Below are 71,249 nucleotides of genomic sequence, written 5' to 3' on the forward strand. Positions count from 1 at the left end.
CAGCTCTTTGGTTGTTGTTGTTATGTTATTATTACTGTTGTTGTTGTTATTGTTATGCTCCTCACAGGAAGTCTAAGGCTCCGTCGGGTTATTCACCCACCCAAAGTTAGACATGAATTTGCCCAGAACTTCAAAGACATGTCAGCGTGCGCGCAAGCCCCCCATACAGCGAGAATACAAAGATCAGCAGACACCCAAAGCCAGGCTCTCCTAGCCTTTGGATGGAGAACTAGATGGGATGTGAGCCAGCCTTCGATGCAGACAGTGACCCAGTGAGTCCCAGTAGCGCGACAGGAGGGTCCCGCCCGATGCCCACAGTGCCCAGCCCTGGAGCTGACCAGGCGCTTCGTAGCACCATAAAGCCCGGGCGGGCGGGAGAAGAACGCCGTTTTATGGGGGGCGGCAAGGTAGCTCGGGCTGCTTTGATTCCCACAGGCAAGCTCATAAACGCCTGGGCGGCGGGCGCGCTCCTCCCGCACGATATAAGGCTCAGCGCGAGTCTCAGGGTCCAGCCTGGCTCTGTATCGCCTCCGAACCATGTCCTGCTTCTCCTCCCGCCTCGGCGCCTCCTGCGGGGTCCGCGCCTTCAGCTGCGCCTCAGCCTGTGGGCCCCGGCCCGGCCGCTGCTGCATCTCTGCAGCCCCCTACAGGGGCATCTCCTGCTACCGCGGACTCTCAGGGGGCTTCGGTAGCCGCAGTGTCTGCGGGGCCTACCGCTCCGGCTCCTGTGGGCGCAGCTTCGGATACCGATCTGGAGGTGTCTGTGGGCCCAGCCCCCCCTGCATCACCACAGTCTCTGTCAATGAGAGCCTGCTCACACCCCTCAACCTGGAGATCGACCCCAATGCCCAGTGTGTGAAGCATGAGGAGAAGGAACAGATCAAGTGTCTCAACAGCAGGTTCGCGGCCTTCATCGACAAGGTGGGTGTCCTGGACTTTTGTCGCCTAAGGACCTGCTTGCTGGGAGCAATCCCCAAGGTCCTGGGTAACTTTAGCCTAAAAGTCACACACACACCTCTTTAAGACTGCTCTAATGCTTAAGATGGAGAAAGACATTGGTTCTAACTTCTCTCCCTTCTAATGCAGCTTTCTCTTCCACTTTTTAATCAGATCCCAGTACAGATGGTCGTGAGCCACCATGTGGTTGCTGGGAATTGAACTCAGGACCTCTGGAAGAGCAGTCAGTGCTCTTAACCACTGAGCCATCTCTCCAGCCCCTCTCTTTCACTTTTAATGAGGAAAGTTCATAGCCCTGTGGACCAGTCTCAACTAGAATGCTGTGCTTTGTGAAACCATCTGACACATGCCTAGTGAGGCTGTGTTTCCAACACTGTGAATGCCTTGTTTTAGTGTAAATTCCTGCACGCACGCACATACGCATTTAGATAAAGCAGCTCGGTGTCTCCAGAGAGGGAAGAGAGCTGCAGCCAGCCCCGAAGCGGGGAGTTCACACAGACTGATGCTTCCAGCAGAAGTGACAGCAATGCAGCTGTCCCACAAGAGTCAGACTGGACCCAGGCACAGAGTGTTCCTGACTCGGGTCCTGAGTTAGAGAGCCCAAAGCCCAGAGTCACAGTTCCCTCTAGCCAGGCTACCCCCGGGGGATAGTAGCCATGGTCAAGCAGAAGGGAGCCTGGGCCCAAAAGTCTGTAGCTTTTACCCAACACCTACTTCCTCCTCTGGCTCACTGGTGACAAGGTAAGGCAGCCTCCTCTCTCCACCTCAGCAGCCCCCTGCCACACCCTTGAACAGGAAAAGCAAGGCTGAGAAAGCCACAGGACCCTAAGCAACTAAGACCTCCAAAACCATCCTACACACAGTACCCAGACCCCATTTTTGGAAGTTCTAATGATCCGGCCCTCAGCTGCGCCCTTGGAAGTAGGTACACAGGACCAGGCCTGCAGACAAGAGGCAGCCCCACTCCAGCCCAGTCTCAGGGCTAGTCCAGCTGGCTGCCATTCTTCAGCCACATCCGCAGTCCAGCTTACTTGACAGACAGTAAACGGTGACATCCCCATTGGCCTGTTTTCTAAAACCTTCTCCAGTCCAGTGACTAGCAGGTACAGGCTCACTTGGAACTCCAGGCCTCTTATGTGGCAAGAGCCCCAGAACGTCACCAGTCTGACACACCCCAGGACTCCCTGTTTACTTTGTCTGTTCCCAGCTGTTCACCAAGGACATGAGCTGTAAGTCACAACCCTCCCTGAAGAAGCTCATGGTGAAAGGCTCCCTTCTCTCCTTTCCCTCCAGTACCCTGTGTGTTCTTTCCTTCAGGGAGCCTTCCCTGCTTTCCTCTGCCTTACCCGAAGTCGCTCAGTTACCCAGAGCAGCTGCAGGTCCTGGACAGACATGCATGTGCCCACCCGTTACACACCTCCTCAGTGAGCTCTGTCTGCCTCTTCCTATGCCCTAAGGAAGCTGAGGCTTCTCCCACAGACTTTCTCCCTCTCCCATGGCAGGTGCGCTTCCTGGAGCAGCAGAACAAGCTGCTGGAGACCAAGTGGCAATTCTACCAGAACCGCAAGTGCTGCGAGAGCAACCTGGAGCCTCTGTTCGAGGGCTACATCGAGACCCTGAGGAGGGAGGCTGAGTGTGTGGAGGCCGACAGCGGGAGGCTGGCTGCCGAGCTCAACCACGCTCAGGAGGCCATGGAGGGCTACAAGAAGAGGTGAGAGCGGCCCCTGGAAAGGAGGGCTTGTAGAAACAAATGAAATTAAGTCAAAGGCAATGTCTTTAGATGGGACTGTAAAGAGGTGCTCCCCAGAGGTTCTCCCTAAAGAGAGAAGACAATGACACGTTTCTATATCAGGGGCTCTCCACCTTCCTAACGCTGCGACCCTTTACTGCATCCATGTTGTGCTGACCCCGACCATAAGATGATTGTGTTACTACTTCATAACTGTAAATCAGCCACTGTTATGAATCATAGTGCAAATGTGCATTCGACCCCAAAGGGGTCACGACCCGGGGGTTGAGAACCACTGTTCTGGAGGGAGTTTTCTTCTGGACTTCAGAGGGACTAAGATGGCTCGGTGGTTAAAAGCACAAGCTACTGCTCTTCTAGAAGACCAGGGTTCAAATCCTAGCACCCACCTGGCAGCTCACAGCCACCTGTAACGCTAGCCCCGGGGCCTCTGGCGCCCTCTTCTGTCCTCCATGTGTATTGCATGCACACAGTGTACAGACACATGCTGGCAAAACACACATACAAAGTTAGATAAAAATCTACAAAAAAAAATTAAAGATGGCAGAGATTCTAAGATACTCTGGTTTTTTAATTATTTTTTTAATTCACAAAAGAGTTAAGACCAGGCAAGGAGAGGCTCCAGAGCCAGGCCTACTTTATTCCAGAGAACAAAGCCTTTGAAAGGTACAAGGTTCCTGCCTGACCCACATCAGCCAGGAGAACCCAGGAGCTCAAGGAGCTGTCATGTCTGCTCCAAGTGTCCTGGGATGTGTTCATCGGGGCCTTTACTCTTTGTCTTTTTCCCTCCTCAAATCTGAGCCGTGTGTCCTCTGTCCCCAGGTATGAGGAGGAAGTAGCACTCCGGGCCACTTCTGAGAATGAATTTGTGGCCCTGAAGAAGGTGAGTGTGTCAGAATGGTCATCCTTCAGCCAGAGCTGGTGTTCCACACCTTTACTGGGCACTGGTGGCCACTGTTCCCCAAAGCCACTAGTCCAACCCCTGCATAGCCCTGGGCCACAGAGCCCACTGCCAGCCTGGCTTGGGGCAGATGTTTCATGCTCATTTGTCTAAGCTTCTAGACTCCCTTGGCCCCAGGCCTCCCATAGAGTAGGCGCTGATACACAGTGGTGAAAAGGGGATCACCAGTTGCCCGGGCAACCTTGGACAGCCACAGTGGCAAACACCTTGCATGAAGGATGCTTGGCGTTGCTTGCTTCCTAAACACGATTCTGCAAAGACAGCCTCATGGACTCACTTCCTAACCTCCTGGATGAGGGGACTTCCGGGAACACTACTGCGAGCACCTGAGGCCCAGCTGCAAAGGATCAGGCCGGGCTGCCCTGGGCCCTCAGCTCTGACATAGTCCTGGTTCTCCTATAAGAGCCAGGACACAGTGGCAGGACCTAGTTAGAAATGACCCATTCCATACTTCCACACTAGACCCCAGGTTTTCACAAAGAAGCCTTTTGTAGGTTTAGGAGAACCATTCCAGTTGTAACAAGGTTGTTCCTGGGATCCTCAGATCACCCCTCCCTTCTCACACTGGCTCACAAACCATAGTGCCAGTCCCTGAGGTGCTCACCTATAGATTGTACCAGGAACGAACTGCTCAGCCTGCTAACTGCAGAAGGAAGAATGACAATCTGGTGGCTTTCCTGTGAGACGCTCGGTTTGTCTTCCCCCTTTAGGATGTGGACTGTGCCTACCTCCGTAAGTCAGACCTGGAGGCCAATGCAGAAGCGCTGACGCAGGAGATTGACTTCCTGCGGCGACTGTATGAGGAGGTGAGGACACGGGGCGGTGAGGCAGCCAGGAGGAGATCAAAACACTTTGGAATGGACTTGTGACCACTTTGGTCTCTAAGATCCCCAGTAGACACAGGATAGAGAATACTGGGGAGATCTGAGGCTGGTTATGTACCCTAAGGAGGAACATCATAGCTTCCTCTCGCACCCTACTCCCCTCACAAGCAAGATTCCCTGGTTACTGTGACCACAGTGATCACAGGTGTAAACACTTAGACCTGAAGCACAAAGCTGAGGTCACACATGTTGACTCTGTCTCTTCCTCTGGGCCTGGAACTTTGTGTGAAGAACATTGGGAGATGGCTCCAGGGTGGAGAGGAGCAGGGTGACATCACAGGGCCACCCGACTGAGACCACTAAGGAAGGAGGGAGGAGGCAGACAGGACAGGGGAGAAGGTAGGCTGCCAAGTGTAGGGGTGGAAACTAAAAAGAACTTTCTTCCCTCTCTCCCCCTCCCCGCAGGAGACACGTCTCCTCCACGCCCACATCTCAGACACCTCTGTCATCGTCAAGATGGACAACAGCCGGGACCTGAACATGGACTGCATCGTGGCTGAGATCAAGGCTCAGTATGATGACATCGCCAGCCGCAGCCGCGCAGAGGCGGAGTCCTGGTACCGCACCAAGGTGGGTGATCCAGATGCTTGCCTCTTAGACATGGCAATAGACAGGACATGGGGCGTCCATTAGAAAGGGCTCCTTTCGGAGTGTAATGATTGGTAAGAGCCAACAGTAAGACAAGCCTTGCTACCTTTGCACTGCCTGAGTACTGAGCAGCCTGTACCTCACCGGTGGGCGCTCAGTGGCTGTCTGCCCCACCCTGAACTTCATGGCATCTCCCACTCTTCTCAGTGTGAGGAGATGAAGGCCACCGTGATCCGGCACGGGGAGACCCTGCGCCGCACCAGGGAGGAGATGAATGAGCTGAACAGAATCATCCAGAGGCTGACGGCCGAGATCGAGAATGCCAAGTGCCAGGTACAGAGTCCAACCCCCACTCCACATCCATCATGGGAAAGAGTGGGGTGAGCTAGCAGCAGGCAGATGCAGTCTTCTTGCCGATGGGTGAGAATAAAAACCAACACCAGATGTCTGAATATCCTCCTGAAAGTGCTTCCATTCCTGCTGAATGGGGATAGAGCCCACTGTGCAGGCACAGGGACTTCTCTGGTCTCGGGCCAGAATGGAGATGAGAAAATGCCCCGGTGTGTAAGGTACAGGGAACCAGATTGTGAGCCCAGTGCTGGAACCCACAAGTCATGGGATTTGGGTGAACAGTTTAACCTCTTCAGCTCCTCACCCTAGGTCAGCAAACAGAGACTCAGGCAAACCTAGGCTGCTAATTATGAGCAGCAGGAGAGTCCTAGTCACAAGATTGTGGCAAATTTAGGAACACAAAGAGCAATGCTAACCAGAGCCAACAGGAACAGGCAACAAGGCTGAGCTTGGTTACCATGGTCAAACTCCTGACCAAAGAAGTCAGGAGTTCACTGGTAGGCTAATGCCCAGAATTAAAGACACAGAACCAGCATTTTCTGGAAATAGTAATTTTCAGCAGTGAATGCTGGTCCTTGAGCACAGATAACAGGGAACTTTAAAAACCTTCCCCACCTCCCAGAACACCAAGCTGGAGGCTGCTGTGACCCAGTCTGAGCAGCAGGGGGAGGCCGCCCTCACTGACGCCCGCTGCAAGCTGGCTGAGCTGGAGGCTGCCCTGCAGAAGGCCAAGCAGGACATGGCCTGCCTGCTCAAGGAGTACCAGGAGGTGATGAACTCCAAGCTGGGGCTGGACATCGAGATCGCCACCTACAGGCGCCTGCTGGAGGGCGAAGAGCACAGGTGAGCTGAGAAGAACCTTGTGGGAATCATTCCAGGGGCCAAACTGTCTTGAACATGCAAGCTGGCTAGGGCCTGTCAGACCCTGGATGGCAGGAGATGACCCTGGTCTTCCCAGTGAACTGCCTTGTCACAAGTGTGGCACACATCTCTGACTACCCTAATCCAGGCCAGGCTTCAGTACTAATGGCTACCTATCACATATCATGATCTATGCCAAGTGCCCATTTTTAATTCTCCATCCTGTCAGGTAAGGAAAATTTTCTATCCAAAAACAGAAGCAGATGGGCTCAATGGCTGGCAGATTTTTCAAGAACACTAAGTTACTAAGCTGCAGAGCTGGGATCCAACACTGGGTCCCAGGTTTCTAAAGCCCATTCGTAGCTTCCTTTGAGATTAAGCTCATGTATACTAAGGATGTGCCCTGTATAGATGTAGCTCTATCTAATCCTTGCTGCCAGCACTACTGGCATTCAGCAGACTCACACACTCTGATTGCAGGCAGTGTGTGAAAGTCACAACTCCATTCACTATTGCCCTAAACCAGGAGGGCTGGTCTCCATGGAATCAAAGAAAGAAAGTCAACATTTGATGAGGATCTGGGGGGGGAGCCTTTCCTGCCTTTCAGGAGTTTACCTAGAACAAAAGCCAACCCTCTCTGTCCCCAGACAACTGTCTCTGCTTGAAACTAATGGCACTTTCTTTTCCCTTAGGTTGTGCGAGGGTGTGGGCTCTGTGAATGTCTGTAAGTATCTGCTGGAAATGCTCCCTAGAAAATTGGCTTTGGGGGTGGGCTGAGCTGATCACAGGCCTACCCCCTGAACCTCCAATGTTTCCCAACTTCCTCAGTCTTTCCCCTTCCCCAGGCTCCTTTCTAAGGACTACTAGGGGTGGGAAAGGGTATTCAGAGAATTAAATGCCCCTTGCTGGTGGTTACCAGAAACTGCAGTCCAGGGAGATGGGTCTAGAAATCCTCACAGCGCCCCAGATGTGCTTTGAGGTTGAAACAAAACAGAACCTGTCATGTTAACCACTGACCCTGTGAGATGGAGGCAGGCACTGTATGTGACTTCTGGTGGGTTGTGACACCCCAGCAAGCCCCTCATACCTTCCTGTTCCTTTTCCCACAGGTGTCAGCAGCTCCCGTGGAGGAGTCACATGTGGGGGCCTCACATATGGCACCACCCCAGGGCGCCAGATTGCCTCTGGACCCTCTGCCACCGGGGGCAGCATCTCAGTGATGGCCCCTGACTCCTGCTCTCCTTGCCAGCCCCGAGCCTCCAGTTTCACCTGTGGGAGCAGCCGCTCAGTGCGCTTTGCTTAGTGCCAGGACCTCCAAATGAGCCACCCATCTGCCCCAGAGTGGGCTGGTGTGTGAATGGAAAATGTGTGCCTGCTTCCAGAATCTTCTAGTTGTTCCTGTAGGAGGAAAGAGTTTAGGGCCACTCTCCTCCACCTTTGCCTTTTAGGGAATTGTCTCCCAGTTCTCCTCTGGCTTCTTTTAGAAGGCCCTTCATTCCCAACCCTTCCCCTAACCATAACCTGCCTGCAAATAGTTGTAAATGATTTGTATTATTAACCAAGCTCTCTGGGATACTACCAGTCACCCAGGGTAATAATAACAATTGGCCTTCTTGGATCAAGGCATGATCTTAACCACCCAGCCATATCCCCCCAAAACCAAGTCCCAGAGTGAACCCTTCCCAAGCAGCTCCCACTTCTGACCCCAGGTACAGGGGCAGCAAGCACCTGCCCATTGTTGGTTAGGTTTGCCAACCTCCCTGGCTGACTGCCTTCCTTGGGGCAACTTGCTCTTAACCCCACTTCTTGGGTTACCTCTCAGAAAATAGTCTGCTCTCTGGGGAGGCCTACTATCTACAGCCCCTGTTAGGGGGCTTTGAACAGATCTTGCTGTTCAAGAAACCTTTGCACATTTCAAAGACCCCATACTTGCTCAGGCCTCCCCTGCGAGGGAAAGCTGGTGGGATGGGGACTATGGCCACTGTCTATGGGTGCCTTGTCTCCTGGGCTGAGCCCAACTGTGTTTCAATAAACGCTGCTTCAATGCACTGTGTGTGGAGTTTTGTGTCAGCATCTCACCTTCCTGTGTGTAGCAGACAACCAATCTTAGGTCAGTCACAAAGGCCTTATCCAGTCCCCCCTGTGACTCCCCCTTTTCCTGTCAATTCCCACAGCCTGATCCACTTGTCTTCCCTCCCTGCTAGCCTGGGGCACAGCTCTAACTCCCTTTATATACCCATTCCCCACATAAAAACATGCAACCTTGCCATCGTAGTCAGGGTTACTACTGTTGGGATGGAACACCTTGGCCAACGCTACTAGGGGAGGAAGGGGCTGGTTTGCCTTGTGCTTCCATATCGTGCTCACCATTGAAGGAAGCCAGGACAGAAACTCTTGACAGGGAACTGCTTTCTCATAGAATCCAGGACCACTACTGGCTGGACCCTCCCCCATCAATCACTAATTAAGAAAACACCCTACAGGCTTGCCTACAGCCTGAACTTATGCGGGCATTTTCTCGCTTGAGGCTCTCCAATGATACTAGCTTGTGACAAACTGATATGAAACCACCTAGCACAACTAAGCCCTTATCCTCTTGACATTCAAACATGCCACCCTGTTAAGAGCACAGCCGTTCCTCTCCTTCCTTCTCCATGATCCCTTCATGTCTTCAAAACTAGTGCCACCTGGGTGACTCTATTTTATCAAGCTAGGCTCCCAGGATGAGGTCCTTAACAGGACTGAAACTGGTGCCAGGAGAGTGGGGTATTCCCGAGGTGACCCGACCGTGTCCTGGGAGGGCTGTGGAAGGTCTTTGGAACTTTAAGACAGAAAAGCCGTTGAGTGATGAGAGTTCAATGGGCTGTTCTGTGGGAGCTTGGAGAATGTTGAGAGCGGTACAGACAATGGAGGCTGTGTCTACGTGACCAGTTTCCTCACTGTTCTGGGCAAAGGGACAGTTCTGAGTCGGGATGCCCTGGGGGCTTGGACACGTTTGGCTTCTGTTGGACTAACTCTCCCTAGGACCCTTGTGTACCCTACCCACCTCATCCAATCTTAGCTGCAGTAACGGACCACATCTCAGATTCCCCGGGCCATCTGCCACTGCCTGGGCTCCCTCTGCTTCCTGTTCTTGAGCTTTTCCCTTCTAACAAAGCCCCGGCTTGGCCTTGCTGCCCAGGTTTCCTGTTTTAGGGCTGTGAGCTGGAGAGGAGGGGTTGTCTCTGGGTAGCTAGCCATCCTGCACAGCATAATCCTCAAGGCACGGGGGATAAGCTGGGAGCCCCAAAACTCACAACTTCTGCCAGGGGAAGGACCTGAGACTCCTACACCCTTGGTGAGTCAGGACCTCACCACTAGGAAATGCTAAGACACTATTGGTCCACTTCCTACATGCCCTGCCCCCACTCCACGCCCAAATTCAATACTCCTTCCTATGGGGTTAAATACATAGAGTCCTCAGACGTCAAACATCCTCTGTTCCCGGTGCTCATCCACGCCTGGCTAGCCACTGAAGCTCACTCACAGAGGATTTTTATTAAAACCACCTGATGCTGCTTCCACCCCTACCCTGCAGGCCTTGTACTCAAGAGACCACCAACCAGCTCCCCAGAACCCCTCATATGCACTCTGCCCTGGCATAAAACCCTCACAGCACAGACCCATGAACCTCTACATCAGAGAGCAGACATTTGGAAGCCCCAGCACTGAGGTTCCTCTCCTCCCTTCCTAGGGACCTAGACACAGCCATTCCTCCATCCAAGGATCCAGGCACACACACACCCACCCCCAACCTAGGCTCTGGGACCTCTCTTATAAACAGATCTCCTCCATGACCATCATCCCCAGAGAATCTGGGATTCAAAGGACCACTTGTAAGTATCAGAACACAAAGTCCCAGGCCTCGAAAAAGGCTGGCTGTAGGTGTCTTGGGGTTTTCTGGACCACCAAAGACCAGGGCCCGGTGTAGATTTATGTTAAGGCAATACATGATTGAACAGGAGGTGGGAAAAAAGGAGAGGAAACAGAAGAGGAGGAGTAATAGGAGGAGAGGAAGGATGGGGAACAGGAGGACAGTTAAGGACAAGTGAGAGGGATTTCTTAGGAGGGGAACAGAGAGTGTAGTGGTAAATCTGCCCAAAATAGATGCGCAGCTTGTTTTCCTAATTACTTAGTTGTGTTTTCATTGAATGGGTTTATTTGGGTTGAAGAGGATACTGCAACAAATTGGTGATTTGGGTTGAAAAGGCAACAGCCCAGGAGAACTGAATGTGGGTGATCTCACTTCAATATCACCAGCTGGCAACAGAGGATGAGGGTGTGCAAGTAGACCCTCCCTAAGAGGGGAAAGGACTTCAACATCCGCCTATTACCACACTCTCCTGTACCCAGTGGCAAAATTAAATCATCTCAGGAGAAGCACTGGAACCAGCCCCAGCCTGGACTGGGACCAAGGTTCACCGTGAATAGGGGTCCAGCATCTCAGAGGTACACCCCATACTCAGGTCAGTCTGAACCCCAGTCCTAAGCCCACTACACCCTCTGCTCCCTGTAAGCAACACTCCTAGCTAATGCAGCTCTCTCTCAGAGAGGCCCTTTATTAAAACCAACAGCAGTGTCAGAACATCTTCCAGGCTTGGGACAGGGACATGAGGCAGGAGAATTCTTGCTGTATGAGGACAAAGGGGTCTGGGGTCTCTCCAAGGCCACAGCTTGGTTGCATGTGCTCAGTTGTGGGTGCCCCTGCGGGTGGTAGATGTTGACTTGATAGAATAGACCCTGAGGGCTCCAGGTCCCCCACTAAAGCTCAGAGCGTTGCTTCCCATGGTCCCTCCGAAGACAAGCCTGCTGCCATTGCCCCCAGTGCAATTCACAACGGCTGGAAGAGGAGAGGATCTGTTAGTACACACTCCCCACCCAGGGAACCCACCCTTCCTTTACCCATCTCCCTGACAGCTGCCCCTCTCTAACAGCCACCCCTCATCAGCCCAAAGAAAACCCCTGATAGTGTCAGGGTCCCCTTCACAAGTGCTCAAAGCCTTCTCTCACCTGGCTTCCCACTACCCCCACCCCTGCCATCTTACACAGAGCTGGGTATCGGGTACGAGTTCCAAAACTGTGTTTGGAGTTGGGGGAGAAGGGCTCCCAGCCGCACAAGCCAGGCCTTTGGGCCAGTCTACCCTGCTAGAGACCCAGCTAAGTCTACAGAGCTCAAGGTCGAGAACTTACAGATGTTCACGGATCCCATTCCGTCCCCGGACAGCCTGTGGAGCAGAGGACAGATCTGTGAAATCAGCTCTTTCACAGAAACCTCAGCGCTGAGCTAGCACCACAGGCCACCCGTTTCCAGGCCCCAAGCAGAATGCCCATCCCTCCCTCCTAGTTGCCACCTTGCCCTTAGCCTTGTTGGAAGATGCTTGAGGAGTAGAAAGCTCCACTTTGACCCCTCTCCCAGCCAACTACATGCCACGTACCAAAGTCCCTTCGTGTCCTGCCTCTAAATTGGTCCTACCTCCAGAACCAAGATGGCAGGTCTATTTGTGAAGACTGCTACATGGCTCTCAAGTTCCCGAACAGCCCTGAGCACCTAGGGCTTGGGAAACCGTTGCCATGCTCATTGTAGGTGAGTGGCTCTGCCCTTCCTCACCAGAAGCTCTCAAAACGGGCTGTTGCCTGCAGACTCCTGAGTCCAGCCCCTAGCGTGAGGCCTGGAACTGACAATTACTTAATAGGTGCTGAAATAATTAATGAAGTGTTGGCTGATTAACTTCAGCCCCAGCCAGGACTTCGAGGGTGGGGGCAGGCGGGGTGGCTTTCAGAAGCCCGTGGGCCTGAAACAGGTCTTGCAGTGGAAATTAAAAATCTGTCTGAGACAGCTGGGTGTGTTTGTTTGGTGACTCAGAGTCCCATTGTCACCAAGCTCTTGGCCTTGGGGTTCAATTTGCTTGGTTCGGGAAACAGAAACCTTATTTTGATGGGGAAGAGCAGTGAGGACTGACTGGCCTCAGCAGCATCAGACTGAGGGAAGACAGGTTTTCTGGACGCTTCCAGGATGCAGGATCAAATGGTAGAAGTTACTAAAAGTTGGAGGAGTCAAGGCAGGACGCCATCGAGCGGCAATTCCATGCAAGAATGTCCAAGGTGCTGTCTAAAGGGCTCAGCAGGAACAGACCTAATGTCCAAGTTAGAGTGGCTGATCTGATTTTTTTTCCTTTCTATGTATGTGTCGATTTTGTGACTATATTTGCAACATCGTATCTCAAAAAACACAAACTCGTAACAATTATGAGAGCTTCAGAACCACAGAGTCTTTGATATGCCCAGGAATCACAGAGGGGCTGAGGGATTTAAAACAGGAAAAATCAAGGATCAGGGCCTCATATGGGTAGGAAGAAGTTTCAGAGCCAGGTGTCTCGGATGCAGCTGCCTGTGGGGCAGTCAGCTGGCCTTCCAGGGGCATCTGATGTTTAGTTCCTCTTCCCACAAAGAAGCCAGGGAGGTAAATAAAAGTACTTAGAAATAGTGTAACACGTTATACTGAAACAGGGTACACAGACCCTCTTCTACATCTGACCTGCACCCTCAACCATGTTTTTCCCCTCCTTCTACCACCTAGGTTTTCTGCCCCATAACACCCCACTCCTGTCCCAACAGAGCCCTACCTTCCCATCCATTCCATTCATCCTTGCTCACACACACAGCTCAAGAATAATGCTCAGGAAAGAAAAACATAAACACACACACACACACACACACACACACACACACACACACACGCATTTAATTTAGCATTTAAAAATATGCAAGTTCCTGGGTCCAAGGAGATGGCTCCAAAGGTAAGGGACTGCCTACCAAGCCTAAAGTCCTGAGTTCAATCACATGTTGGAAGAAAAGGCTCTACTCCCAAAAGTTGTCCTCTGACCACACACACACACACACACACACACACACACACACACACACAATTAATTAATTAATTAATTAAAATTAGAACTTTTTAAGTGCAAGCAAATAAATGTTTATAATAATAATAATATCCTGGTCTATAAACACTCATCCTTTGCAGGTGTTTTATCTCCAGGGTATATGTGCTTCCTCCCTGGGGGCAGAAACATGGCCTACATATTATCTGACTCTGTGCTTCATCCTAAGAAGTGAAAACTAACAAGGCTACTCCCATGTCTTTGCCTCTCCAAATTCTAACCATCCCCAAGACACAGCCTTGCTTGTCAGCAAAAGCAATCAGCCACTGCAGGACTAAGAACAAGGTTGGCCTCTCACTGACGTGCTCTGTCCTGCTAGAAGCCAGCCCAGTCCCTCCCCACCAACCCTGCTGTCACTGAAAGTGACTGTGCAAACAGCTCTGCGGACAGAGGAAATCTTCACAGCACACTGAGTGCCCCATGGTTAGCCTGGTTAGCGATGAAAAGCAGCCTAGCCCTGTGGGCATCCGTGGGCCCTGTGGATAGCCAAGAGTCAGCAGGCCTCAACTGCATACTCAGTTAACTGAACCACAGCTTGTCCCTCTAAACCCTGGAGGCAGTGCTCCTGACCTGCCTTCCTGAATGGGAGTGAGAGAGCCCTGCTAGGAGCTGAGGAGACAGCCCAGTGACAGCACTTGCCTAACAAGCATGAAGACCTGAACTTGAATCGTCAGAAATAAAAAGTACCACACACATCCCTGTAACCACAGGGCTGTGAGGGAGCAGCTGGAAGACAGGAAGATCACTGGGGTTGGCTAGCCACCAGCCGAGCTCTGGGTTCAGTAAGAGACTCTCTCTCTCAAAATAAGGCAGACATGGAGCAGGACACTGAAATCCTCCTCTGGCCTCCAAGCATCAGCACAAGTGTGCACACACCAGACACATGCACCAGTCATTTACACATACATATATAGAGAAATAAACTACTTTTTAAAAGCCCTGCTAATGGCCCCATTTGGGAAGGGACTTAATATATGGCCTTTCCCTCTAGAACAGTGGTTCTTAACCTGTGAGTCATGAACTTTTGGGAGTCAAGGGGTCACATACCAGGCATCCTACGTATCAGATGTTTACATTATAATCCATAACTGTAGCAAAATTACAGTTACAAAGTAGCGATGGAAGTAGTTTTATGGTTGGGATCAAAATATGAGGATCTGTATTAAAAGGTCACAGCATTAGTAGGCTGAGAACCACTGTTCTAGGGAGACAAATTTCTACAGAGCTAAGAAGCAACCATTTAAGCTTTGTGCACCCTGTCCCTCTGACCTGCAAAGGAGGGGACCTGGGAGATGCCTGTAGAAAAATTAATAACAAGGACAGACCTCATCACCCCCAGGACCTCCTGCCTAGGTCACATCTCTCACCTGCTCTCCTCGCCCTCCAGCAGCTTGCGGTAGGTGGCGATCTCGATGTCCAGGGCCAGCTTGACATTCATCAGCTCCTGGTACTCGCGAAGCTGCCGGGCCATGTCCTGCTTGGCCTTCTGCAGAGCAGCCTCCAGCTCTCCCTGCTTGGCACGAGCATCCTTGAGTGCCAGCTCCCCTTGTTCCTCAGCCTCGGCGATGCTGGACTCTAACTTGGCACGCTGTGGGCAGTAGTAAAGCCGTGAGATGAGAGGCCCACTGACCGCTACTTTCCTACCAACCCATCCGCAGCAAGCATCTGCCCTTCTTGCCGAAGGCGGCTTCACTGGCCCTGCCAATCCCCCCAAATACCAGGGAATGCTGTAGGTTAGACACAGAATAAGAGGCCCAGTGCTTCAGGTCTGATACTGGCTCTCCCACTTTCTAGCGATGTAGCCTTGGGTGAATTAACCCCTTCAAGCCAAAGTCTCCTCTTTCTAAAACAGTAATGGTCACAGCGTATGTCTCATAGGGTTACTATGAGGGTAAGATAATCGAAGACACGCAAAGTCAGGCTAGAGAGAAGGCTCAGTGGCTAAGAGTACTTGTTGCTCTTGTAGAGGACCTAGGTCCAATTCCCAGCCCCCACATGGATATTCACAACTGTCCAAAAGGCCAGTCCCAGGATGCAAATGATAAACGTATGTACATGTAAGCATGACTCTCATACACACGAAATAAAGCAGATAAATATGAGCCTAATTATAATTTTAAAAGTCTTTTTTTAAAAAGACATGAAAAGTCTTAACATGATCCCTAGAACCCACCACATTCTCGATCAGCATTGCTATAGTTTACAAACCCTAGCACCTTCCCACCTCCCGGCAGCGCTCCAAGGCCTTGGGATCCTGGTTGGGTCACAGATGCCAGTGGAGAACAAGGACCAAATGCCATCTTTAAAACGGGAACCAGCAATTTGAGAGGAAATGGGGCAGAGAATGTTGGAAGAAGAAAGGGAAGGGAGGAAGTGATGTAATTATAGTTTAATTAAAAGATATTTTTTAAAAAATAATATAAAACAGGAAGCATTGTGAACAGTCCAAATAGCAGGCTTGGGGCAGAGGCTGTATCATGTGGGTTGGGGCAGTGTGACACAGCCCCCATGGGCTGGGGTCTGCCATAAGCACTGCAGCTGTCCCCACTTTGGGTGCTTCCATAGTTTGGGTCTTGATTGTGTGACAAAAGCCCACATGTTGAAAGTCTGGTCCCATCTAATGGTGTTTACTTGGGTGAGTAGGACCTTTAGTGGACAGCCCTGGTAGATGGAACTGAGGTGACTGGAGATGTGTCCATGAAGGGATGTGAGAAACCTTGATCCTCCTACTCTTACACACACACACACACACACACTCATACACACACACATACACACACACACACATACATACACACACTCACATACACACTCATACACACACATACACACACACATACATACACACACTCACATACACACACTCACATACACTCACACACACACTCTCTCTCACACACACTCATACATACACACACACATACACACACACACTCATACATACACACACACAGTCACATACACACTCATACACACACATACACATACATACACACACTCACATACACACTCATACACACACATACATACACACACTCACATACACACTCATACATACAGACACTCACATACACTCACACACACACACTCTCTCACACATACTCATACATACACACACACATACACACACACATACACACACACATACACACACTCATACATACACACACTCACACACACTCACACACACACACACACACACACACACACACACACACCATGATGTTCAGCATAGCTGCCCATTCGAAATGATTATGCTCAGTAATCAGGCACTAAAACTGTGACTAAAACCGTGAACCAAAAATAACTCTTTTTCTCCTCTAAGTCGGTTCTTAGTCATTTTTCCCACATGAGAGCTTCCTAACACAGACACTAACAAAAGCAGTCGCACCCCTCTATCCCCTACACTCCAGCCCAGAGCTTCTCCGCCCTCCTCAAGGACCCTCTCCACCCTAGGGACTTCTCTCAGCTGTAGTCTCTGCCTCTACTTCACGGCGCTGCTCTGTGGATTCCTCTCACACTAATGTCCCCCAGGCCAGGGCCAGCCTACTGCTCCCAGAGACCCTTCCCAGCCCCTTGAGGTCCGCAGTTGCAATAACGATCTGAGTAAAAGCACAAGAAAGAGAGCGTATAAATGTGGTGACGATGACAAAGTTTGAAAAGCGCCCTCATTCTTCTGAGCCTCCTGTCCTGGCCAAGAGTCCAGACTGTTCCACTGCAGAGCTACTGAAAACACTGCACCCAAGCCAGAAGGCAGCAGCCAGCCCTGGTTTATAAACCGGCCTACGGGGAGTTCTGGGTAAATCAGCCACAGATCCCTACTGCAGCTCAGTGAAGTAGGTTTGCTAAAGCTGCTCTCCCCCATCACACACACCTGCTCAAGTTGAACTGTCCTAAGCATCTCCGCCAGGGCTTGAGAGAGCCTTCCCTCATCTACATCCCTCAATCCCAACTCCCAACCATCTTTGTGTGCTCTCAGCCTCTGCTCCGAGAATTTCGTCCCTATGGTGAAACAGGACCAGTGGCTTCTGCTCTCAAAGAGTGTGTGATTCCAGCCAAGTGAAAACTGTCAATCCCTTAACAATAACCTCAAACCCTCCAGGCAGTGGCAGGGGCTTCAGAGAACTTCAGATGGGCTGTTGGTGTGATGCCGGGTGTTTAAAGAAGCCAACCTCCACAAGGAGACTCTGGTCCTACATCCCAGGGATGAGAAAGCAACAGCCATAGGCAGAGCTGGGAGAATCATATCCCAGCCGGACTGAAAGGCCTTGGAGTGTGAAGGTTCCGTAAAAGCAGGATTCAGGAAGCATGAACTGAGCAAAAGGGGGAGGGGTGCTGTCCAGAGTGAGGATGGGGTGGGACATGTATGGACCCCTGATAAGTGTGCTTTGAACCCCAGAGCTCGGTGCAGAGTTCTCAGTGTCATAGTGGTTCATCTTTGGCATGCAGCCCGAGGTCCTCTCCACAGGCTCCATGCCTGACCATGACCCTTACTCTCAGCCCTAAGCCAGGGTCTGGCCAAAATCACTAGACCTGTAGGACTCACCAAGGACCTGAGATGTAAGCTGCGCCCACCTGGGCCCAGGCCCCCCAGACTCACTCCGACGCTGACCTGACCAGCTGCCTCCCAGTCGAAGCAGGAGGATGGGTCCCCACCTGGTTCTTCAGGACGTCGATCTCCGCCTGCAGCTTCTGGATGGAGCGGTTCATCTCCGCAATCTCATTCCGGGTGTTGCGGAGGTCATCCCTGTGCTTCCCAGCCTGGGCCTGGAGTGTCTCAAACTGAAAGGCCGTGAACACAGTTATGGTAGGGTGGCCCATCACTTCCAGCCACTGGACCCTCTCCCCATCCACAGAAGGCTTCTCCCAGCCCCCATTTCCAGGAAAGGATGCTACCCCCTAGGCACCACCTCCACCCAACCCCACCCACATCCACACCCACAAAATCCACTACAGGACAGCCTGACCCTTCCTAGTCAGAAACTGAGGGCATGAGTCCCTGTGTTTTTACACAGTGTATGCTACAGGGACTGTGCCCTATGCACCCTTCAAACCTGACTTCTGGTTTCCTCCAGTGTCCCTCCCATTTCTTTAGAGGATTGCTCGCAGTTGTTCTGTCTCTGTAGTAACAGTTAAGTCTCCTGGGCCTGGAACACTGGACTTCAGGATCTAGTCCCTTGCTCTTCCACAAACTAGCTGTGCAGATCTGGAAGCTTGCTCAACCTCTCTGTGCCTGCTTCCTCGTGTTTAGAACGACAATCATAGTGTTACACACTTAAAAGGGGCCGTGCTGTGGATTAAGTGTGTGGGGGTGACAGGCCACTGAACACTCTGCCTAGCCCCACCTGATCATCACTATGAAACTGAATGCCAGCAATCAGTGTGTTCCTCTTCCTGTGCTCCTTAAGCCTGGCTCTTACCTAAGGCACGGGCTAGCCTTGCCACCTTCTTCATTCTGAACTCCAGAGTATACCATGGCCTTAGTTAGCCAAATGGCCTACAGGTCCTGAAGGCTGGAGACAAGGGGAGGAGAAAGGTAGCAGCCACCCAGAGCCTAACCGGAGGAGGAAAGACACCCCAGATAGCACACACCTTGGTCTGGTACCAGGCTTCAGCCTCTGCCTGGCTACGGTTGGCCATCTCCTCATACTGGGCTTTGACGTCGGCGATGATGCCGTCGAGGTCCAGGGAGCGGCTGTTGTCCATGGACAGGACCACGGACGTGTCTGAGATCTGAGACTGCAGCTCTGCTAACTCCTGCAGGGACCGTACGGGTCACTGGGCTGCGGGCCTGGGACATGACCTATCTCTGTTCCCAGACCACAGTGGAACCTGCCCAAGCTGGAGTGGGCAGATGGCCAGGCAGTGAGGGCCACAGACCCAGCACATGCCCATCCACATGGCTGCTAGCATCTCAATATCTAAAACTGCTGGGATTAAAAGAGATAAAGAGACAATATGGCCCCCTCAGGGTACAAGTCTAAGGTGACAGGAGCCAGTGGAGACACTGAAAACCTGTTTTACTCTGCGGTGTGATGGTACATTCTGCAGCCTTGGAAACCAGGGTACGGCTGTGTGTGTAGGCAGGCAAGCATGTCCACAGCATGCCGCCACCCCCTGAGAGAACACGGGACTGATTTTCTCAGAATACATATTTTAGCCCGTCATGGTGGCTCACATCTCTAATCCCAGCCCTGAGGAGGCTAAGGCTCGAGGATCCTAAATTTGAGGCCAGCGTAGATCATATAATGAGTTCAAGGTCAGCCTGGGTGAAACAATCACATTCTATCTTAAAATGTGCGGACGCAAGTCCAAGCGTGTGTGTGCGTACAAACACACATCGATCTGAAACAGGTCAATACATAGTTTATTAATCTGTTTTGCAATTTTGTGACTTACTTTTCTATATTATTTGCAATGGGTTTGAACTACTTTTACCGATGAGAAGAGACTGTGCCCTATAGGATGCAGTTTTATATTTATTCCCAGTCAAACCCTGTCAGACAATGCCTTTGTACCTCCTTCTCAAGGCTACATGCCAGATGTTATCCACTGCTACCCCCTTTCTCAGGCTAGGTGACACCCTGGAACTTACTGTCTCATGAAAAGTCTTGAGAAAGTTGATCTCGTCCTGCAAATTATTGGCCTTGGCTTCCAGCTCCATCTTGACTGTGTAGGCGACATCCACATCCTGGGGTAGAAAGACAGGACAGAGTGACACCAAGTCCTCAAGACAGAAAACGGTCAGCAGAGACAACAGCAACTTAGCCAATCCTGAACCATGTTTTCAGGACAAATTGCCCCTGCTTCCCCAGACACTTCTGTCCTGGCTCTCCAGATTGCTTGCTGGATGGGTGACAATTTTCATGCAGTCCAAAGAACCTGAGCCCCAAACCAAACATGTCCCCAGCTCCCAAAGGCTTCATGACATGGACACAATCCTGACTCAGCCACAGCTGGCTGTGTGACCTAGAACAAGCCAAGTTCACACTGAGAGCCTCGACTTCTCATGTGAGCACATCAATCATTCAGACGCCCTTCACCCTCCTAAGATGGGCAACTCCAGCTTTACTGAATGACTCCAAGGCAGGTGAACCACAGGTACAGCCCAGGTGGGAGCTAGGGTCTCTGTTGGTGCGTCTGCGTAACTGTGACCATGTGCGTGCTCGCTCTCTCTCTCTCTCTCTCTCTCTCTCTCTCTCTCTCTCTCTCTCTCTCTCCCTCCCTCCCTCCCTCCCTCTCCCTCTCTCTCTCTCTTTCTCTCTCTCTCTTTCCCTCTCTCTCTCTCTCTTTCTCTCTCTCTCCTGTGTCTGTCTCTCCGTCTCTGTTTTTTCTCTGTGTATCTATTTCTTTCTGTCTTTCTGTGTTTGTCTATCTCCCTCTCTCCCTCTTCTCTCTCTCCTCTCTCTCTCTCTCTCTCTCCCTGTCTCTCTCTGTCTGTCTGTCTCTCTGTGTGTGTCTGTCTGTCTGCCTCATCCTCCCTTCCTCTCTCCCCTCTCTCTCTCTCTCTCTCTCTCTCCCCCCCCTCCGGCCTTTTCTCCCTGTCCACGGCCCCCAGTCAGCCCTCTCTGGAGACACCCAAAGGTGCACCTCACCAATCTTACAAGTGACTAATCGTGATATAACTCAAAGGCAGGTCTCACTATGTAGCCCAGGCTGGCCCAGCGTGCACTGTGTAGTCCTGCAGCTTTCCTCTGCCTGTGCCTGCCAAGCCCTGGAGTTAAAGGTGTGTACCGAATTCAACTCCTGGGTGACTCTAGATTCAGTCAAGCTGGCAATGAAGACTAGAGATGCATATACACAGGTGCATGTACACACACACATAACACACACTCACACATATAGACATATACACACATACATATGCACACATACACACAGAGGCACATACAAGCACATATACATACATAGACACACACACAGAAAGAGACATACACACACATCTAGGCACACACATATAAACACATGTATATACAGACACATACAGACACACTCAGAGAGACACAGACTTACACAGAGGCACACACAACCACACATACACAGAGAGACAGAAATATACAACACACACTCACATATAGACACACATATACATATATACACACATATACATACACACAGAGACACACTCACACATATAGACGCACATACTCACAAATATGCACACACATACATATACAGACACACACATACATACACACACATACACACAGAGACACACACTCACAGAGACATACATACAGAGACACAAACATACACATGCACTCACACGGAGACACATGCAGGCACACGTGAACACACGGCATATGAACACAGGCTGTGCTGCTCTGGTGTGGTTTTGAGACTTCCCCAAGCTTATCATTCCCTATTTAGTCCAAGGCAGGCCTTGGCCACAGTCCTAGCCCTGTGGTAAAGCCCCAGGTCCCACCCTCCAGCACCTCTGCCCCTCACCTTCTTCAGCAACACAAACTCATTCTCAGCAGCTGTTCTTCGGTTGATTTCCTCCTCATACCTGTGGCAGGGGGAGAGGAGGTGGTGACAACAGCTTAGTCCCCAAACACTCACCTCAGTGACACACCCCAGAGAGCAGGGGTCAGGCTACAAAACATGGAGGGGGCTCAGGAAATGTATGTGAATTAAAAGCCTAAGGCTGTAGCTACTGATGAGAACAAACCGAGCCATGCTTAGGGGCTGCCTTACAGAGCCTGCACTGGTGTGCACTTCCTGTGGGATAGCTCACACTCCCCTCCCAACGGCCCCACAATTCAGTACTGTAATAATTGTCAGAGCTGAAAACACAAAGGCAAGTCACCTGCCTGGGTCACTGGCCTGCAAAGGGACAATCCCTGGCTTAACGACCACAGCCAACATCACTGCACACACCAGACCATTAGGTGGGCCCACTCCTAAGTTGTGAAGAGGAAGCTCAAAGGGGGGAAGCTTGGTGAATCAGGACAGACCATGTGGAGTCCAGAAAAGCCGGGCCACACTGAGTCTTTCCCCCAATCCCTTTGCCTCTGAAGGAGCTGGGACCTGGCGGATCTCTGCAAATGCAGGGTAAAAGGGAAGAGTATGCATTTGCCTGTTCTAGTGTGTAGGCATGTAGAGAATCAAACAAAAGTTTAAGGACAGATGGGGAGGGGGATGAAGAACTGAGAACTCTCAGGAGCATGTAGGAATTGCCTGCTGAGACTGACGGGGAGGGAGCCGCACATCTTTGGTAGAAAGCAAAATGCCAGCCAGGAGCCAGGCTCAGGACATTCACACACCCAGGGTGGTACTTCAGTTCCACAGAGCTCCACCTTGGTGCTGGGCTGATGGGCTCCAAATGCACAGGCTTGAGCTCTCAGGAAGCCTCTCCCTTCCCTGTGCCTGCTGCCAGTCTCTCATTCAGCCTCTCCCTGGAGCCCACAGAGGTGAGGGGACTGGTGTGGGCTGAGTGCCTGACAACAGGAGCTGGCTGGCTACCCAGAAGCCTCTTGTGCTGCACCTGTCTGGTTCCACCTGCTATGAGACTGTCTGTTGACTTTTGCTCAAGGGAAGCAGCTGGTGGGAGACACTCCCCAGAGGTCCTGTTTGCTCTCCTCTGGTCAGAGCAGGTATGCCTGGTCCCTCTTAGTCACACAACCACACACAGAGCACATTTGCTGTCCCTAGTTCCCGGTGGCAGGGGGGCCAGGGTGGCCAGGTTGGGGCCCAGCTCAAGTCTCAGGCTTTGCTGTCTGTACAGTGGGGACATTCAAAGGTGCCCACAAATCCCAGGCTTCCTGTTTCTGGTGGCTCCATCCCTGGTCTGCCCTGACCTCTGCAGTGTCATTCAAAACCATCAACCCCATCTGTATCTTTCCTTCTCACATCAGCCCCAGATTCAAGACCAAGTTTCCAGTGGCCTGCTATGTGATTTTGACTAAGTCCCATAGACTGTCTGGTTTCCATTTGTTCATCTGCACGAGGGGAAAAGGCTGTTCTAGAATAATCTATGAGGGCTCTAAGTTCTGACACTGTCCTTACTTAGAGCACCTTCTATTCATGGTACCTATGGACTTAGTCAGCCACCCAAAAGGAACCAGCACTGTCAAGGTAGACAGGGTTATTTCTGACTAAGACAGGGGGAAAATGACCAGAATGTCCCAGCAACCGCCCCTGAGGACAAGGAGAGGTGAGGCAGGGATTGTGTCAGCGAAGGGCATCACTCAGGGGCCATTCTAGTGCTGAGCAGCCGTGCACTCTGACCCCTGAACCAGGGACACTTGCAGAGTGTAAGAGGCACACTGTCCAGGGGCTGGGACCCCTCCAAGAGGCACCAAGGACATTACTTATTCTTAAAATCTTCCACCACATCCTGCGCGCTCCGCAGCTCCACCTCCAGGCGGCTGCGGTCCATCTGCAGCGCCTCCAGCTGCTGCCGCAGGCCAGAGATCTGGGCCTCGAAGATGCGGGGAAGCTGGCTGCTCTTGGCTGACTTCTGCTCCTGCAGCAGCGCCCACTTGGTCTCCAGCATCTTGTTCTGCTGCTCCAGGAAGCGCACCTGGAGGGGTGTGGAAGAGGAGGCACTGAGAGGCCAGACTATACCGCCAAGGATGTTGAAAAGTCTGGAACCGCTGAACGGCAGAGCCTATCCACCCACCAGCCGGTCTCCGGGGTTCACCCCTCATCTCTAGGACCCTATTTCAAGTGTAAGCCATGGATGGAGTAGGTGAGCTCGGTGTGGTGGTGTACAAGGTATCTAGCCAATGCTGCTTCAATGGTGTCCCCTGTCTCTGCCTTTTAAATGGCCCCTGACTTCCCTGAAGCTGAGGGTGAGAGGGTATTCAGGGGACAGACTAGATTGCCCCTTCCTTCCACTGTTATTTTTTTTTTTCTTCCTTGGTATCTTCTCTCCTTCCTCTTTCCTCAACCTGAAAGGTGGGAGGTAAGAGAAGCTGCCTTGAAGCAATAGCCTGAGGAACCCAGCTGGGTTGGGACAGCTCAGCATGGAGACAGGAAGCCGGTCTAGAGATGCCTGGGAGGCTTCTTTTAAGGGCTTCTGGGCCAGAATACGCTGGGAGGCAGGAAGACTGGAAGGGACCTCAGCTCTCCTGGTTTGGGTCCTCCTATGAAACCCAAATCTGCCTCTCGTTCCTAGAAGCCCAAGAATGGCAGGACCAGACAGGAAGCATACTTTCCAAAGGATCTCTCAACCAAGTCCCTATCTCCCACAGAGTCATCTGCAAAAGGCAGAGGTAGCCTTGCCTCCTACCAACAACGGAAGGAACAGGCAGGTAAGTAGGGCAGAAGCTTCCCTCGGCAGAGCCTTTATTCTCAGCATCTACCTCAGATACATCATTCTCCCATGGAGAAAGGGAGAGCCATCCCGGGGTTGGGGGAAGGGACCCAGACAGCAAATAACTAACTTCTGGCCTTGGTCTCCAAACTCCCAGCCTCATCACTCCTGCACAAAGTGGCTCTGAGCCCCCAAAGAGCTCAGTCAACTAAGGAAGCTGGAGAGGACTTGGGGGACAATACTTGAGTCCTTGAGGAAAGGGAGGAGCCTGAGGCCAGTTGTTGGAGGCAAAGAGGATGTAAGAAGAGGTACCACAAAGAGCCCACCGAAGACACACGAGATAAGAGACCCACGCGGGCATCCCAGGGCAGGGCGTGGCCGGGAAGAACAGTTAGGGTCTGACTGGGGCTTCGGCCTCACCTTGTCGATGAAGGAGGCGAATTTGTTGTTGAGGGTCTTGATCTGCTCACGCTCCTCCTGGCGCACCTGCTGGATGGTGGGGTCGATATCCAAACTCAGCGGCGCCAGCAAGCTCTGGTTGATGGTGATCTCGCGGATGCCGGCGCCCACCGGGCCCCCATAAGCAGAGCGCACGGCCACACGAGGCCTGGATGTGCCCAGGCCATAGAGGCTGCTGCTGCCGAAGCCGGCGCGGCCCGAGCTCAGGCGCACCTGAGACCCGCGGCTTGGGTAGGCTGTGGAGCGAGAGCTGAAGTGGAGGGACATAGCGGCTGCACACGGCGGGCTGGACAAGGAGAGGAGCAGCAGGAACTCCCTGACCTCAGGCAGTCTGCGACCTTTTATCCTTCCATGCGGGGCGGAGGCTGAGCGCACACAGGTGGGGACAGGGCGGGGCTGGCCTCTGGCCACCTTTCTCTGCCGCCAAGGCCTTCCTGTCCGCCTGCCTTCTGCCCTCGCACCGCCCCCCAACCGCCGCCCAAGGCTACCTGTCCACCCAGGAAGTGTCTGAAGGAGGCCAAGACGCCATCGTGAGACACCCACACCTTAGGCAGGTTGCCCAAGATACCCATAGTCCAGAAATCGCTGAACCTCAGAGAGACCACCTGACAATTGGCCGGGAAGGCTTCTTGGAGCAGGTCTGGGGAGTGAATACCTAGATTCCTGAGGCGGGCAGGAAAGCCAAGTGCTACAAAAGGAAGGTCTACTGAGAAAGTTGAAACCCTTCACCCACCCACCGGCTGGGGTCCTAGGCATTCCAGGCTCCCTCCCAGCCCAGCTGCTCCTGGAGTGCTCCCTCGGTTCTAGAGCAACCTGGCCCCTTGATGAAACAGCTGGGATGAGCTGTTTGAGTAACTGCACCCTCCCCACCACCCAAGTTCAGAAAGAAGGCTTTCCTCACCCCCTCCTCAAACTACTGTCTGGTTCCTGGGATGCCTATGTGTACCCTTCTGTGTCCTCACACCCCTAGACACACTAGTAACTATTTATATACGTGTGTGTGTGTGTGTGTGTGTGTGTGTGTGTGTGTGTGTGTGTGTGTGACACAGTGGGTGTCTAATGAGGGCTGGGAAGGGAAGCACACTCCTGGGAAGATTTCAGCCCAGACCTCAGCCCCTAGAACCACCACACACTGCCTTGAGAGATACTTCCTCATTCCCAAGCCTACCCCACATCTGCCCTGGGCCTCTCACCCCTCCCTGGAACATTCTTTAAAACTCCAGTGCTAGCTAGATTCCTCCTGCCCCCACATTCCCAGACCAGCCTGAGAGGCCCTCAGTGCCAGGTAGAATGGCAACACACACACACACACCTTTTGATGTGTTTCACAGAGGGCTGCCAGCCCCTGACACCCCCCATCAAATTCCTGCCCCAAAGGAGTTTACATAGTGGTTCATCTAAACACAGTCTCTCTCTCTCTCTCTCTCTCTCTCTCTCTCTCTCTCTCTCTCTCACACACACACACACACACACACACACACACACACACACATCTTTTGATGTGTTTCACAGAGGGCTGCCAGCCCCTGACACCTCCCATCAAATTCCTGCCCCAAAGGAGTTTACAGTCTAGTGGTTCATCTAAACACAGTCTCTCTCTCTCTCTCTCTCTCTCTCTCTCTCTCTCTCTCTCTCTCTCTCTCTCTCTCTCTCTCTGTCTCTCTCTCTCTCTCACACACACACACACACACACAGGCCTTGCAGAAATCACTTCCTAGATTCTGCCTTAGCTCCACAAACTCCTCCATTGTCTTCTGTCTCAGAGAAAACATTCTGCAAGACACATTCACACACACACCACGCCTACCACACACACTTACACACTCACTCACACACATGCACACACACCACACTCTCACACACGCCTACCACACACACTTACACACTCACACATACACTCACTCACACACACACACTCACTCACACTAAGCCACACCAGGTGTGAACTTTGCTTGTCCTCTGACTCTCTTGGCTGTTATGATAAGCATCCTCTGGAACCCAACCACCAACAGCAGTGAGCCGAGACCCCTACCTGTATCCACCAATCCTGATCTGGATGCCTGGCCCCTGCCATCCTGGCAGGGAACATTGTGGTGCCCCCCACAGAGCAGAGGAAACATTCATAACTGAGCATCCATAGCCCAGCAATGTAAAAACACATTCTGATTCTTAGAAGGGGAAAAAGCTTCTTTTGTTGTTGTTGTTATCTTGAAATGTGACTGCTTCTGATCATACTAAACGCCACTTAACAGTCTGCACGAGCCACCAGGGGAGGAAGCCCAAAGCAGAGTGCTTGACCAGCGTGTATGTGGTGCTCAGTCTCTAATAGTGGCACACAAAATTCAGCACAGAGCCTAAGAGTATAACACAAAGGAGCTGACACCGGCCGAGAAGGATGTGACAGACAGACGGCTACTTCCCTGACTGTCCACCATCGTCCAGAAGAGCATGGCAGGCATAGGGAACGTGGGCTGCTGTTCACATGGTACCTTGTGAGCACAGGCTGGCTTAACCTACTACACCCTTTTGTCTGTATAACCTATGACACGGAGGTATACTGTGCCCCTCCACTCTTGGTGACAGGCTGTCACCATGTAGCCAAAGCTGGGCTCAGGTTATTGATGACCCTGTCCCACATTTCTAAGTGCTGGAGTTATAGACATGTATCACCAAACTTGACCCATTCTGAAGAGAACACATTGAGGCACAAAGAATTTAAGTCACTTGCCCCAACTCGCACAGTTAAAATGTAGAAAAGCTAAGAAAGATTTGAACCCCAGTCGTTGGAACCACTAAATTACTTGCAAAATAATAATAATAATAATAATAATAATAATAATGGTGATGGTGATGATCGTGGGGAGATGGGAGAGATGGACCCATGGTTAAGATCACCCAATTTCAGTTCCCAGACTCCTGTCAGGTGACACATCTTCCTACAATTCTAGCTCCAGGGATTAATACCATCAGCTTCTGTGAGTACCTGAAGGCTTCTGCATGTACACACACACACACACACACAAGCACATATATATATATATACAAACATACATATGTATACATACAGAAGTACACACACATAAAAATACACAGTACACATACATATACACATATACATGCATATGTACACATGAATGTAAACATATACACATACACACATACACATGTACACATATATGCATATACACATACACACACTAAATAAATAAATAAATTATATATAAATAAAGTAAATACAATTGTAAGAAAGAAAATTATTTGCAAATATGAAGGACTGCCCAGCACCTCTCAAACTGGGGTAGGAAAAAGAACAAAGTACAAAGCCAGGCCAGGCCTGTTGGTACACGCCCATGACCCCAGCAAGGTGGGAGCTGACGACCAGCCAGAGCTGCAGAGCAAGATTCTGTCTCAAACAGTAGAACAGGAAGCCCTTTGTGCCCATCAAGCCACTGAAGACTGAGACCACCTTAGCAGCACTCCGGTCTTGTGCTCTTCTGCTGGGGTTCTTGATTGTCACCTCCTCCTGCAGGGAAAGCTGGCAAAAGATGCCAGAATCAAAAAAAGACATCAGCGGGAGCTGGAAAAATGGCTCCACAGTCAAACGCACAGGATGCTGGGAGTTCCTTTCCCAGCATCCACATGGAGGCTCGAAACCATCTGCAACTCCAATTCCAGAAGATCTGACTCCCTCCTCTGGCCTCCATGGGTGCCAGCCATGCACAGGTGCACACACAGGTGCACACACATGTGCAGGCACTGACATATGCACATAAGATAAGATAAACAAATCTTTTAGAGATGTGCTCATCTACCTTTACGTGAACAAGTGAAACAGAACAAACCCATCAGCCCTTGGCCAAGTCTTTCTGCTCGGGGCTCTTTTCACGGTGTTCACAATAACGACCCATGTACACAGTGGTGCCTTCTGTGCTGTCCTCTGTCCAGTAGAAACTGGAGACCTAAGTGCCCGTCAACAGGGAGCTCTGATGATGAGTTGAGCTAGCCCCTGTATCAGTTACAACTATCGCTGTGTTTAAAGGCAACTTGCAGAAGAAAGAGCTCATTCTGCAGCTAACAGTTCCAGAGGGTTAGAGTCCATCCCGGTGGGCAGAGGCAGCAGGCGGTGGTACCAGCACCCAAACTACAAGCAGGAGACAGTCTTAAAACCCCAAAGCCTGTCCCCATGACACACTTCCTCTAGCAAAGTCACACCTCCTAAGTCTCTCCAAACAACTACCAGCTGGGGACCAAGAATCCAAATGGATGAGACTTACAGGGAACATCTCATTCAAACCACCGCAACAGGGTTCTGTCAATTTTTAAGGACACCAGTACGCCCTCTCTGTGCTAAGTTTTCCAATTTTTCATTCATCAATTGGTTTTTATGTGTATGGATGTTTTGCCTGCATATATGTGCATGCAGTCACGTGTATGAAGTGCCCAGGAGGCCAGAAGAAGAGGTCAAATCTGATGTGGTCTTGCATGGGGGTGCTGGTTCTCTGGAAGAGCACCCAGAGCTTTTAACTGCTGAGCCACCTTTCTAGCTCCCGAGTTTTTAATCTTTACCTATCAACTGCAAAATGGGTGTGGTCTTACTTACCTTAATGATTCTTTAGCTCTGCGTGCATAGTGGTAACTTCCTTCACGTGTGTGTGTCACTGTCACATGTGTGTCACTGCACTCACCTCTCATGCCACCCCTCCCTCACACCCTCTCTTATGTTCCTCACCCCTCCCTCTGCTGCCTTCTCATATCATCCCCCCCCACCTTCAGCTGCTTCCCTGTCTTCACCCAGATGCCCCCTCACCTTTCATAGGTTCTTTCCCATTGCCCTATCTCATACCTAATTTTTGTCAACTCAACACAAACCCAGACACAGTTGGGAAGAGAAACTCTTTGCTGAGGAGCTGCCTCTGTCAAGTTGGCCTGTGCACAAGTCTGTAGGGCATTGTCTTGATTACTGGATGATGTGGAGGACACAGCCCACTGTGGGAGGTGTCATCCCCTGAACAGATGGGCCTGGGCCGTATTAAAATGGAGACTCAGCAAGCCAGGGAGAGCGAGCTGGTGAGCAGCATTCCTCCATGGCCTCTGCTTCAGTCCCTGCACCCGGGGCTCCTGCCTCCAGGCCCCCATCTCAGTCTCCGAGCCTGGCTTTCCTCACTGATGCCATGTGGCCTAGAAGCTGAAACAAATCCTTTTCTCTCTCCTCCAGCTGCTTTGGGTCCGTGTTTATCACAGCTGCAGACACCCTGCTGATTCCCTTTCTAGACTCCTGGTTTACACACACTCACACTCTCACATGTGCTCACACATACACAATCATATCCGAGCTTCAAATACAAGAGGAAATGCAGTGTTTTGTCTCTCTGAGTCTGGCCATGCCTCCCTCCCTCTGCTGCGGCTACTTCCTGCTAGCCAGCTTCCTGACCACTGTTTCCCATATACAAGGACCCTAGCAGGAAGGTCCTCGCTCCCACCTATCCCAGAAGCCCTGTCCTCCACACTGATGATCACCCTCCTCTCTCCTGAAGCTGCCCTGCCCCAGAAACTGTCTCTTTCACCTTTATTCTTGAGTCACACCTAATAGTGCCCCTCCTGGGCCAAGCATATTCAAACCACCACAGAACCTAAGCTGCATAGCTTAGCATCTATGAAGGAAAACACAACATAGCCAGGAATAAAAAATACCCACAGGGAATCTAGCATTTGGGAGGCTGGGATAGACCAGGCTGAACTAAGAAAAAGAGAAGAGAGGAAGGGAGGAGAGAGGAGGGAAGAAGACCACACACACACACATACACACATACACACACACACACACACACACACACACAAACGTACATATGCACACATAGACACAAATAAACACATAAACACATACACATATATATACCCACACATACACACATATACAAACACATACATATACACATACACACACACATGCACACACATACACACACATATACTCACACATACACACACACATACACACACATATACTCACACATACACACACATATACTCACACACACACACACACACACATATACACAGCACATCACCACCAACACCAAGACCCAGCTTAGCTACATCTTTCGTTCGGTCTGCAGCCTCTGCCAGGCCTCTCCTTTGCTTTGACAGAGCTTCGGGGCCTTCTTCCTGTCCAAGGTCCTACCCCATCCCCTCCTCTCCACAGAGAGTCATTGTGTTCTTCTTCACTGAGAAAAGACCCCACAGGAGAAACTCCACCACCTTCCTGCCTCCCTCCTCATCCTCTTCCCTTTCTCCAGACTGAGGACAAAGTGGCCCCTCCTGTCCCTGGGACATCAGTTGCTGTCACCTCCTCCAGAATCCCACTCCATTAGCAACCTCTTCTTCCTAGAATTCCCTTGTCCACCTTCCTTGCTCTTCTAACCACCTCCTTTTTTGCTATTGCATCTTTCCTCCTGGACCACGGTCTCCGTGCACCTTCATTGCAGGTTCCTAGACTTGGTGTTAAACACCTTTACCCACAGAGCCAGTTCCAGCTCCAGAAGGACCCTTTGTAAGGAAGGGAACATGACAGAAAGTTGTGCTAAGCAGGAAGCAAGTTTAGAGAAAGGCCTGTTGACACCAGGTGAGACCTGTGCACAGGGAACGGCACATGGGAGACAAGCGTGTTGAAGGGATCTTAAACAGGAGAGACTTAAGCGAATCGATGCAGGAGGGGCCAAAGGAATGCGCCTAAGTGACTCGGGAGAGCACAGGAGAAAAGGAAGAGGAGCTGAGGGCAGCAAGCACACGTATATCCAGATGCTCCCGGTGGGTGGTGCAAGCCAAGTCAGGCTCTAGAACATCTAGGTCGGCTTCTTGCAGACACATCCTGCCTTCTCCAGGACAGCTCCGAGGATTTTCTTGTCTGGGTTATTGAGGGAATAAAGAAAAGACAAACAGGTCTGGGAGTATAGTTCACTGGTACTGTGTTTGCCTAGCAACTATGAGGTCCTGAGTTCGATTCCCCCCCCCCGCCATTAATATATATATGTATGTATATATATATATATATATATATTAATATATGTTATATATATGTATGTATGTATGTATGTATGTATGTATGTATTGTAAAAAGAACAACAGGCCACACTACCACCAGCTACTCTCTGGACCCATGGGGTTCTGGCTGCCATGGCTAGTCCCCAAAGCAGGTTGATGCCATACCAGCCCCATGTAACAACCATCTATCTGGTGGGTCTCTTGCTGTGGACTCTGCTCAATCACAATTCCCAGTATCCCAGTTAAATCAAAACTCTTGAGGCTTGTAATTTATCAATCATATTTATGACAGTAAATTCTCACCCCACAGAGTGTCCCACAATCAACTCAGAGCCAACTGATAATGATATAAACCTCCCACCTAGACAAGACAAACTGTTGTGTAATAATCCATCCCTTATAAGATATTCATAGCTACCTGTGGCTAATTAAAGTCACAGAGATCCAGGTTGTCCTTCTCTCCCTCCATCTTGGTTTCTTCATCTATCTCTAGCACCTCTCAAAAACCCTGTGCCTGCCTTTCTTTTTCAGCACCCAATCACAGGCCTTGCCTTATCATGTGCCTGCTCTGACCTGCACATAGAGCTCAACCCACAAAAGACAAACACAGAGAGACAGAAATATTGGCATTGGGTGTTCTGGGATCCCTGATGGAGACACTACGGCACCCCGGAAGCTCAGCGTGTTTATTAGAGGAGTTGAGGGGGCGGGGTCATTGATAGAGCTGAACAGGGAGGCGGGGTCAGCTAAGCTGTAGGAGACTTCTGCTGGGGAGCCATCTTCAGGATTTAAGTTTCTGGAGCAGAAGAAGCTACAGTGATCGCCTTCTGCACACACTGAAGGGAAGGCTTTGCCTACACCTAGCTTGATGGTGGTTTTAACCTTTCCCATGGGTCTCAGATATCAGGGACCTTGACACAGCCATGCATGTGACAACGGCACACATTCACTCTGGCTTTTATCCACATAGGGCTTCCCTCACTCTGCACAGCTGACAGTCCCGCATGTGGGCTTCCTCTAGTCTCTTTCTTCGTGACGTTCCATCCTGTAGGAGCTCAATCATCTCGGGAAGCTGCATAGCTCTCCAGTGGGAAGGGTGGGGGAACAGCTTCATGACCTTGTAACTGACCTCTGTGAGACTCCACTTATTTATCTGTAAAATGGGCGTCAGCAGTGTCTATCCTGTGGGGCTTAAGTACTGATGAAGAAAACAATACAATGTGCTCGGGCTCTGCACCCCTCACAAAGACCCAATAACGGAGATGATCACCGCGGCAGCTGATCAAGGACACGTCTGTCATGCTGGTGGACATTCCCAGCCTCTCTCCTCCAGTAAAGGTTCAGAGGTTGGCATCTGGGACACGACCTTCCTTATTTCTATTCCCAATTTCACAAGACTTTCTGGTTATCAGAATCCTGGCATTTCCCATGCGCTTTCTAAATGTTCTGGAACTAGTTGTACAAAGCACGGCTTCCCTACTTCCTGTTGAGGTCCACCTTGATGTAAAATGGACAAACGGTGAGCAGAGAGCATGAGTTCACAGGCCCCTCAGGGATGCTGTCTCTGCTGGAGCTGAGCTATAGCCCCAGGACCAACTTCAAGTTCTACTCCCTCCCCGGGTACAGGGGGCCTCCGGGTCAACTATAATCCCAACTTGCAGAAATTCATTTCAGGAGCAACACAAAAAGAACCCACAGCTGCAGGTCAAGCTCTTCATAGTGGTCGTGATATGCCTTGGAGAATGTGCACCAGGTCACCGATGGCTCTGTGGACATGATTATCTGTGCTCGGTGGGGCACTAGAAGATTCTCAGGGCACGCTAAGTACCAAGCTAGACAGAGCTCCAGGCCAGCTCAAGATGGCTCAGGCACAGTTCACACTGAGGGCAACCTTAGTCAAATCACCTGATCAGCACCTCATTATTCATTCAACAGATATTTGGAGAACTGTGAGCAATGTAGCGGCCCCATGCTTTAGCCTCGCCTACACAGTGATGCACAGCCCACAAAAATGGCAGAGCCGTGGGGCCGGGGCAGTGACTCCGCTGCTACAGTGCTTGTATACACATGAGGACCTTTCTTTAGATTCCCAGCACCCACATAAAAATCGGGGTGCACTGGACACCTGTCGTCCCAGCGCTGTGGAGGCAAAGGACACAGTGGGTGTGTGGGAAAAGCCAGACAGTGAGTGAGCTCTATGTTCAGCGAGAAACCCTGTGCCAAAAAATAAAGTGGAGAATGACCACGGAAGATACCTAAGCCTGACCTTTGACCTCGGCCACTTCAACTCAAGAGTCTCTTCGAACACTCATCTCCCTATGGAGTGTGGAGACCCTTTGGCTGGTCGAACAGCCCTTTCACGGGGGTCACCTACAATCATCGCAAAACACAGATATTTGCACTACAACACATAACAATAGTAAAATCGCCATTATGAAGTAGCAACAAAATAATTGTGTGGCTTGGGGTCACCACAACCGGAGGAACTGCTTCAAAGGATCACAGATCTTGGAAGTCTGAGAACCTCTGCTCTTGTGGCTTCCAGTGCGACATCTTCTGAATCTCATACCACAGTCCGATTTTTTCTTCCGAAGAGAACAACAAATCCCCTACAGAACAAGCCAGAACAGCACCTTCATCAACGACTATAAACTTGAGCGGAGATAACTATCTCTGCTTGTCACATGTTCTTTGGTTGTACTCTGGGGCCTCCCAGGGTTATCTACATATCATTCTCCAGCTCCTTCCCTGGTGACAAGCATTACTCATTGCTTCTGAAGAGGAACGGGGGAGAGCATGCTGGGAAAGAAAAGAAGCCATGGTGGGGAGCAGGCTCCAGATGATCTACGCATGGCGCCTCTTGAATCTCTGCACATGATGTCCTTGTAGTGTTCTTTACAGCTTTGCTTTTAACTATAAAAGCCTTCGATACATAGGGTTATTGTCTAGAGGAAGAGAGGGAAAGAGGGAGAGGGGGAGGGGGAAAAGTAGAGGGGGAGGGGGAAAGGGGTAAAAAGAGAGAGGGAGAGAGAGGAAGGAGGCAGGCAAAGAGAAAGGATGAGAAGGAGAGAGGGAAGGGAGAAAGGGAGAGATTGGGCAAGAAGAGAGAGAAAGGCAAGGAGAGACAGCCAAAGAGACAGAGAGAGACACAGAGTCAGAAAATCAAAGGACCAGGTATGGTGACTAACATTCAGCACTAAAAAGGCAGAAATACTTCTGAGTTCTAAGCCAGCTTAGTCTGCACAGTGAGTTCAGGCCAGCCAGGAATACATTGTGAGACCCCGACTTTAAAAGAGGGGGCTCTGGAGAGAATGGCTTAATTCCTCCTTTATCTCCCTCAATCTCATATCCTTCCGTCCTTTGGGAGCATTTCATGTTTTCCCTGCCTTGTGTTTGAGAATTTTTTTACCTGGGTTTATTAATAGTTACATTTCTTTCCCAAGCCATATTAGACCAAGAATTCATGATTATAATATAGTGATACAAGCCCTTGGCTCAGGCCAGATGACTTCAGATTTCACTTATTCCTTTCCCTGATCCCTCTCCCAACACCACAAACTCCCCTGTTCCAAACCCTGGGCTTGGTTTAAATAACCTGACATTGTAACTCCAATCCATTACTAAAGTTCGCCATGTATTTCCCTTCATTTCCAAATCTTTTCCAGTTTATGATAATTTAAAATCACCGTATCATGGCCCACTTATTGACTATAAAGTTTACTAGCATGTTACTGTTCGATATTTCTCATGGTGTTTATCTAATTGTTACTGTGAGTTTGGGATTTGTTTCTACTTCACATGTAAGCTTTATTTGTTTAGGCTACCTTGTGAAATAGATCCTGGGGTATCTTTGTGTGTCTGGAAATGTCTCCTCTTCTGGAATGTTCACAGTTAAATACTTTGGCTAAGATTCTTGGACCCGAGTCTGAGCAGCAAGGCGTTTCCACGGCATTGGATATCTATGCTGCGGCCGGTTTTCTCGGAGCTGGTCGATTCTCTTTCCTTTTGGGTTGGTTTGGTTTGGTTTCTGGAATCTTAAGGACTATATCTGTGTCTTATTTTTATTATTTTAATATTTATTAAATAATCATTTAATATTTGTTTTTCATTTAGATCTTAGCATTCAAGTCTTGTTTGTTTGTTTGTTTGATATAGGGTGTTCCATAGACCAGGTTGGTCTCGAATTCACTATGTAGCTAAGGCTAGCCTCAAACTCCTGTTCTTTCTGCCTACACCTCTCAAGTGCTGGAATCACCAGCCTGTGCCCCGAGTCTGGCCTCATCTCCTTTGGGCCATACAAACCTTTCCTGTTGTCTCTTTCCCCGTTGCTTCCACTCCTTGTGTTGTATTTAGAGCTGCACTCAGATAAAAAGTTTCCCAGCCTCAGCATCCTTACTCCTTTCAGTTGTAACTTCCACTCCTGATCCTCTCAAAGCCTCAAGAGTCTATGTTCACTCAAAGCAGCAACAGAGTCTACTTACTTAACTGGGTTTTAAATTCAAGTTTGATAATTTGTGAGCTTGTTCTTATTTTCAAAACATTCTTTACTACTTTAGTCGAAGCTCCTAGAAGTGTTTTTGTTGCTGCAAACAATTTTAAAATTCTGTCTTTCTAATTCCCATGACATTCTCTGCAGTTGGAAGCAGGTGACCTGGTAGGTCCTGCTGGGGTCCTCTTCTGACTGGCAGGTAAGGAGAATCCTCTCGACTGAAAAGGGGGGACAGTGCAGCTTAGAATGCAGGCTGGGAAGGTGGTGCAGTTGGGAAGGTGCTTATCTTATCAGCTGAGGGGTCTGAGTTCAATCCTCAGAGCCGATGTAAAAACATCCAGGCAGGTACTGTAGATGTTAGAAATATAATGTGCGGTGGGGGGCGGGTGGTAAGGAGGTACCTGACAGGCCCAAGCCAAGGTGTGCTACAGACCTGGTATGAGGGAAGTTTATCTGGAAGGGAGGGGGGTGAAGACCTGGAGAAGGAGTGGAGGCGGAGAAGAGGAGACAGAGAAGGATAAGAAGAGAGGTGAGCGGGAACACAGGAGAACAGAGAGGGGGAGGGGGTGCTGGGTAGTGATCAGTCCTTGTTACAGCTGCTTTTGCCACACCTGCTCAGGCAGGCAACGGCAGCAGATGACAATGCATGCTCTTGCTAAGGTCCCTGTTGCTAGGTCCCTGGGAAGAGCCTTAAGGAACCCCTTGTAAGCCAACAGTACTGTGCTTGTAACCCCAAGGTTGGGACATAGCAGCAGAAAGGTTCCTGGGACGCAGGGGCCAGCTATGCTAGTTACCTGGCAGATGCCAGGCCAGCGAGAGACACTGTCTCAAAAGAAAGGTGGCTATCACTGAAGGATAACACCCAAGGCTGACCTCTGACATGGGCAAGCACAAACGCGCACACATACATGTGCTCACACACATGCATACACATGCACACACACATACACAAACATGCTTGCACGCACGCACACTCGCACACACAAACACACATGTGCTCGCACACATGCATACACACACACTCAATCACAAATTTCTGTTGAGAATGTCTACTCCCCAAAGGCAACCACATTCAACCTTTAGCTCTTTCATTGACAATGCACGTTCATATTTCCATAGAACACATCTGTGCCTCTGCTTCCCGCTTCATGGATGAAGTGCCGGCTGTAATACCTCTCTGACATACATATTAATGAAAGAGACTTTTTGATCAGTATTCTCATCTCTAGTTACTAGCTGCTTCCTTCCCGTTTAATCTGGGGGCTCTGTGGGGGGAGGGTTGCATTGTTTTGTTTTATGGGGTCTATTCTTGTCTTCCTATCTGTGCCTTAAGCTCTAGTTTCTGTCTAAGTGACTTTTTCCCGGTGACCAATGACCAGTGACCAGTGGCTGCCTCTCATTTCAGAATTGTTACTAAAGGCTGGCTGGACAATCTGGTGAATAGGTGAGCTGCTGGTGCTGCCTGGTTCCAGTGTTCTGGAAGCCACAGGAAAGCCTGGGACTAGGGGACTCAGCCCTGAGTCATCAGCTTTCACTCCCATCTTTCCTGCAGGTACCATGCCTGCAGCAGGGTTTATCGCCCCCTATAATAAAGACTCTCATTTCACTCGCTGCAGAAAATACAGTTACTGGCTGTGCTGAAATATGAAGGGACAGAATCCGGCTGCTCTGGGTGGGCTAGGAGGTCCCAATCACTGTCTAAGCAGGTTTTAACCAGTCTTGACAGGTTGTAGACATCGACCTACTGAAATACAAGTTACATACACTTCAACCACACAGTTGGACCAGTTATAACAAATGCGTTGCTATTACCAAAATAAAGATAAATAGCATTATCTGTCACCCCGAGATTCTCTTGGATCTCTTTATAGCTAAATGGCTGCGACTCAGACCATACTCATAACCTCACCACTGTCATGTATGAATTTGTTATTTCTAGAATATTGTATCAACAGACCCGTACAATAAGTGCTATTTGCTGTCTGGATTTTTAATCCACGTTAAGTTTTTAGATACTCAACCATATTGTGACTTGTATCAATTTTTATTATTTATGATTGCTGAATAGCATTTATGTATGTACAGCACATGCTGTTTACAATTAGACCTTGATAGTGTTTCCCACTCTCGGCACCCATAATTCAAGTTGATAGATAGAGACGTTTGTATGAGCTTTTTTAATGTATTAATGTCCTGAAATAGAAACTTCTGGTTTGGGCTGGAGAGACGGTTCAGCGGTTAAGAGCGTTGACTGCTCTTCCAGAGGTCCTGAGTTCAATTCCCAGCAACCACATGGTGGCTCACAACCATCTGTGATGGGACCTGATGCCCTCTTCTGCTGTGTCTGAAGACAGCGACAGTGTGCTCACATAAAATAAATAAATCCTTTTTTAAAAAAAAAAAAAAGAACACTTGTTCAAAAATAAAAAAGAGAAACTTCTGGTTTCTTTGGAAAGTCGGTTATATCAAATGATGCTTTTCTGGGGCGCACAGGTGAAAAGACACCTTGCAAAGCAGACACACAAAAGAATGTTTTCCTGAAGCAGACACAGGTAAAAGGATGCCTTGCTGTGCTGGACATGTGAAAGAACACGCAATGGCGGGGTATACATATGCTCCCACAGACAGTGGGAGATGGAGTGTCGGTTTGGCTCGCTCCGCCTCCCTGTTCTTCACTAACAACACGCGTGTATTGGTTTGCCTTACATAGTATTGTTAAGCTCCTTACACAGTGCTGTGGCAACGCTGCCGTCGAGAGAAACTTGCCAAAGAACCGCTTGCGGCATTCCTGTGGCAGCTCGCCACTTCCGTGGCCTCACCTCAGGCCGGCTGGCGAGCCGTGCAGTCTCTTCGGCATTGAGCTACCGCTGTTGGTCCCTGTTTGGTGTTTGCTACGGGGACCGAACCGCTGCCAAAGAAGATGGAGCTCATCCCCAGAGAACTATTGCTGAGCAGGTCCACTTCTCCAACGTCCTAATAACTTTTCTCTTCCAATACCTCTGCTGGGTGGTGGCTAGAGGAGAGGTTGAACCCTTATTAAAAAGACGTTGCTAAAAACGTTTGCCTACGGTGTTCAGTTCTCCTGGATAAGTATCTAAAGGTAGAATTTCTGGATTATAGTTTTGTAATATACATATATATATCAAGGCAGTGTGCACCTGTAATCTCAACATTTGGAGGCTGAGACAGAAGTCTAAAATAGAGGCAAGCTGAGCTTCATAGCAAATTCAAGGTCAGCCCCAGATTTATATAATTTATCATCTACTCAGCAAGATATGAACAGTCTTGTTGCTCGACACAGTGATAGACACTTGGCATTCTCGGGGCTCCTAGTGGAAGTACAGCCACAGCTGACAACAGTTGTAATTTGATTTCCAAGTAATTATTAACAAACCTATTGCATGCACTTATTGGCCATTTGTGTCTTATTCTATGATGCATATAATAAATATTTCATCCATTTTAAATTGGACTATTTGTCTTCTTATTGAACTGTATCCTGTATATATTTTTCAGTTAGATCCACAGTCAGATATGTAAATTGTGAATATTTTTATTCAGTCAAACCAGAGCCTGAACATGGTACTCAGCTGTCCTACCACTGAGCTGTGTCCCCATCTTTCAATTTTCTAATGGCACCTTTCAAAAACCAAAGGGTTTTAAGTCCAATTCATCCAATTTTTTTCATGCTCCATGTTTTTGTGTTATATCTAAAAAATTTCTCTCTGCCCCAAATTACAAAGTTATTTTCTCATTCTATTCTGGAATTTTATCATTTTAGTTTTTTTTTAATTGGGCAATTTAGTAGACAATCTATAATCTACAACTTGTCAATTTGTATCAATTGTATTAAATTACATTTAAAATCTGAATATCCTGTTCATTTTTGAAAGGCTATTTCTTCTCTATAGCGTTGCCTTGTGAGTTTACCAAATATCAGTTGACCATGACTGTGTCTAGAGTCTAATCTGTTCCAGTGACCTGTGAGTATCCTTCTACCTATTCCAGACCACTTTGGTCTTTCCGGCTATGCAACCACCTGGATCTCTCCAGCTGTGCAACTACCTGGGTCTCCCTAATTTGCAACCACCTGGGTCTCCCCAGTTGTACAGCCACCTGGGTCTCTCCAGCTGTGCAGTCACCTAGTCTCTCTAGCTGTGTAACCACCTGGGTCTTCCCAGCTGTGCAATCACCTGGATCTATCTCTTCAGCACTGCAACCACTTGGATCTCTCTAGCTGTGCAACCACCTGGGTCTCCCTAGTTGTGCATAAGGGCCTCAACTATCATCTCTGAGCTCCGTCAGGTACATTCAGGTGAGTCTTCTGGGTGACCCTGAGCCTCCTGTTAGAGCACACCTTTCAGCTTACTAATGACCCTAGCTATTCAGTAAGGACTCTCCCCAAAGTTGAGAAGAAATTAAAGCATCTTTTCACCCAGTGTGAACTCTGTAATTTGTCAGACATTTTTCTATGCATGGCACCTCGTTACTCAGCAGGAGACTAGGAGGCCCAGGGCCCACACGGGAGCTCTCTCAGTCCTCTCCCACAGATGCCTCCAGAGTCAGCATTCTCAGGCCTAAGTTGTGACTTGTCCTGCTTTTGCCTTTCCAAGCATGCTGCAATCACCCCCTTCGTTGTTTTCTTTGTCCGTTGCACATGCTGACAGCTGAGAATCCTGTTGTCCTGTTCAGCCGGTGCAGCCATAAAATTACAGCTGTGCTGCCATAAAACCACAGATGTGTTCCTAAAAAGCACCAAGCTGCACAAACCCAGGCAAGTTCTAAACCACTGGGCTTAGGGAGGGGAAAGCAAGGTCGGAACATGAGTCTTCAAAAAACTTCATCAGATACACCCAAAAAAGACAGGAGCCAATCAAAACGGCAGCTACTTACTAAATGATTGAGAAATTGATATTGAGGAGTTGTTTTTTTTTTTTTCCTTGAAAAAAAAGAAAAAGAAAAAGAAAACAAAGTTTAAGTTTTGTAGCAGTGGATGTGGTAAAATGCTCTAGGATTTTTTTCCAGGTGCTCCCTGGCAGGAGCAGGAGCTAAGACCCAGCAACAGAAGGCTTTGATACCAAGGAGACAGATGTGGGCAGTGAGTGGAAGCTACTGGCAGACGTTCAAAGCATGTGCTTTATGGTTCCTACCTGGCTCCGTAGTCCTAAGTGCATTCCCAGATCACACAGGTTTCTCACGGACAAAACTGTGCACAAGCAAATACGGAACTCATGCTATTCTCACATATGTCGCTCTGTAAGTAGATCCTGTAAAGCCAGGCCCCACTCTCCAAACAACCAACTGATGTGGCGTTTGTATATGAACTCTTTAGTACATACTGCCGTGGCTTCGGAATTCGGAAGGGACGTTAGGGGGCGCATGTGCTTGCTCAGTCTGTCACATTTGGCTGGAAGCTGTCTGTCTTCCCAGTTAGACAGCAGGCGCTCCACGTAAGGACTCATACCTCCTCCCCCACATCCCCACCAACTATCGCAGCACCCGACCCTTACTAAATGCTCACTAATTGCTAATGAAAAGGAGGTGGCCATTTAATGTGTCAAATCAATAAGATTCTTGTGTGCATTTATCGAAAGAGACTATCCGAAATGAACTCCCCTTAGCACATACCCTTGACTTCACGGAATACGTGGCTTCCAAAACATCCTGGTTGGAATCTCCCAGGACATCTGCATATTATTTCAACCTAACTAGAACAATCTAGAAAAGCAGCGGAAAAAGACACAGCCAACTATGAACAGACCCACTGGCGTGTTGCTGGCGAACAAGGCATGTGCTTGTGATTCTATTACTCTGAAGATGGAAAGATGAGGACCAAGAGTCCCAGGTAAGCCTAAGATATACACTGAGAGTGTGTCTCAATCAATCAATAAAAAAGGAATCATGTGGTCCCCTGGGGCCTCAACAGCTCAGGGCCTCCAGTCTGACCTTATTCATCAGGCTCCTCCAAGGGACAACTCGCTGCTCCGCTTAATGAAACAGAGATGTCAGCGTAAAGATTTAACTAAATAACGAGCTGCTGGCTTTGGGCATGGAGGAGCACAGAGAGATTCTGGCAAAACTAGTAGGTGAAGCAGCCACAGCTAAGTTCAGGCAACGAAGAAGTTAGAGGGAGTCGAAACTGAGACCTGCAGGAGAAGCCGAGGCCCGGAGGTCCTGGTACATCTGAGCAGGCGGACACTCTCAGGGTGACTCTCTTTGGGTGCTGGAAAACTGCCAATTGGATGTCAGACCAAGCAAGGCACACAGCATGCTAGGGGCCAGGAAGCCCGCGGAGAGCAAGCACCCCCTTTTGGCTAGCCTCTGCAAAGTCCCTGAGAACACAGAGGTGTGTGAATTAGCATCCAAATTCCTGGAGCTCCCAGGATATAATGTGTAGGCCACTCACACCTGTACCCCCAGCACTAGTGAGGCTGAGACGAGAGAATTGAAGGATCCAAGTCAGCCTGTGCTACAAAACTTTTAGAGCTGCCATTGTCCCAGGTACACAAGCCCTTTAATTGGTCCTCAGTGAATCATATATATCCAAATATGTGCTAGGTTTTCTATGTTAAAGGAGGCACTGCCTAGTTTGTAAGCCACTGTGTTTTGAATCTGGCAGTCAAATCAAGGCAACCCTTCAGGAAAAAATTTCAGTTAAACAACTTTTATGAAGATGTTCATCATTTTAACACCACACACACACACACACAAAGAGAGAGAACATTTAGTATACAATAGTACAATAGTAATATGAGTAAGTTGTGAGACAGTTTCTCATTGACTATAATATGCCCCTGTTTAGAGTCAAGGTTGAGAATAGAATTATACTATAAAAAATATTTCCACGTTGGAGAGGCTGGTCACCAAAATAGACACAAAAACAAATGTGGAATCAAACTTGGGTCCTGATCCCAGCTCCCGGCAAATACAGTGGGAGGCTCAGATTCTTTATCTGCAATGTCAAGAAAGTGCCTACTTTGCAAGATTATGTCAAGGATTAAATGAGAGAACAATTGGTACAGAGTTAGCTTAGCATCTCATAATCACAGGATGTTTTTGTTATCTTGAGTAAACGCTCAACAAAAAAGTGGCACAACATTGCACACGAAACCATGCTTAAGGAACAGACACTCTTGGGGACACTGTGCTTTGCTGTGAGCAGCTAGGAAAAGAGATGGAAGAGAGCATGCTTGCTCTTAGCCCCCAGTTCCTGACAAAGCTCCAACCCCCATGTAGTTTCCTGGAGTGAAGGAATGCTAACACAACTTCTCTTCTGACACTGGAGTTTCCAACAGTTCTCCTAAGTCCCTCAGAGTTTCTGATACAGTGAGTGATGCTCTGAGGACATGCTGGTGAGCTTCAGGGTGGTCCAGGATCTCAGTCACACCGGGTTTGGAAGCCTAGAGCTTTCTGCCCCATTGACCCTAAACTCCAGAGAAACAAGTGGGGGCTGGAGACAAAAGTACCCTTAATTCCCTAAGTTAGGGAACAGGGGACTACCAGGTATGTGAAGTCATACATGTCAGGATGATTACACATACCCTAAAACCCCAACTTCTCAAGCACAGAGATTAGAGGTTGAATCCAGAGCCTTGCACAAGTTAGACACCCAATTCTGAGTTACACCCCCAAACTATCTTTTAAATATTTTAAATAAGCTGCTAAACAGGAGTTGAGTGACCCTCTGAGCTCTGTGAAGCATCCTTTCAAATGACCAGCCTTGAAGAGAGAGCTGTAGGAGGTCCATTCAGATGGTAGTGGTTTCCAATACTATGGCTAAGGACTGAAGTGGGACAGTCTGTGTGACCCAGCAGGGTCTGCCTGGACACTGCCATGATGATAATGGACTGAACCTCTGAAACAATAAGCCAACCCCAGTTAAATGTTGTCCTTTGTAAGAGTTGCCATGGTCATGGTCTCTCTTCACAGCAATGAAACCCTTACTAAGACACTTAACAATCCTTTTACCACCACTTCCAACTAGGTGCTAGATTGCAGTCAGGAGCCACTCTGCCTGGCTCTGAGAGTCCTCTTGACGCATGTCTGGGAAGTTACTGAGTTCTTTGGAGAGATGTTAAGAGAGAGGGCATGAGAAGCCTAAGAAAGAGGAGGTAGTAGCCCTCTGGCTGTCTGTGCTCCTCCAAGGCGTTGGTCCCTTGAGACACTTCCATGCTGTTCTCTAATGCTCAGCTTTATGCCTTCCCTGCTGTCACAGATGCCAAATCCATACAAGCTCAGCCACAACTTAGTATCCTCAGCATCCTTAATATCCACCCAGGCAAGTGCACCCACAACTTAGTATCCTTAGCATCCTTAATATCCACCCAGGCAAGTGCACCCACAACTTAGTATTCTCAGCATACTTAATAACCACCCAGGCAAGCAACTTAGTATCCTCAGCATCCTTAATATCCACCCAGGCAAGTGCACCCACAACTTAGTATCCTTAGCATTCTTAATATCTTCACAGGCAAGTGCACCCACAACTTAGTATCCTCAGCATACTTAATAACCACCCAGGCAAGCAACTTAGTATCCTCAGCATCCTTAATATCCACCCAGGCAAGTGCACCCACAACTTAGTATCCTCAGCATCCTTAATAACCACCCAGGCAAGCAACTTAGTATCCTCAGCATCCTTAATATCCTCCCAGGCAAGTGCACCTGCAACTTAGTATCCGTTGAGTCCACCCAGGGTGTGTGCACCTCCCATTTACCTTCCTGCTACCACAGTTCCAGCAATGAACTTCAGAAGCTTCACCATGACCTTGCCTAAAGTCTTCACTCTGTGGGACCTAAATTTGACAGCTACAAACCATCACCCTAAGCAAAATATTTGCAACATCAAGAAAGAATCAATTCATTGACAACATTCTATGTAAAGGATGAGCATCCTGAATTTCTGTGTCCAGGATCCGGGAGGAGAACTTCTAGACACAGTCCTCTGGGAGCGCTAAAGATGACCGTGATTCATATTCTTTCATTAAAATTTCCATTATTCCCATGCTGCATTTCAGCTTTCTAAAACTAAACAAGTTTCAGCACCAGTTCTCTGAAATGGTAAAGCTTGGAGCAGTTCCTCTTTTCTGAGTCAAGGATCCATCAGCAGAACCTCAAAGGCAATGAGCAGGAACAGTGTCTGCATCTGGAACCTGTGCTGGTTACATTTTGCTATCTTGACAAACAGGACTTGTTTGGAAAGAGGAAGGCTCACAGGGCTGGAGAGATGGCTCAGTGGGTAAAAACACTAAATGGTCTCCCAGAGGTCCTGAGTTCAATTCCCAGCAACCACATGGTGGCTCACAACCATCTGTAATGAGATCTGACGCCCTCTTCTGGTGTGTCTGAAGACAGCTACTGTGTGCTCACATAAAATAAAAAGGGAGTCCCAACTTGGAGGCTCCCTCCGTCAGATTGGCCCATAGGCAAGTCTGTGGGACATTTTCTTGATTGATGACATTGTGGTCAGTGCTACCTCTTGCTGGCCCTGGGTTGTATAAGACCTACCATGAAAAGCAAGCCTGTAGGCAGTGTTTCTCTGTGGCCTCTGCTTCAGTTCCCTCCTCCCTGACCTGATTTCTCTTCTTCATGTGCGATGATGTAAAAATACACCCTTTCCTCCCCAGTTGGGCTGGCCATGCTGTTTCTCACAACAGCAGAAAGCAAATGACAACAGTGTCTAAACACACTCCTCACTCTGTGGAGAAATGGCTCTTTCCAGAACTGGCACAGAAACACCTTGTTCCAGAGTTGGGAAATACTTAAAGGGTGGAAAAGGTACATTAAAAGGCACCAAAGCCAGCCTGAAGCCACCCTGCTTCCAGTGCTGAGAGGACGTGAAAATCAAAATAATGGCTGCAGCAGACAGTACGTAGAGGAAGAATCTCATCAGTCACATTATGTGAAGAATCGCCTAAGCACACATAAGTGTTTTTCCATATAGAAGACACTGATTAGTGACAGTCACGGAACGATGGGCTTGGCTACTACCACCATGTTCATTAAGCTGAGAGATATCAACAATGCTGAGATCGGGAGAGAGGAAGTTTGATGAGGATCGGAGTGTTTACATGGACAGAGTCTCTTCCCACATTTTCTAATTACATAGAGGAAAAAAGTAATTTGCCATGGAGACACCTGGCAGATACCGTCTGAACCAAGGGACAAAGGTTAATATCCCCTGTAATGGAACAAACTGAAGCCACTTACTGCCTGGCAGGCCACCGTAGGAAGAGCATAGCACCAACTATGGCTCTCTACCCAAAACCCAGAGCAGAATCTAATCAGGAGGAAATAGCAGACAAACCCAGACAGGGGAGCCTTCTACTATCCTCAAGGAAGTGTCAAAGCCACAAGTGTCAAGATGGAGAGACTTTCCCAGGTTGAAAATTTTCTAACAAGACCCAGTAACTGTGAGCTAGAGGTACAGATTAGTGGAAGAGCCTTTGTCTAATAGGCACGAGGCCCTTGGTTCAACTCCCAGCACACTTGAAAGCACACTTGCATGTGCGCGCACACACACACCACAAACCACATACACACACATACATACACACACCACATACCACACACACATACACACACACTACACACATACACACACAAACACTCACATATACACATATCACACACACACACACACACACACACACACACACACAATGGAAATGGAAGGGGAGTGGGAGAGAGGAAGGGAGGAGAATGGAGGGGAGGAGAGAGAAGAGTGGAGAGGACAGGAAAGAAGAGGTGAGGACATAGAAGGGGTAGGGAGGGAAGAGAAGGGGAAAGGGGGAGATGAGGGGAGGAGAGGCGAGGGATGGGGAGGGGAAAAGAGAAAAGGCAGAAGAGAAGGGACAGCCAAATGCAGCAACACATGGCTGTACCCAGTTTCTCCCGCCATGTACGGAGCACTGTTGGACCAACTGGTAAAACTTGAATGAGGTCTGGCAATGAGGTGGCAGTAATGCATTGATCTTAAGTTCCTGGAGCCAGTCACTGTGCTGCAAGTAAGAGGATGTCTGTTTGCAGGAGGCGCACAGGTAACACTTGGGAGTGAGGACCATTAGGTCCCGACTTCTCCACAAGTGACAAAGGACTCCAAAAACAGGGCTCTAAAAGTTTTCTTCAGCGGCCACCAAGAGCTCTGATCTCATGTGTCTCACTAAAGGCTATGGCTCCAGCCAGCTCAGGCAGCCAAACCTGTTCGCCCTGACTGTCAGGGACGGGGTGCCAGGCATGGGCTGGGCACACACCTCTGTGTCCAGAGGTTCAGACCCAAGGTTTGGCTGGGGAAGGCCAGTCCAAGGCCACCATCAAGGCTTAGGAGAGGAGTTTCCAAATTAAACACTCAAGAACACTCATGGCCTCTGGGGCCCAAAGGAGGAGAAGCAAGCTGGTGCTTCCCACACCCCACCATGGCTAAGACCTTTCCTCGGGCCCAGAGGTTCAGAGAAGTTGGGAGGAGACAGAAAACAGGAAGCAGAGCCTTTGCCCACTAGTGTGGCCACATCAGGTTGACAATAACAAGTCTATATTCGTTGATTTAAGTCTCCACACCTCATTGTTTTTGGGCCCCTCTACCATGTCCCTAGTGTTACTGTCCAGACAAGAGCAGGCGGGGATCCAACAGGGCTGGACACCAAGGGTTAGTGAGGTAGGTGCCCCCTCCCCTCCCCAGACAGCCAAGCTGCTGGTCCACATTTTGCAAAGTTTCAACAGGCTTGATTTTTCTCTGGGATAGCCTGGGATAGTGCTGTGTCTCATAATCAAGGCCAGCCTGGGCTACAGAGTGAGCCCCTTCCTCAAACAACCCAACAAGGATAGAAAAGAAGTAAATGTCTGTTGATGTGTATCTTCCCTGCCCCACAGGCCTGGGCAACCTCAGCTTTATAACCTCCTCATGAGTCCGCTGCCTCCAAAGGCCTGTCAAGGGTTGAGCCACAGAGGACGCCCAGTGGATTCGGAGTTTCTCTGTTCGGAGGAAGTTTCACAGTTGCCATTCATTTGTTCGTGGTTTGTTTTTAGACTGAGACCAGACCGGCCTCCTCCCCTGTGTGCAGCCCTCTGCTGGCTCCTGCCTCAGCCTGCCTCCTGCCGTAGGCAGTACAGGGATCATTCCTGCCATCTTGTTTGCCTGGTGGTTTTGTTCTTCTCTGCTCTGCTCCTTCTGTTTTGTTCCGTTTTCTGAGACAGGGTCTTACTCTATAAACCCAAGCTGACCTGGAACTCATAATCCTCCTGCCTCAGCTCCAGAGTCCCAGATCCTAGGTGTGAGCCACCACTCCCTGCTTCTATGTTCCCGAGAGGGTGTTTGCTTGGCACCTTTGTCTGCGTGCCTGGAAGGCAAAGAGAAGCCTGTCACTGCATCTCATCCTCTCTTCCCCAACCTGCACAGGCTTCCCCAAGGCATTTAATCCTTTAGTATGTGCTTGCCCAAAAGGACAAGGTCACATGACATCAGAAGAACTGACAAGCTCTTGGTCCCTATGAACAATGGCTCCCAGGATGAGAAGCCAGGTGCTGAAGGGACAGGAAATAGAGGTTAAAATGGTGGTTGTTGCTAGGCACAGAGATGGGGGTCAGCAGATGGCATCATTTGCTGCAGCTGGGTGGGTCCTTGTCGGAGAGAGGGGGAAGTTAGATGAACGGGTTAACAGGAATTCACTCCCTATAAATGTTCACCAAATCCTAGACAGTTGCGTATCTGGGTCCTGATGGGACAGGCTAGAGCTTGGTAAAGCATGAAATACAAAGGTCTCAGGCAAGGCTGTGCCCAGGCTGAGCTCTGGAACTCCAGTGCCAGCAAGAGGCTCTTCAGGCTGAACCAGCCCAGGGATTGAACAGCAGCTGAACAAGGATTCCTTCGGGCTCGTAAGGCCTTTCCCCAGATGTTCTAAGAGGTATGTGCACATCACAGAGCCCCCGTCACTCTATCCTGAGCACACACCGATGGGGCACTCAGAGATCCAGGAACAGGCAATGGGTACCACATTAAATGGCAGTGTGTGTGTGTTTGTTCCTGCTGGGTCCAGCATCTGACCCCACAGTGACCTCCCTCCTCCCCAGCTTGCGCTGACTCATGCTTCCAGAATGGGAACCTGAGTGTTCCGGCTACCCAGCCACAGGTGACTCACAGCTCGTCCAGGGGATGCTGTAGAAAGGGCTTGTGGCTGCTGTCAGCTCTCAAAACAGACTCACTTAGCATAGCCTGTGGACTTCCTGTGCACTTCCTGTGGACTTCCTTTGCACCGCCACATGGCCACAGGTATAATGGCCCTGGGGGAAGTAAAAGCATCTTCCCCTTGATATAAAAGAGGAAAACAAGAACCAAAGAGGAAGCCCACCCAGCTCTCCTGAAGGAGCCAGACCTCAGTCCTCACAGCTTGGCTCAGCCACTGGGTGGGGCTAGCACAGCCCACAGTCAGTCTGACAGCACAGGGTGCACACGGAAGGAGCTTCACAGGGAGGTGTCCTTGCTCTCCTTGGTCCCGGCCCTGCTGGAGTGGGTGGGTGGGTGAGGCGTGGGGGCAACTTAGCCTCTTTCTCATTCCTGTGGTTTCAGGTGGACACTGAGTCAGACATAAGTGACTGGGGACTCAGTGTCCTGGGTCAATCTGGCATTTCTTTAAAAACCTTACAAATATCTACGTGCATAACATTTCAGCTGCCATGCTTCAGAATCACAGGGCATACACCGCTCTCCCCAGCACACCTCACAGAGTTCATAGGCAGCAAAGGCCTTCAAGGGGCTTGTCTCTCTCCATCACGAGCGTGTGAAAACACAGGTGTCCACAGCTGCCTAACTCGGGCAAACAGCCCTCACAGGGACCCCGCACAAGCCCTAGGTGTCTTCAGTTCTCAGGTACCATGTGTCTCCAAGTCACTGTCGGACACGAAGCCTACAGTGCACAGCAGCAGGACACACACACACACACTCACTCACACACACACACACACTGCAGGCAAGTGCATACTCAAGTGTTCACACACTTGTGCATACTCCAAGATGTGCCTGTGAGACCTTCAGAAACCTGGGGTGAGACTACAAGACTCAGACAGATGAAGGAGGCCTGAGGAACAAACTCCCCCTCAGCCCTACCACCTGCCAGGTGGGCAGCAGGTGGCACCACTGGGCTGCAGATTAGGACCCAGCTACCCTAGAGGTGGCAGAAGAGGGAAATGCTGGTGACAGGGTACATGTAGGATGTGGGATAATCTCCGACCCAGGCAGGCAGCTTGAAGTCAGAGAGACTGGGCCCAGAAGCTCTTCTGAGTGAACGAAAGAGTGAGCGATGGAGGAGGTGGGGAAGGTGGGGGGAGTGTGGGGGGAAGAAAGGGGGGAGGAGTGTGGAGCAAGGAGATGGGGAGGACAAAGCAGGACAGGAGTAAGCTGAGAGGGGTGAGGAAGAGAAGAGGGACCAGACAGGAACAGAGGAGGGGACAACATAACCGTCACATAGACACCTATCACCAGCCATAGCGCCCTTATCCTGTCTGCCCAGGTCTGGGTCAGGACAGACAGACAGAGCTTGGGCTATGCTTCCTTTCTTTCTTTAGACCAGCCATCTGAAGGCACCTGGGTTGAAGGGCCCTGAAGACCAGCAGAGCTCACCACCTCACGTAACATGACGTGCAGGGAGCAAGGAGCCTATAACTGAGCCTGCTAGAGCCAGAACTCCAGAAGCAGGGTATGGCAGCCTCTCCTCTCCTCCTCTCCTCCTCCTCTCCTCCTCCTCCTCTTCCTCTCTTCCTCCTTCTCCTCTCCTCCTCCTCCTCTCCTCCTCCTCCTCCTCCTCTTCTTTTCTCTCTCGCTCTCTCTCTCTCTCTCTCTCTCTCTCTCTTTCTCTCTCTCTCTCTCTGCTGACCTCTGCTAGCTAGAATATTCCAGCCCAGAAATGTAAACCACTTCAGCACCTTGGCATAGGCTAGTAGCCTAATGCTACTTCCAGCAAGTCCTGGTTGGCAGGCCAATGAAACCAGACAAAGCACAGGCAGCAGTGGCTGAGCAGCACTGGATAGTGTGTGTGCCCCATAGCCTCAAACCACCACAGCCCTGCTCAGATGTCTCCTCCAAGAATAAAGACAGTAAGGACCTGGAGGCAGGGCCAGAAGTCTTTGTTGCCAATGCCCCTCTTATTCTCTGTTCACGGAACCAAAGCTGAGCAACAAAGTGGAAGCTATTGGGCCTGCTCTGACCAGAAGGTGAGGGCTGTCATTTAGGCCTAGCCAGGGTTACCATCTTCTTATCCTTTCTGCCCTGGAGCCCTGGAAGGGTCTGAGAGACCTCCTGGCTTGGAGAAGAGAGACCTCTAGGACAGGCTGTTTGTCATGGCCTTTGTTCCCAGAATTCCCTGTCCCTCCAGCACCCAAGCATTCCCGGAGATCAGAAGAGGCAGCATTGTGTGAAGGACCGGCCTTTGAGGCCTATGAAGGAGTTGCTGAGGGAGCATGGTATCCATTTGGCCCTCTGTCTCCCCTGTATTAAAGCCCTGGTACCAAAGCCTCCACCCCATGCAAGTAGGTGACCTCACTGTCCCACTTCATTTCCCCTCCCCCACCTCCCATCAGTTCTCCTTGGTGAAACCAGAAAGCCAGCCTCCCATAGCACTCTGGTCCTTATCTGACCATAGCAAACCCTGCTCCAAGATCCCTTCCATGGCCGCCCACTTCCTCCAGACGGGAGGCACCCTCCTCTGCCTGCTTCTACCTTTGTGACTTTATCTGCAGACGGGAAGAGGCCCTGCCTACTCCCAAATCACAGGACTGTTCTCAGGTCTCTGATCGTGCTGGTGTGTCCCTTGTACAACCACACCCACTATTGTGAGTGGGTCAGGTGTGTACCTCGGAGCCTACAGCACCCTGGAAGCCCTTCCTGGAGCAGACGGCCCCTGAATGTTTATCTAAATTTCTCCTACTCTACAATCTCCCTGCTGTGAGGACTCAGGGTATCTCTGCCAAATTAGTATCTTTACCACCTCACATGCCACTTAACACCTCAGAGGTTGTTGAGTACAGTTGTTAAATACCAGTAATGTCATCATGTTGTGTTTCTGGCTCCTCTTGCAACTAGGGTAGGCAGCTGGAAGCCACTACCCAACCTTCCACTGAAGTCTCTTTCTCTGGTACTAGACCTTCCTTTGCTATGGAGTTCCCAGGCCTCAGCAGAACCATCACAGACTAGGGCTGTACCAGGGACTGACTGCTGGCTAGATAGTCCCTAAGGACAGTTATGCTCCGAATCCACGCCAGGCTCTGAGCTCTGAAATCACTTGAACAGTACAAGGCCTCTGGGCACACCGCAGGGCTTATGACTCCCCAACAGCCTGCCAAAATCCTTGGAGCTTCCGCAGAGCAGCCCAGAGGCTCCAAGGAATGACATCATCTCTTCTCGACAGTAGCTAGAACAAGAAGATGATACTGTGAGCCCTGCCCTTGGGAAGCTTCCAGGTTAGGAAATGAGGAGCAACACCCAGAACCAGGTACAAAGGCCAGCCCATCACTCGGACAGACACATACACACTTAGTGCAGATGACAGCCACAGTAGTGAGAATGGTGGTCGCCATTCACCCCGAGGCTGTGGAGGAGTCAGGATGCCGGCTTCAGAGACCATCCTGATCTAGCTTCAGAGATCTAGTCTGCTCATCCCCAGTGGTAGGACGAGAATCTAAGCAGAGATCTGCCAGTGCCCATGTCTGATTTTTCTTCTCACTTCTTGGCCACCCTAGGCTCCAGGTAGGGGCTTGACACTTCCCTTTTAGAAAAGCCTCAAGGGCTCCTCACTACCAATGACATAGCCCTTCCTAGAGAGGCTCCCCTTAAACCACAGCCGAGGCAGCTACCGCTGTCTCCACCCACACCCACCACATCTTAGCTTTCACCCTGAGTCTCCTCTGTGCTCTCAATGAACTGCATGTCCTATTTTACAGATAAGAAAACAGAGGGTTAAGAATGTTAAGTAACTAGCCCAAGGTTACAGAGCTGGGAAACAAATGAGCCTGGTTAAAACTCAGGTCATTAGCACCCATCTGGGTTCCAGGCAATTAGGGAAGGGGAATTAACAACCCATGCTGCTAATGGTCCCAGGGAGAAAGGTTCCAGAGTTGACTAAGGCCACCAGGCCTTGATAAAGAGAAGGAAGAGTGAGAAGAATATGGAGAAAGAGAGGTAGCGAGGAGCTTGTCCAAACTGGGGAGACATTGGCACACAGCAGGAGATGCCTTAGAATGGGAGTCACTCCGCGTGTCCCCCTAACTCGGTGTATGGCATTGAGTTCCTGCCCTCTTTTGATGCCTGGTCTATATATAAAGACTAAATAAGTCTGTGGCCTCTGGGTCCCACCTGACCCTGACATCCTGGGTTGCCACTGAGCCAAGAAAGGAAGGCTCTGAGAACAGACACTCTGACACGCCGAGTGATCAGACAGCACTGGCCAGGACAACAGGCTGATATGGCATTTAAACAGAGGCTGAGGGTTGAGCCAAGGCACAAATGGCAGTGGCCCCGGTAGCCTTCCTCACCATCTTAGGGACATGTGTGAATTCACTAGGGAGCTCCAGCCTGTAGCTGCTGGAACCAAACAGGTCGTGGGCTCACGAGGAAGAAATGGAACATGCCCACAGCTACCTAACGTCCGTGATACCTGGTCACCCTCAGGAAAAGGAGACGGTCCTTGGACAAGGGTCAGAAAAACATCCCTAGAAGGATGGAGACTTCAGAACAGAAGCAAGCGGTCTGCAAACTGGAGGATGTTTGAAGATCAACTTAGTCCCTAATCAAAACTGTGCGGCACCTAAATTTAAATAAATTCCAAACCATCACAAAGGGCCTGCAGTCTAACAGCCCAGATGCTGTGTGTTCGAAGCCATCGGGGCAGGAAAATCCTACTACTGACAGTGGACACACATGTGTGTGCAGACACGCAGAGAGACTGCTACTCAGAACTCCAACAAAGCCCATTTGGGGCCATTCGCCTCTTCTAAGCACAGCCTTTCAAACAGCCTCCGCCTGACACTGACGCCCGCCCGGGAAGTCAGTCTTGCTGTCCTGCTTTGACCCCATCTTGCTGCTTTTCCTTTCAGACTCCAGAAGTGTCTGACAGAAACCTCTTGTAAGGCAAATGCACCCCTTCTCTCTCCTGCAAATTTTGCCTCTTGCTTCCATCTCCTTCACCATAGAAGGTAAACGGAAGGAGGGAGTAGACATGCAGGAGCCCTGTAGTTCATCCCTGATACTAAACATCCCCCCCTGTACCCCCCACCCACCCCACCTGCCCAGCTGGAAATCCTTTCTGTAGCTTAATCTTAGAGCCTCACACCATCTATCTGGAGTCTGAGGTAGCAGAGGCTTAGCTAGCTAGTTGGAAAGGTTGCCTCCTTACAGGGGAGAAGGCCAGAAGAGAGATTACTAAGGCGCCGGGCCCAGGGCTGTGACATGCACCTGCCACAGCTCCAGGGAGATCAGGGACATGCCAACTTACCCCACCCCATGAGCTCATGGTTACTTCTGCCAGGCACTGGCCCGGGGGAGCAGGTGCTGACAACAGAACCTGGGCACAGGGCCAAGGACGAAAAGGCGGGAAAGCTGCTGAGGGCCAACAGCAAAACCATCCTACAAGACTCAGATGCAGTGGCCCTCCCGCCTCCATGTGTGTGACCTCTAACCTCCACATGTGACCTCTGCCCACCAGTGACCCACCATCTCTGTCCCTCCTCAGGGCTTGGACTGTGGGCACTGACTCTTTCTCATAGTCCTCTCTCTGGAGATCGTGGATGGAGAAGGGCAGGTCACTCCACTTCCCCAGTGATATTCTCCCTCCTGTGTCTCCCGAGGACTCTAGACTGTTGCCCTGTGTTAAGAGTTTGCTGGATGGGAGATGGTCACCAAATGCTGTCATTTCTGAGGTTGTTGTAGGCATGCACCTAAATGCCAGTCATAAAGTGACTATAAATCCCCAAATAGATGTTTCTGTCCCGGTACCAGCACACCCCTAGAGGTGGGACAAAATGGAAGTCAAGCCCAGCCCAAGTACAACTAAGCCACTGGGGTCAATCCACCAATCCTTGGTAAGACAGGCTGCAGCTTTCAGATCGCAAGACAGGTGATCTACCCAGAAGTGCCAGGAGCTGACCACCAGGGACAACCGCCACAGTCTGGTTTGTGTGCCAGGGTCCAGAGAGCTGTCATAGACAAATGCTTCTTGAAGTTTTTTTCTAGCAGAGAACCCCACCCAAGCCCAGACCCTTACAGCTCCCCAGCCTCATCATACTGCCCAAGGGACGCCCTCTTCCCCATCCTTCACTCCAGAAACCCCACTTCAGATGTGCAAATGCCCAGGCTGCAGAAGGCCACCGGGGAAAGGAGTGACTCTGAGGAGACAGGCTGTAGGGTGATCTCTGAGCTCCTCTCGGACTCTTCCTTGGTTTCACCACAGGAAGCCACTGTCCCTCCTTTCTCCTCGAGTCCCATAGAGACGACACTTGAGTGATCCATTTCCCAAGTTTTCCAGGGAGGAGGACCTGGTTTAAGGCCATACCACATTTCCATGTCACCAAGAAGGCTGGGCAGGCATGTTGCTGGACAGTCCCCACCCAGGAAGCAGGGTAAATTCCCAGAGTAGCCAGTCACTGAGTTGGGTAGAGGGTGTGGGGTCCCTTGGGACGGGAGGGTTCTGCAATGATTCTGTTGAGATGCCAGCTGCCTGTTGCTTCCTGCAGCCACCGCAGAGAGAACCCAGTCTTTCCCAGCTTATCCCACACTCCCCTTTCAGGAAGCTTTCCTTGGGAGACCCCACCCTGCTCTAACCACGGCTTACTCGGCGTCCCCTCAGCACTTAGATGCAAGGTTTACTGTGTGCTCAGTCACCTCGCTTATGGGTTACTTTTCAAATGTTCTCATAGGCCTCAGCTCTGCTAGCTACGAGAGTCTCGAGCATTAATTAAGTCCATTTTGCTAGAGGATTAGTCCCTGCCCTTAAGGAGTGCCAAGGAACACTCTGGAATCGAAGCCACATCTCTCTTGCTGCAATTTTTTCCTCTTGATAATCAAGCAATCTCCCTGACGAAACTCCCCTCAGTAAGCAGCTTCTCCCCACTTCCCCGGCTTGGACTCTCGGGGAGGCCCCAGATAAAGTCATACGGGGGCAGGGATCTCCGGAGTGCCTGGGAGAGGTCAGATTCTCTTCAAAGGAAAGCATCGCCCTTCTGTGTCCTGCAAACCCTCCCAAAACCTGGTCCACTCCTCCTAGCCCCAGAAACCAAGCTGTCTATAGATGCTGCATCTTCTTCAGAACCCAGTGGGCTCCCCCACAAGGCCACGGGAGGCTAAGGGGAAAGACTGACCTGGGGAGGAACCCTGGTCCTAGCACTTCCTGTCTGTGTGCCTTTATTTGACTCCCTGTGGGGTGAGCACAGCTGAGAAAGTCACATTTGTCTGTGTTGTTGAGTAGGAGAGAGGGGTATGGGTGTGGAGAACAAAGGTAGGCCTCCCCAGCACGCCTGCCTCATCTCCCTACACCTGGGCCAGGGACCCTGCTTCTGCTCCTTCAACCCCAAGCCCTTAGCCAACGTGGCTTACAGGGGAGTAGGGCATTGGGAAATGCTTTTTATAAAAGCAGATCAATGGGCCTGGGGAGTGGGCTCCTTGGGTAAGAGCTCTCACTGTTTCAGCATGAGGACTTGAGTTCAAACCCTGCCCCCAGCACCCATGCAAAATCCTGGCTGTGGCTACCTGCTCCTCTAAGCCAGCACTGTTGGAGGTGGACAGGGGGGTCCCTGAGGAGGGTCTGAGGCGCTCTGACCTGCCAGCCTTGCTCCAGGTTTAATGAGAGACCCTCCTGCAAGAGAGTGAGCCTCAAAGAAATAAGGTAGGAAATGACAGAGCAGGAAACTCGAGACTCTCACCTCCGTGAGCAGGCACAGAAGAACGTGTATCTACACATATACCACACAGCCTTCACACCCCACCAATCAGGCCAGTGTGGGAGGTATTTATGGGAAGATACCAAATCCCTGAAACCAAGTCCTTTCTCCAACTCAGCATGGGCCTTACTGGGGGCCAGTGGTAGGCTGGAGGTGAGGGCTGGAGCCTTCTGAGTGCTGGCACTCTTGGCATGGGGTCCACTGATCTGCTTTTATGAAAAGCCCTCACCCCAGCCATGAGCTATGTTGGCTAAGGGCTCAGGATTGGAGAAGACCCAGCCATGGGGCAGGCGTGCCTGGAAGACCTTCCTTTATTCTCTGCCTGCTTAGCACCACATTGTAGTTACTACTCAGTGCCAAACCAGACCTGCTCCAGGAAAATGTGGAGAGATGGGGTAAGAAGGGGTGAGCGTCTGCTGGAGGTGCCGCACCAGGACAGACTACAGAGTACTGGCCTCCCAGAAGCTCTGGAGGGAAGTCCCCACTGTCCTGGTTTTATCCTCAAATGGCAGATTATCTGTCTTGGGTTATTTTGTGCCGGCCCACAGTACAGAATATACTTTCCATAGAGGCCAGCATGTGTGAGTTGTCATGAAACTGTGCTTCATGATGCATTATCAGTTCTCCATCCTTGTGACCCTACAGTGAGTCACAAACAAACATCTGAGAAATCCTGTTGCAGGTGATGTGAGCAGGGGAGTGAGTGCTCCCACCAGGACAGGGAGTGAGTGCTCCAGCCAGGACAGGGAGTGAGTGCTCCCACCAGGACAGGAGTGAGTGCTCCCACCAGGACAAGAAGTGAGTGTTCCCACCAGGACAGGGAGTGAGTGCTCCCACCAGGACAGGGAGTGAGTGCTCCAGCCAGGACAGGGAGTAAGTGCTCCCACCAGGACAGAAGTGAGTGCTCCCACCAGGACAAGAAGTGAGTGTTCCCACCAGGACAGGGAGTGAGTGTTCCCACCAGGACAGGGAGTGAGTGCTCCAGCCAGGACAGGGAGTGAGTGCTCCCACCAGGACAGAAGTGAGTGCTCCCACCAGGACAAGAAGTGAGTGTTCCCACCAGGACGGGGAGTGGGTGCTCCCACCAGAACAGGGAGTGAGTGCTCCCACCAGAACAGGGAGTGAGTGCTCCCACCAGGACAGGGAGTGAGTGCTCCCACCAGTAAGGAGTGAGTGCTCCCACCAGGACAAGAAGTGAGTGTTCCCACCAGGACGGGGAGTGAGTGCTCCAACCAGGACAGGGAGTGAGTGCTCCAATCAGGACAGGGAGTGAGTGCTCCCACCAGTAAGGAGTGAGTGCTCCAACCAGGACCGGGAGGTGAGAACCAGCACAGCACATCAGCTCCTTCCTCACTCCCTCATGTCTAAGGTCTCATAAGTGGAAATACAAGGCCACAACTGAGGATGTAGAGAGAAAGTCACCCTGATTGTCTGCCTGTGGCAGCCTCTCAGCAGTCTCCCTCCTCCCAGTAGCTAGAGCACCAGAGGCTCTTCATAGTGGGAGCAAGACATAAGGAGGCTTTGTAAAAAAAAAAGATAAGATGAGTTTGGCACTCATTTCAGGACCCGAATCTACAGCCAGGTGTGCATCTCCCGAACTGAGAAAACTTTTAGTGAATCTCTGTGAGCAAGGTATGGTTCTGGGCTCCTCTGCCCATCTCCTAAACTTCCAGGGGAGGAATCGAACCTGTAAGAAGGAATATGACGAAGGGGGAGTCAGTTCCAAGTTAGGAGAATACAAACAGGAGCCTATAAGGAGCAGCAAGCAAGAACAGGAACCCTCCTGCTTCCTCCTTCGGGATCCTAAGGCCATCATTTCAGACATGTGATGTGCCGTGAAAGGGAGGGAACTTGGCCCAGGGCCTCAAGAACTCCCTAGCAGTTCCAAACTCCCCTTGCTCCTCAGAGGCTGCTCCAGACCAGAGCATCTTGGACTCAGAGAAGGGAAGGGACATCTTAGCTCCTGTTGGCAGGCCCTGTCTATGGTGACCGAAGGTCCCGGGTGCCTTGTCGGGAGGGGCAGCGGAGAATATCATCAGCTCAGCAGCAGACACCCAGCCCTGCCCAGAAAGAAGGCAGAGCCCACACCTGGGGCTTTCTGCCTCGGAATGCTACCAGCCAGCTGAGATCCTGGCCCACACCAGCACCCTAAGGGCTGTGGGCAGGGGTGGAATCAGTGCTACCCCCACCCCCACAGACACCCAGCAGGAAAGGTACAGAGCTCGTCAACATCTCTCTAGCCACCAGGCCAGTGGCCCTATGGCTGCCAAATAATGGGGCAGGAGCCAGGTCATTAGGCAGGGAGACTGTCATTAGAGCAGATGATGCCACCGTGCACAGACAATAGCAAATAGTCATTAGTGGCTGTGTCACGGGGTGAGGCAATGCCGTGTGGGGGAGGGGGCAGCCCTGAGTGCAGGGAGCCTACACACACAAATACACACTCACTCAAGTACTCACAAGCAGAAGTGTGAGTGGAGGCACTCCCACCCTCACGTCCACTTAAGGGTGTAAAGACACACTTGTATCTCCACACATTCAAACACATGTTCTACATCCACACGCACAAACGGTCACATGCACTCCCATACAGGGTATCAGCTGACGCTTGCACGTTCACACACAGAGGTGGTCTGTAGCTAGGTACCCACACTCGTGTTCACACAGGGGAGAGAACACACATGCACATGCACACACACTCACACACATACACATTCACACACACATACAGGCATGTGAGGCACAAGTTTCCAAGGGTTTGTGGGAAATGTTCACATGCTCGGGCATGTACTTTTTCACACACAAGGAGTGTGGGTGGGTGTACTCACATGGTCACAAGCATGAAGATGACTAAAGATAAATACGCACTCTCACACATGAGCTAACTAGACACGTTGTCCAAGAGGTCTCCAGGGTCTGAAGATCCCTGTGCCATTAAAGGGGCCCTAAGGTCCTCTCACAACCAGGCACCCCAACACGCAGGCACCCTCTTGCCCTAAAATGTACACACATGCACATGTGCATGCACACTCGCGCACACACACATCCAATGGGAGGCTCCTACATGCCCCCAATCCCCACTACCTCTACTACAAATAGCTTAGAAACTAGAAATAGAATCCAAGCAAAGGAAAACACAACCCTCCACACTGCAGCCTGAAGGCCAGCTCCAACCCTTCCCCACTAAAACTCTCAAGAAATCAAAATGGGCCTTCGTGGCCAGGTTTTCGGGGCCTCCTGACCGCCATGGTAAAATAAAACTGGCAAGAAGATGGGGCTCAGAGGAGTGGGAGCTCTCCTCCAATGTGTGGCGCACTGTCTCCTCTCACAGCACTTCTCTGTCCCCTGTGGACTGTAGAGAGGACAGACAACTAGGCAAAGTTTGACCAAATTCAGGGTCAGTCACTTGCTGCACAGCTTACACGGTCTGGGACGCTCATTTCCTGATGCAGCTATAAAAATCACCATTACTTATTCTATAACCCTGAAAGTCAGAAGTCTGAAATGGACCTCAGTGGGCTAAAGTCAGGACATCAGCTAAACGGCTTCTTTTCCAACCTTGCAGAGCCCCTGCCAGCCACAACCCTTAGCTTCCTTCAACCCATGTTCTACGTCCACACGCACAAATGGTCACATGCATTCCCATACAGGGTATCAGCTGACACCGATGCAGAGACGTGTCTACCCATGAGGGAACATGAGCAGACATACATCCAGAGGACAAGCTAGGTACCCACACTCAGGGGAGAGAACACGCTTACACACTCACACATGCACACGCACATGCAGAGGTCCAAGAGGCAGATCTTCACCACACCTGCATTAAAGGTCTCAGGAAAAGACCCTGGGTTCACCCAGGTAAGCCAGGCTTGCCTCCCCAACTCAAATCCTTCCTTTCTACCTGCCAACTCCCCTTTGCCCTGACTAGGACACAGACATCACTGGGTGGAGTGAGGAGCAGTTACTATTACTCCGTCTACTGGGTTGGCTAACCTTGGGCAAGTGGTTTGAGGTGCAGCACCCTGGCATCTCCGATGGCTAAAGGAAAACAGTACCCACCCTGTGGATAGTCACAGGGATGTGGAAAACCTGTGAGCCTCGCAAGCAGGCCACCTTCAATCTTCAGCTCCCTAAGCCTGGAAGGGGTCGTCTACAGAGGCGGGAAGGTCCCTCAGAGACTTGAAGGTACATGCACACCTGGGCAGTGAGGACTCAGGGCGTGTGGGTGTCTCTAGGATGGTTCCTGTTGATTCCACACACTGCAATGATCAGAGAGACAGAGTGGTGCGTAGTACTCCTGTGTGTTTCTGCCTTCCTCTCCTCCTCTGCTGCTACCAGTTTGCAGGGCCCTGGGGCCAGCCTGGGCTACTTCTACATAAGTATATACAGATTGCAGAGAGATAGCCCAACAACACAGACCCCATGTGGAAGAATAGCCCACTGTAAACAGTCATTAGATTCTGGCCTTACCGGGTGCTGTTTGTCTTCTCTCAACACAGCTGAAGGTACCTCCGAGAAGAGCTGAGGTCATCGGATTCCTGCTGCCCAGCCTTGCAGGAATTTCCGAAGCCCAGCTGCACCCATCGGCCACACCTGCATCATCCCAGGACCCTTCGACATCTCTCCTGGGTTTGTACCAAGCTTGTATCGCATCCCAGCCTCCTGACTCCCTCCGGAAACTCAGACATTAGCTGAGGGACTGGGCCCCTAAACATGGGGGGCTGGAGTAGGGGCAGAAGATCTGGGTGAGAACCCCAGTTCTCTACAACGTGGGGTGCAGTAGCACTGGGCCTGCCTGGACGTGGTGGCATGCCTGAACACTGACATAGGAATTGTGGGACATAAGAAAGGACTCCTACCTTCTTTCTGGGACACAGTGAATAGACTGGCATTTTATATCCCAGCTACTGGGGAGATTCCCACATTTCTTTGTATCAGGGGATCCCCAACATATGTTGATGGGGAGACACTGGGAGATGAAAAGGAAGCCATCCAGATGCCTAGCAGCCACAGGATACTGCCAAGCAGGTGTCATAAATGCTTGAGGACAGACCACGAAACCCCTCGGCCACGTTAATGCTGGAGACATTAAGAACTGGAGTTGAGGCTTCCAGTTACAGATTTCTGCAGGTCTCCTACGTGAGCACCAAGGACTACTACCCTCGGTGTGAGCTACCTAGAGCCTAGTGGCTCCCCACCTGGCTGCCCTTTACCAGATCTGGTCAGTTGGAGCTGAGCCTGGTGTCACTGTAGGCTGCTGCCACCTGGCAGGGGCACAGCTCTCGCCACAGGGAGTAGAGCGTGGTTTCGGTCTATTATCAGGCCAGATAAAGGCTTGGAGCTCGGGGGAGAGATTTGGGCTTACAAATAAGCATGTCCTACAAGCCCCACCACTCCCCCAGTCTTCTTTGTCAGCCGTCCACCTCCCAATGACTCTTTGTTCCACTCTAAAAGCAGCCCCAGGGAGAGGGACAGCCCCTAAACAGCTGTGTGCTGTGAAGGGGTGGGGAGTGAGGCAGGAACCAGCCAGACGGGCGGGTGGCTGGAAGCTGAGGCCAGATAAAAAAGTATCCTGGGACTCAGAAAGTCTTGGTTTTGGGGTCATGCAGTATGCACTCCTAGGGTTAGAGGGTGCATCTCCAGCCACAAACTCAGCCTGACTTATTCTTGTCCCACTGCTTGGCAAGAGGCTTGCCCTGAGGAGGGAATCACAAAATCATTTCCTGAGATGACCAAAGAGCAAGGGAAGGTTGGATTGATGCTTTCTCCAATGGTCCAGATTCCAGGAGTACTTGGAGGAGTGCGGAGTGTGGTAGGTAGTTCACGCCTTTAATCCCAGCACTTGGGAGGATCTCTGTGAGCTTGAGACCAGCCAGGGCTACAAAGCAAATTCCAGGCCAACCAAGGTTATATAGTAACACTCTGTCTCAATAAACAGAGGCAACTTAAAAGAAAGGGGGAAAGAAAGGCTTTGTGGTTGAGAAGAGGAGAGTGTCTTTGCAAGCTTTCTGGGGTGACTAGAAGCCTCAGTGGGGGTCCAGATTTCAGGAGTAGTTGGAGGAGGGAAGTGGGGTCCTCAGAGAGGGAGGGAAGAGATCATTGCCTGAGTCATAGAAACTGATACCAAGCCACAATTGCTCACGCACTGTACCAGCAGCTACAGAACCATGACGGGAGAAACACCCCTGCTGTAGCAAAGGCTGCATGAAGAGCCCTCCTCAAATCAAGGGAAGGGAGTCTCAGAGAAGACTTCCTGCAGGAATGAACAGATGGAACAAGCTGAAGCCAGTGCAGAGGCTCTGAGGAGGCAAGAAGGAGTAAGCTCTGAGTGTGTGTGTGTGTGTGTGTGTGTGTGTGTGTGTGTGTGTGTGTGTCTGAGGCATGCAGGAGCCATCCTCAGGGCTAGACATGAGCTGGGCATAATGGGTAACACACAGTGTGGACACTGTTTCTCAGACTGTCATTTCCTCCTGACTAGAAGGATGTTGTGGGGGAGCTAAATGCCCTGAAACCCCTCATCCTTCCCCCGAAGTCAGCAGCAGCAAGCGAAAGCAGGGGCCCTCTGCCATTTTCCCCTTGTGCAATCCTTCTTCCTGTTCCTCTCCACCCAGAGGCAGGCCTGACAACTATGCCAAGAGGCCTCTGGCATGAGCCCAGCACCTGAAGAACTGGCCACAGGCTGGTTCTCCCAAGGGAGGGCTGGGCAGTTGAAGCTTGGAGCAGGGAAAGCTAAATATTCCACACTGGATCCTATCTGCAAAAAAGATGGTCCTGGCACCCCTGAGATGTCCCTGCTCGGCCCCAAGTACATGTTTCTCTACATTCTAGACCCACTGAGGCTTCTATTCACCCTAGAAAGCTTGCAAAGACACACTCCCCTTCTCAACCACAAAACTTTTTTCTTTAAGTTGCCTCTATTTATTGAGACAGAGTGTTACTATATAACCTTGGCTGGCCTAGAACTTGCTATGTAGCCCTGGCTGGCCTCAAACTCACAGAGATCCTCCCAAGTGCTGGGATTAGCTACCACACTCGGCAGACCACCAAGATTTCAGCTATAACATAAAGATATCGGGGTTCCCCAGATACCGGATGGGAAATACAGGGATAGGATATTTAGGACTCAGTATTGGACAGGCCTCTGGGAGTTGACTGCTGTGGCCTTCATGAGACTACATAACAAGGACCCTATCAACATGGATTTGTCTACCTCAGACCAGGCAAGCAAACAACCGGATTCTGCAAAGCAGGGCCACTGTGTCCACACACAGACTCCTGCACAGACCACTCAGGGCCTATGACTCTGAGCTATCCCACAGCTCTTGGTGATAAGTTCTCTGTTCCCATAGGCAGAACCAATGCTCTGTGTACAAGATGACCTTTTACTTAGAAATGGTTAGTGCCAAGACCTACTGTGTGCCAGATTCTATATGAAGTGTGGCATCAAAGGGACTGAGCCCTTACCCACCCTGCATTCGAAGATCTTGGCTCAGCGAGAGGCAGACACAAGCAGCCAACAATAAATAGCTACAAATTGGGCTAAGTGGGTTGAGGACGAGAGAGTGCAATTAGCCTTGCGGCCTCCCCCAGCCCTTAAGGTCTGCTCTCATTACACAGCCGGGCATGCCCGCCCTCCCCAGGGTTCCCTGGCTAAAAGCCTACAGTCGGAGAGTCTGGCAGAGCAGAGAGAAATGACAATTGGCTAAGGAGCCCTTATTGAACCAAACTAGATAAATAAATAAATAAATAAATAAATAAATAAATAAATAAGTGTTCAGCACAGCCTAATGTTATGAATCTAGAGAGATCAGGCATTTGACTCAATCATACGGCTGCTAAGCAGCCGAGAACCAGGCAAGAAGTCAGATGTCTCAACTCTGGGCCAAAGGTACCCATAGCACCCACCCACCCTCCTGTCTCCATGTCCTCACAGCCTGTCCTGAGCTAGGATGTAGCCTCCAGGGATCCACAGCGCCCTGACTCATCTTAGAGGCTCTGAACGCTGTCTAGTCAAGCCGCGTGATGTCAATGTTTCACGTCTGAGATGTCCCACACCAAACATGGCTTGGCCACACACTGTCAAGGTGTGGCTACAGAGGGTGGACTGCCCCAGGAAAGAAACTGTGAAGAGCTGGGAGATATGGAGGGTACACAGGGAACCACCAAAGGGCTTTGGCCCAGTAGTGAAATGCTTGGTTTGCAGCCTCTGGACTCCTGGGGAGTCAGGATTCCTCTGAGCTTCACAGTACCTGTGACACTCTAGTGATGCCAGCTCCTGTCACCTAAGTCACCATCCCACACAGATATGCACCGCCCTGCTTGAACTGGGAGCACCCTTCCTCTACTCCACCCCCACAGCTCTTCCTCTTCCTCCAGGTCTTGGGCCCCTCCCGGAAGGTAGCTCAGAGATCCTTACCCGGACTGGTGCCTCTGCCCAGGGTGTACAAAGCTTGCCTGGCACACGGAAGGGGCCTCGTCTTTCCACCCTTTCTACACCCTACACCCTTCCCAAAGCCACCCTCTGCTCCCCATTCCCCACTCTGGAATCCTGAGATGCTCAGAGACTGGAGAGCCACACTCACCCCGCCCCTGCCTCCCCCACAGCCTCAGCTTAGCCCTATGCCCAGGGAGGACCCAGAGAAAGGGAACTGAGCAGGCAGTGTATCTGTCATGGACAACATGAGAATACATCTGAAAGGAACCAAGATGAAGACAGAACCTAGAAGGTCTGTGGAGGCCTTCCCATCTTGCCCTGAAGCAGCTCCGAGACACCCTTTCTCCCCATATTCCCCTGACTCGCTGGTGCTGACTCAAAGGCTGGCCAGTACTCCCTCGAAGGTCATACAGCAAGCACTCGCTGCTCTCCCACAGGAAGAGGCTGTCAGAGCACAGCCTGCCTCTCCCAAAGAGAGCAAAGCAGGGAAGAGACACTGAAACTATGACCTAGACATGAATGTCATTCCTATAAGACCAGCCAGACAGACAACTCTCCTCCCTAACCATGAGGGACAGGCCAGGGAAGACCAGAGAGAACAACAGAAAACCTCGGGGGAGAAGTGGGAGTAAGGGAGACAGGTCAGATCACTAGGAGTGATAAAGGACATCTCCAGAGTCCCAGACGGCCACAAAGATCCTCATACCCTTGCCAGATGACATTGCCCAGACTCATGCATGCCTGGAGCATATCCAAAAAGGAGGACCTGGGCAGTCTCCAGTGAAACTCAATATTCCCCACATCCTGCCCTGACTACCACAGACTTGGACTTGATAAGCACTCAGTCCCTGGGGTCCTGGTTCCTAACAAGGCCTGGAGAGGGTCCTGTGTGAGCTCAGCAAAGGTAGATGCCCTCCCTGGCTGAGGGAAAGCCTCTGGTCAGAGACGACCTGTTCAAATGTGTCTCAGGGATGCGGAGAAGGAAGTAAAGTCAGAGAAAGGCAGGGGTCACGAGAGGACTTACTCATTGGGGCTTTTTTTTTCCCTGTGGTTCCTGTTGTTGACAATCACAGCTGTGGCAGTCAAAGACACCTCTACGGATAGCACTCAAAGAGAGCACAGAGCCCAGAGGGAGGCACCCGACAGCACCCATGTCCCACCCCACAGCCATGTCTGCTGTTCTTCTAGGGAGGCCAGAGCACCCCCAAGAAAAGCTCCTGGAGACAAATGCTTCAATGCCAGCTGGGAGGGAACGTGGCTTACCAAGCACCTGTCAAAATCAGACGGATGTGACAGGCTGAACTGAGCGTTAAGAGGAACTGACCTGACCAAAGCCAACAAGAAGGAGACAAAACCTGCTTCGTTCTTTGTCTCCCGCCCTCCCTGTGACATCCAAAGTCACCATGGACAGCCAGTGTCCTGAGACCAGGCACATCACCCCACCCTCTGTACTGAGGATGGTGACTCCAGCATGGACCTTAAACAAAGGCTGTGGTGGGGAGTGAGAGACCATTCAGGCTATACTGAGGGCAGATGCCACCGGCTGACCCCTCAGGACCAGGGAGGGTATGGACCACATGCCATTCAGATACCAGGCCAGTCGAAGATGGTGGGAGGCTGAGGCAGCCATTCCAGAGACACCGGGCTGCTGAGTGGGGTACAGAGCATGCCGCAGAAGTAGGGCATACGTTGTCCTGGGGACCCACTCACCCACAGCAGATCCTCGACCCCAGGCAGGCGTATGTCACGTGGCTCAGCCAGCATGCCTGGTTAAGATCTGTAACCACCTCAGTCTCTTCAGGGGCCGACTTCCCTTGGTTTTTACAGACATGCTTTTCTCTGTGTTCAAGAAAGCTGTACTGGACTTAGCAGGGTGGGTAAGAGGAAGCCATCCCTGGACAAGGAGGAGCAGGCCCCGGCTGATCCCTGGGCTGAGAGCCTCTGTCGTTTCTGGAAGTTCCTTGGGCACCTTGATGCCAGTTTCTGCACCAGACTTTCCATGAAGAAGTTAGAAGGGGTACAGGTAGACGGTGAGGAGGAATGGGAGAGAGAGAGAGAGAGAGAGAGAGAGAGAGAGAGAGAGAGAGAGAGAGAGAGAGAGAAGGAACTTGACACCTGGGGACAGAACGGCCACCAATCAGAGGCCATCTCTGCCCCTGGAGACTCTGAAGCTAGGCCAGCTATTTGGAGAGGGGTCCTCTACTCTGCTTGTGACTAAGACCTTCAGCCCATTTTTCAGATGAAGGTAAAATCCAGCCGCAGAGCTGAGGTTTTCTACCAGTGAGAGCAACCAAGTTGACTTCGCACGCAACCCAATGTCACATTTCCAAAAACCAAGAGCTCTCGGTCTTGGTCATGTGCTTCCCGCAGGCCTTAAGTCAGCGGGGTGCGCTCTGCTGGTCCTCAGTAAGGGAGAGAAGGCAAGAAGGGAGGGGGAAGTAGCAGGGGACACTGACAGATAAAGGGGCTGTTTTCCTATGGCTGCCTGGCACGGTGCCCAGAGCAGTCATCGTATCCTTAGAGCTCAGGGCTACACTTGCCTCATCTTTTCCAGAAGTATGTGAGCCCAGATACGTCAGCCTTCCGGTATGCAGAGATCTGTGGCTGGCTGCCCGCCTTTCTCCCTGCTCCTTCCTTCGGAACTCTGCCTTCTTGGCACTGACCACCCTGCCCCACCCAGCCAGCCCAGGCTCGGGCCCCGTCCTCAGTCAGGTCCCTCTTGCAGGGGACTGTGACAAGCCCCTTCAACAAGGCACAGCCCCTGTAGGGCAGGCAGAAGGCTGTGGTACCGGGGGGAGGGGCAGGATCCACATCATCTAACTAACAGGTTGGTCTGGCTTGGAAGAGTCCCGCCCTCTTGTAGCTAATGAACACTATGCAACAGGTGTTTTCGCCTCAGTCCCCAGCCAGCCCTGGATGTGACAGGAGGCAGCTGCCAGCCACCAACTCCAAAGCTCCCTAGCTCACTGGTGAGCCTTCCAGCTCCCAGGCCCAGGGGGGGCTGCCATGGCCTACCGCTCCTGCGTCGTTGGCTTCAGCAGCCTCAGTGGCTGTGAGGTGACCCCTGCGGGCAGTCCCCAGCCTGGGACCTCAGGATGGGGCAGCTGTGGGCTCCCTGGGCCTGGCTTCAGCTCTCGAAGCCTCACAAGCTGTAGGCCAGCTGGCATCATCCCCAAGGTGACTGTGAACCCCAGCCTGCTGGTGCCTCTGGACCTCAAGGTGGACCCAGCTGTTCAACAGCAGAAGAACCAGGAGAAGGAGGAGATGAAGGTCCTCAATGATAAATTTGCCTCCCTGATTGGCAAGGTGAGCCCAGTGGGAGAGGGTACCAAACACAGAAGGGCCCCAGGCTTTCCAGGAGAACTGGCTGGTGGTTCCCTGAGCATCGGTCATCATGCCCCGCCCCTGATCCCAGCCAATAGGAATACAGCATGGTTAATTCTGCAGAGATGGGCTAGGAACTCCTGATACATCCTGGTGTCTGCAGGGAAGGGGATGACTCTGAGGGTTATTGGATAGGGCATGCCACCTGGCTTGGGGTGGGAGGGGTCAGAGTACCCCTGCGGCAATCAAGGGGTGCTTCTCAGGAAGGCCTATGAAGGGGTAGCCTGCTGACCTCTGCCCAGGTGGTTGGATGGGAGATGCCCTCCTGACCCCCAAGCCTCTGTTCCAGAAGCATCTTCCTCCCACCCTGCTGGCTTTCCCCATTCATCCATAGAGCCACTGTTGCTGGCAGGTTCAAAGGGGGTGTGGGGTGGGCAGGAGTCTGCCATGGAGTTTGCATGAGTAAAGATGCAACTTTGGCTCGTCAGGAGAAAGGAATGTAGAGGACTGTGTCAGAATCCAGCCAGCAGCCAACAGTTGGCCTGCTTTATCCTCACCAAGGTGGAAGGAACAGGCCTCTAACAACATAGCCCCCGCACTTCCTAGACTCTCTACCTGCAGCTAGCCTAGGGCTTCAGGAAGTACTGTCTACCTCCCCAGCCTGTGCCCACTCAACCACTCCAAGAAGCCTCTGTGAGCAACCCTCCCAGCCCTGCTCCGCCTGTCAGAGCCGCACTGACGGAACTGTATGCTGGTGTGCCAGGCACCACAGGGCACCTCGCAGGTTCACCTCAGATCCCTTAACTGTAAAGAAAGAATGGAGAACCCTGGCCAGTCCTTATCGGCCTCTTGGTTTCTGACTCTGCAAACCCTTGCACATTCCTGGGGTCCTGAGCTGTGGGAATGCACAGGCGGGCAGAAAGAAGAGAGTGGCACGTGTGAACTGAACCCCACGGGAACGTAGCAAGGTGGTGGTGAGCCGGTGCTGACGTCACTAGAGCCATTGTTTTCCCAGATGTACAGATGAGGCAATAGGACCAGAGAGGCTCATTGTGTTACCCATGTCACAGAGCCAATGACTGATACGGTTTACATTATAACTCATCTCTCTCGGTCTCTCTCTGTCTCTCTGTCTCTCTGTCTCTCTGTCTCTCTCTCTCTCTCTCTCTGTGTGTGTGTGTGTGTGTGTGTGTGTGAGAAAGAGAGACAGAGACAGAGAGACAGAAAGAGACAGACAGAGATCTGAAGCAGAAATGGTGTCTTTCCCTGCTTCATCTGACTGGTTCAGAGTCTCCTCATTTACACCCGAGGCTCCCAGATTGGGGGAGGAGCAAGCAGCCCTTCCCACAGCTACACGATGGGACCCACGGCCCGGGAGGCAGGCCCTGCAGACGTGGCTCCTTGACAAACCTGGCTAATCCCTTAAAAGGAATGCCTCGCTGAACTATGTAATTTGGCTCCCATGGGTGGCTTTTCTCCATCGAACGATTGCCAATGCTGATGTCACTCTGTGCCGCTGCCGTGGGCACGGGGTGGGAACCGTAGGTGTGGGCCCAGGGAAGGATCCCTCACCGTCGGGGTCGTGGACTCAGACCCTTGAAGGTCCTTAACAGAACTCGAACTTCCTGGCTCTCAAATTTGGCCTTGAGATGGGGTGACCTCCACTGTAGGGTACTGGGTTCCAGGGCTGTTATTGGAGCCCTATGCTAAGCAGAGGCTGTGAGAACCCGGGAGAGACTAAAAAAGCATTAGAACCCTATCTCTAGGGCTTAAATCCTGGACCCACCGCCAGCTTGCTGTGTAACCCTCAGGCAAACCGCTAAACCTCTCTGGGCTTCAGTGCACATCTGTGTAATGGGCTCGTGAATCAAATGGGATGATTTATGAAAAGTACGTAGGGCACATTTAGCAGATGGTGCAAGCTTTCTGATCAAGAGAGTGAATAAGCCCCGTCCAGGGAGTTCGCAGACCTAGCTACCCTCTTCCAATCGCAT

The 71,249-nt window shown here is 50.9% G+C and overlaps 3 protein-coding genes across 3 annotated transcripts in view; 2 read left to right on the top strand and 1 right to left on the bottom strand.

Annotated features, from left to right (window-relative positions):
- Positions 1-537: 537 nt before the first annotated feature.
- On the top strand, positions 538-7,652 carry LOC308438254 (keratin, type II cuticular 87; the record flags this gene model as incomplete). Its single annotated transcript, XM_080939597.1, has 9 exons — positions 538-921; positions 2,460-2,668; positions 3,527-3,587; positions 4,376-4,471; positions 4,955-5,119; positions 5,345-5,470; positions 6,111-6,331; positions 7,042-7,073; positions 7,459-7,652. 9 exons carry the CDS (start codon positions 538-540, stop codon positions 7,650-7,652), a joined length of 1,488 nt encoding a protein of 495 aa, XP_080795723.1.
- Positions 7,653-10,947: 3,295 nt separating this feature from the next.
- Positions 10,948-25,347, bottom strand: LOC308438261 (keratin, type II cytoskeletal 7). The gene is made up of 9 exons (XM_080939604.1): positions 25,013-25,347; positions 23,646-23,857; positions 21,781-21,841; positions 19,928-20,023; positions 18,925-19,089; positions 17,989-18,114; positions 14,700-14,920; positions 11,579-11,613; positions 10,948-11,228 (listed from the first exon to the last, which is right to left on the bottom strand). Exons 1-9 carry the CDS (start codon positions 25,316-25,318, stop codon positions 11,077-11,079), a joined length of 1,374 nt encoding a protein of 457 aa, XP_080795730.1. The 5' UTR covers positions 25,319-25,347; the 3' UTR covers positions 10,948-11,076.
- A 43,574-nt stretch (positions 25,348-68,921) lies between these two features.
- The window catches only part of KRT80 (keratin 80), a 20,825-nt gene continuing 18,497 nt past the window's right edge, over positions 68,922-71,249 (top strand). The window contains exon 1 of the mRNA XM_080939605.1: positions 68,922-69,237. Coding sequence (XP_080795731.1) covers positions 68,938-69,237 — 300 coding nt within the window. The 5' untranslated portion in view covers positions 68,922-68,937. The remainder of the gene's footprint in view (positions 69,238-71,249) is intronic.

The sequence above is a fragment of the Micromys minutus genome (genome assembly GCF_963924665.1).
Source record: "Micromys minutus genome assembly, chromosome: 27".
NCBI classification, from domain to species: Eukaryota; Metazoa; Chordata; class Mammalia; order Rodentia; family Muridae; genus Micromys; species Micromys minutus.

What these genes read in the sequence shown, in the direction of transcription:
- LOC308438261 (XM_080939604.1), bottom strand. Translation starts at nt 25,318, where the DNA reads ATGTCCCTCCACTTCAGCTCTCGCTCCACAGCCTACCCAAGCCGCGGG. An exon ending in TCGCCTCCTTCATCGACAAG is followed by an intron (nt 23,858 to 25,012) that starts GTGAGGCCGAAG and finishes ACACCCCTCCAG; the next exon opens with GTGCGCTTCCTGGAGCAGCA. An exon ending in GTGGAAGATTTTAAGAATAA is followed by an intron (nt 21,842 to 23,645) that starts GTAATGTCCTTG and finishes CCCCTGCCACAG; the next exon opens with GTATGAGGAGGAAATCAACC.